The sequence below is a fragment of the Camellia sinensis genome, chromosome 5 (genome assembly GCF_055761805.1).
Source record: "Camellia sinensis isolate YWXY chromosome 5, ASM5576180v1, whole genome shotgun sequence".
Classification (NCBI taxonomy): domain Eukaryota; kingdom Viridiplantae; phylum Streptophyta; class Magnoliopsida; order Ericales; family Theaceae; genus Camellia; species Camellia sinensis.
The window spans coordinates 180,342,264-180,414,352 of NC_138965.1; the positions used below are offsets into that span (position 1 = coordinate 180,342,264).

Sequence of the window (72,089 nt, forward strand, 5' to 3'; positions counted from 1 at the left end):
TGAACACACCAAGCTTGAACCTCGCTCTCGTCTTTGTTGTTTTCTTGGGTATGGCATTGAACATAAAGGCTTCCGCTGTTGGGATCCTCTCTCTAAACGTCTTCGTATCTCCCGCCATGTCGTTTTCTGGGAACACCAAATGTTTTCCTCGCTATCCTCTTTTCACTTACCCGGACTTTCCACTATTGCACTATTTACTAATCCTTCCATCGATCTTTTCTCTGCTGATTTTGATACAGGTTCCTCCTCCATCGAGACGCCCTTGCTCACCCCTGATCCTGTCCAGCCTGCTCTACCTGAAGGTCTACCTCTTGCCACCACACCTCCTTCTCCACCGGCTCTTCCTCTCACCGATCCTCCTCCGGGTCGACCACGCCGGGTAACTCAACCTCCTATCCATCTTCGTGATTATATTGTTGGATCTGCTGCCTTCTCTACTTATGAACCTACCTCCTATCGTGAGGCTTGTACTAATCCTCTTTGGCAGCAAGCTATGACTGATGAACTCCATGCCTTGGATAAAGCTCATACTTGGGATCTTGTTGATCTTCCTCCTGGCAAGACTGCAATTGGCTGCAAATGGGTTTACAAAATCAAAACACATTCTGATGGCTCTATTGAACGCTACAAAGCTCGTCTTGTTGCCAAGGGCTTCAACCAAGAATATGGCATTGATTATGAGGAGACATTCTCTCCTGTTGCTCGGCTTACATCTGTTCGCAGTTTACTTGCTGTTGCTACTGCTCGCCACTGGGGGCTCTTTCAGATGGATGTCAAAAATGCTTTCCTCAATGGTCATCTCCTTGAGGAGGTCTACATGCAACCTCCACCTGGGTCCACTTTTCCACCTCATCAGGTTTGCAAACTACAGCGTGCTCTCTATGGTCTCAAGCAAGCACCTCGTGCTTGGTTTGCTACGTTCAGTTCTACCATTCTTGCCTTCGGATTCACCTCTAGTCCCTATGACTCTGCTCTCTTTATACGGACTACTTCTAATGGTACTACTCTTCTTCTTCTGTATGTGGATGATATGATTATCACTGGTAATGATACAGCTGGTATTCTCCACCTCAAACAATTTCTCCACCAACAATTTGAGATGAAGGACCTTGGTACTCTTAACTACTTCTTAGGCCTTGAAGTATCGCATGATTCTACTGGTTCCTATCTGTCCCAGGCCAAATATGCATCCGATCTTCTGGCTCGTGCTGGTCTTACTGATTGCAAAACTGCCTCTACTCCGATTGATCCTCAGATTCGTCTCACTCCTCTTGATGGCACTCTTCTCTCTGATGCTACTCTTTATCGCCAGCTCGTCGGCAGTCTTGTCTATCTCACAGTCACTCGTCCTGACATTGCCTATGCTGTTCACATTGTCAGTCAGTACATGTCGGCTCCTCGCACTCCCCACTATACTGCTCTACTCCGCATCCTTCGCTACCTCAAAGGCACTCTGTTCCATGGTCTTCACTTCTCGGCTTCTTCCTCTCTTGACCTACGTGCCTTTTCCGATGCTGATTGGGCTGGGGATTCTACGGATCGACGCTCCACCACGGGATTCTGCTTCTTCTTAGGGGATTCTCTTCTTGCTTGGCGTAGCAAAAAACAATCTCTCACTGCCCGCTCTAGCACCGAAGCTGAATACCGAGCTCTTGCTGATACTACTCAGGAACTTCTCTGGCTTCGCTGGCTCCTTGCTGATATGGGAGTTTCTTCATCTACTCCTACCCCTCTCTACTGTGACAATCGGAGTGCTATTCAGATTGCTCACAATGATGTTTTTCATGATCGCACCAAACATATTGAGATTGATTGTCATTTCATTCGCCAGCATGTTACTTGTGGAACTGTTCATCTTCTTCCTATTGCTTCAGTCGACCAACCCGCTGATATCTTCACTAAGGCTCATCCTCCTGGCCGCTTTAATGATCTTGTTTCCAAACTCAACTTGGTAGATGCTTTCCCTCCTTGAGTTTGCGGGGGGCTGTTAATATAATATTGCTAATTGTTTAGATATAGATGCTTTCTCTTTTCACTTTATTCTTTCGGTGATTACCAATCATCCTTTGGTATCCAATGTACATTTCCTCTCTCTATAAAGAGAGAGTTCATTTCTCTTGTAAAATAACAACACATAATAGACAGAAACCATTTTGCTCTCTAGCTTCTCTCATTCATTGCTCTCTAGCTTCTCTCTCAAACTAAACTTACAATATCTATGATAACGTGTTCTTAGGCACATTCTCTGGTTGAATTAAAAGTAGTTCACCAGCAAATTAAAAGTCTCTATTGTCTGTTCAGCCTTTCTCCTCTCCTTTCATCTCATACATGCATATGGATGTTTTCTTCTCTTTCTCCCTCTCTCAGACACCTTTCTTCTTTTTTTTGTTGTTTTTTGTGACAAATCTTCCTTTCACTCCATTAATTGTACTAGAGGATCTAGTTATGATACTTCGACCAGAGGATTTTTTAGAGTGACTTTTCGTATGGTTCATATTTTTTTTTAAAAGGTAAATATCAATCACTTTGTTTGCTTCTGATTTTCAGAAAATAATTTTTAAAAGATTTTATTTTTTTTATTTTTTGTATTTTAATGTTTTCAATGAATTTTTTAATATTTTAAGCAATTTTTTTTAAAAATTTTTTAGACACACCTAATATAAATACACTTAAAAAGTATAATATTTGTGATTTTTTTTTAAAAAAATACACTAAATACCAAAAAATACAAAAAAAAAATATATGAAAATTCAGTACATTTTTCATATTTTTATGTATTTATTAATTTTTTAAAATATTTTTTCACAAATATTTTACTATTTAGATACATGCATCTAAAAAAGTAAAAAAATTGTGAAAAATTTTAAAAATATTCACTAAAAATAAAAAAATACAAAAAACAAAAAACAAAAAATTCAATTTTCAGAAAACTGAAACCAAATATATTGAACACTATTATACCATTCATTCAAAAAAAAAAAAAAAACTATTATACCGTTAATTTTTATAAAATTAAATTTCAATCGTTCAAAAAGTAACTATAAAATTATTTTAATAAAATTCACTCTATAAGATCCGAATTCGACCAAGGTCTACTTCTTCATTCTTTTCTCTCTCTCTCTTTTTTTCTTTTCTTCTTTTAGATAATCAGTTATCAATGTTCCCATGCCCTACATGAAGTACCCCTCCATGCATAGTCATTTTAATGATTCAAATTATTTGACTTAGTTTATGGAGCAAATAATTCATATAATTGATTGAATTAAACATTGATATTCACATAATCATGTTTGTTTTTTTTTTTATGAAATTGAGAATAGATACTATTTTTTTTATAATAAAATACTAAATATAATCTTATTTCTTAGATGCTATTATATTTGAAATTGAGAATAGACACTGTTATAAAAAAAATGAATGACTATTATTGAAATTATATTTGTTATCTATTTTTTTTTATTAAAAAAAATATGATTGTAATATATAGTTACTAATGTCAAATTATTATAATTTTTTATATGAATATTCTATTCAATGATTTTTAAAAAGTAAACAATTCGAATCACCGAAATCGATTACAAAATAGAATTAAAAATTTAAATGCTCTCTCAAGTTGAGATGACAATTTGATAAAAGTCAAACTCAACGAAAAAATAAAATAAAAAATAAAATTGTGTATAGTATCACTTTTTTTTTCTTAAGATAGAATTGTGACCAAATGAAATGGTTGGATTTGATTTTTTTCATACAAATAATTTATTTTCCAAATTTAACAATAACAAAATAATTAATTGTGCATAAAAAAAATTTAAAAAAAATCGGAGCAATAATTGATTGATAACCAAAAGTGGACAGAAATAGACCGAGAGTTGAGAAGTTATTGGTTGGTCTTGAGATACTGTCACGTGATACTCCAATAGTATAATAATTGATAGAAAGAATAGAACTCCCAAGTTTATGTTGAGTAATTGAGGCAAATGAAGGAATATGAGTTTTTTCACAATTTTCTCAACAACAATGATAGAGACCACTAATTTTGGAGCTCTAAAAAGACCACTAATGATATGACACTCAATAAAAAAAGAAAAAAAATACAACACCAAGGCCAAAACATCAAATCATTCTTGGTGGGGCCCACTGCCACATCATTAGTGATAGCACTAATTAGTGCTCTCACTCATTTTCCTTTTCTCAATTAGACAATCCCAGTCCAATCAATCAAAATAATTTATAATTAAAAAATATTGATTGTTGAAAAGCAGTGGATGGGGTTGCAGTCCAATCAATCAATCAAAACATTTTTTATTATCAAATTTCGTAAAATATTTCAGTGATAATTTGACAATCTTTAAACAAAATTTAAAAACGCTCCTTATGCAATTTTTTATTTTTGCATCTTGATTATTTAATCTATTTTTATCAAATAATTATAAACAGATCTACAACAAACTATCCAACATAAAATCTTAAAAAATTAACAAATAAATAATAAGAATAAAGGAAAAAGAAAAGAGGAAAAAGAGTAATAAACAATTTATTTAAACTAAACAAACTTAGAGTATACCCCGGACATTAGGCTCTGTTTCATATAGGATAAAATGCTACGATGGTCAAATTTGCACACCATAAAATATTTTGTTATCCATAGATCATCAACGTATTATATGGCCCCAGTTTTCATATCTGTTATTAACACAATGCTAACACATGAGATGAAAAGCACTCTATTGTATATAAATGTGGTAATTGTAGCATTATTGATAGGGTAAATTACATTTTGACTCCCTTAAATTTCAGCCATTTTTCACTTTGTCCCTTAATTGTTTTCCAATTTGATCCTTAACGTTTCTAATTTTCTTCAATGATCAATATCTGACCAAAATTGGATGAAAAAAGGCATGCGGCAGAAATTAGGGTAAATACACTCTGCCCCCTTATGTTTTAGGGTTTTTCAATTTTGGCCTGTAAAGTTTTTTTCCTACTTACCTTCGTAAGTTTTCTCAATTTAATCCAACAATTAATGTTAGTCCAAAATTGGATGAAGAATGTTACATCACCAACTTCATAGGACCCAGGGTGTAGCTTAAATAGTCTTGAGCACCTGTTTTAGCTCATTTAAACAAATTTGACCATTGTAGCATTATTGTGTAAAGTATACCTTTGATTCGTCTAAATGAGATAATCAAATGGTGCCAATATTTTGAACAGGAAAACTGAGTTTATAACTTTGTATTTTCATTATATTGTTAACTGATTGATCATTAAAAACATGAAATTTCAAAATGTGACCAAACTGCCACAATGCATAACGGTTTGGTGTGGTTTACAATGATGAATGGTATGTTTTGATTATTGCTAAATACAAATGTAGAGAAAAATTTGGTCCCAAATTCTTTCTAAAACCTGACCGAAGCAAACAATATATACACTCTTACTGCCAAACAATATGTTTTCCTTTTTCATATATTGTTGAGTTTTTGCTTTGATACTTTGTGCACTTGTCCCCCCAGTTGATTGATGTTTGTCTTAGTATACTATGTACATTGATTCTCATCAATAAAGTTTTTATTTGTTCATCAAAAAAAAACTTGTTTTAGATATGGGCAACACCATTTTATGGATTTATATCAATCATTTTGCTTATTGATTCAATTTTGGTTAAGTAGTACATCTTGGATACCAGTGCATACCCAAGAGAACATGAGCAGCTCAAGAGGCTAAGAGATGCAACATTCAAGAAATACGGCGACAGGTTAGGGACTTGCTCACATATGGTTGACAATATTAATAAACTCAAACATCATTTTAAGCAACCTGAAATATATTTTTATAATTAAATTATTGGACCTAGCTTTTATCTAGTCAAAATCATGGACTAGAGGGTGTTGTCCGGATCTATGGAGCCAACCACGGGTTTTGTTTCGATAATTCATACCGTTCATTTTGTAAAGTCCTTTGTGTGTATCATTCACAAAAAAAATTAAGTCAATTTGATAATCGTAACCTATTCAATTTATCGCATTTATTAAATCGACTTTTCTTTTTTGTTTTATTTTTTTGTGAATGATTTACACGAAGAACTCTATAAAATGAATTGTTCGGGTCATCGTAATGAAATCTGTGATGATCTCCACAAGCCTGGATAGTACTATAGAGTTTAAATGATGGACTGAAAATGATTTTTTCTTTTTCTTTTTTAATCGGCCCAGTTAACTTGTTACTACAAGTTTTGGCCACAAAGCACTACTACTTTTGAATGGTCTTGATTCCGTGTAGTGGCCAATGAAACATTAAAAAAAAAAAAAGTAAAGCAAAATTGCAATTTGAATTGTAGAGCGGAGATGAGTGTGCCCCCTGATGAGGGAATGTTCTTGTCTATGCTTTTGAAATTAATGAATGCCAAGAAGACATTGGAGATTGGTGTTTTCACTGGCTATTCTCTTCTTACCACTGCCCTTGCTTTACCTCATGATGGCCAGGTTTGTAACTCCCTCTTTAAATTGTAATCAAATTTAAATCAAGCCCGAAAGAGTTTGTTAAAAATTTACTTTTTAACATTTTTAAATCAACAAGTTGTCATCCATGCCTTTCATCTGAAAATGGCATGGTGGAGTTATTATCATAACCACGTAAAATATTAAAATTATCTTAACCTTTCATGCCCCTTTCTTGTGAGCAGAATGGAATACTTGTGCCCATGTTTGTTTCAAACTTTTTTGTTTTTGTTCTTGTTTTTGTTTGCATTTACTTTTTTGTGGGTCTATTTTTAGTCAATAAACTAAACAGTCGTGATAGAGGCCTCGAATTCGAGGTCTCGAATTTGCCTCGAAAGTGCTTTTTTTTTTTCTTTTTTTTTTTTGACTTTGTGTGTTATTTTTATTATTTATTTTGTTTTTTTGGGTGGTTGTGTAGGAATGTACCAAAAAAATTAAATATTTCGTACCAATTCATCGTATAAAATTATATGAAATTAACAAATTGATCAGTCAATTTTATCACTCAACCAGTCCAACCTAATTGATTGATCACTGTTGGTTAAAATTTATTAATTCCATATAATTTTGTACGATGAGTTGGTGTGAAATGTCTAATTTTTTGGCACACCCTTACATATGACTACCTTTTAAAAATAAAAAATAAAATAACACAGCCCAATAAATTAAATAAAATAAAATTTTAAAAATTAATTAGTCAATTTTATCATCTAATCAAACACAGCCCAATAAATAAAATAAAATAAAATTTTAAAAATTAATCAGTCAATTTTATCATCCAATCAAAATAAAATAAAATTTTAAAAATTAATCAGTCAATTTTATCATTCAATCAGTCTAATCCAACTCACTTGCAGAATGTTTAATTTTTTAGCACATCCCTATACATAAATTACCCTTGCCAAAAGAAAAGAGAAAAAAAAAAAAAAAACTAACTAACTGTCTTAAATTAAAAGAAAAGAAAAAAAAAAAAAAAGGGATTCGAGGCAAATTCGAGGCCTCGGGCATTTTCCTAAACTAAATTTTTAGCCAAGTTACAAAAGATGACTTAGATTACATGGGATCATTAGTTTTGAAACTAATAATTCTGGAATTACCAATTTTTTGGAATTAAATATCTTATTCCACATTTGGAATGTTCCTGCAATAGGAAGGAATTATGTAACCTATTCTATTTTTGTTTGAAATCCTTAAGACATTGATTACATAATGTAATGACCATGTTTGAGGATATTTTGGTCTTTTAAACTCATAATTTGGATTCCTTACTCGGTCATTTTGTATCCTTCTCAATGGGACTCAATAATTCCCAAAATGAGGGATATAAAATTCAGCGGAACTATCAATCCTAAGATGCATTTTATATCCAAATATGATTACAAGATTGATCAAGATACATAGTCTAATCTCATGGTCATGGTCTTATCTCCAAAACAAGTACTTTTTTTTTTTTTTTTGGTTGGGGAATGAGTTCAGTAATGAGGTAACTAGGACAAGTACTTGCTCAATATGAGAGACTAAGTTCTACTCGGATTTAACCATGACAAGCTGACAAAGATTCTAATTACTAGAATTAATGTTTTTCTTGTTCCCTCATAAAATGATGTTAAGATTCCAATATAGACAAAATCTAAGTCAGTCTTTTTGTTTTCATTATTATTATTTTTTTAATTTTTCAATAGATAGTAGCAATAGATCCAAATCGAGAAGCATTTGAAGTTGGACTGCCATGCATTCAGAAGGCTGGTGTGGAGCACAAGATCAATTTCATAGAATCAGATGCCACTTCTATTCTTAATGAAATGTTGAGCGATGTGAGTTTTTAATTTTAAAGCCGATTTTTTATTGCATTGACCAGTACAATTACACAATTAATTATTTTACACTGTTAAATTTACTATTTGGGAGTGTAAAACATTTTCCTAATTTGATCTGCCATTCTTTGCCAGCATTGTCAATCACATTTTTTGTGCCAATTTCTGTAAATCTCTAACTGACATGCTTATATAGGACGCCCCGGTTCTTTAACTTGGGAACTAATTATATGAATTGTGTATATGTGGCAGGAGGGTAAGTTGAAAATGGAGTTTGATTTTGTGTTTGTGGATGCTGATAAGCCCAACTCCATTAACTATCACGAGCAAGCAATAAAACTGGTGAAAGTAGGAGGAGTTATTGCGTATGATAACACTCTGTGGCGTGGTTCAGTTGTAAGCAAGGAAGAAGAAGTTCCCGAGCGTTTCCGTGCCAACCAAAAGCCCATAATTGAACTCAACAAGCGCTTAGCCTCTGACCCCCGAGTCGAAATCGCTCAGATTTCCATTGGTGATGGTGTCACACTGTGCAGACGCATACTCTAGATCAAATCGTATCGTATCATATCATATGAGCTTGACTAAATTTGTAATAATAATCATGTTACCATGGATTTCAAGTCGTTTATTTTCAAGGATGATCCGTTTATAATATTGTTATCTTATTCGTATCTGAAGTTCTCTATGCTTTTTGTGTTGAAAAAATGGCAATGGCAACCTTGTAGTCGCAAAAGTATTTGAGACTCCACTTTTGCGGCTGATGTCATTTATTTGTAATGCATTTCGTGGTACCACTTGTGGATTGGTTTGAACCTTCAAACTCTCTTCTTGAAGGTGTGCTTAGATCTTAAAATTTGAAAAAAAAAATATTTGTGGATGTAACAAAAAATAATGCACCACAGAGCTGACTTTGACGGAATTTTCACCAAACATTTTGGTAGTTAAATTATTGATGAATTGTTTGAACATACTCTAAATATTGTGGAGTTTTCCTCCCAGTCTGAATCGAGCAACATGCAAAGAAGCCTACTATTTTTTGTCTTTGAAGAGCAAATGATTCAAGTGATCTTTGGATTCAATCAAAATCCATCGCTTCGAAGTGGACCCAATTGGATTTTGGGTGAATTCACTTGTTAAGGAGTCTAAATTAGTTATTTCCATATCTTGTTTGAATTTTCCATTTTTATTAGTTTTGTATGCCAACGGGCTAATTTGTTTTGAGAATTAACATAAATTCAAGTTGTTGGGTACTCTTTCAGCTTAAATGCCAGAGCCCATTTGGCTACTCTTTTTCTTGTCAAAAACCAACTTTTTAAAGCCAAAAATCATTGCAAAAGTCAAAAATATGCCAAACTAACTAACTTTCTAAAGCACTAGTTTATTTGTGGACTTATTTTAAGCCAATAAGCAAACTTATAAGCTGAGTACCAAAGAAGGCTCTCTAATCTGCTCCTATTCCCAGCAGTTTCACCATTTAAAAAGGTAAAAGCAACATATATCATATACATATCTGCGAGCAATTTCCTTTCGGGTGCGACATCTGCTAAAAAACTGACCTTTCAACCCAGTCGGGTCTCAAACCCTCCATCCATCTAGTTTCCTGCTGGCTGCTTTTGTCTTAAATGTTTTCAAGTTTCTCCTGTTAACCCCTCTCATTTTCATCGCATCTCAAAATAGGATACACACGGGGAAATACATAAATCATGGCGACTCCAAGTACCCAAAAATTTCAAGCCACTCTATCGTAAGAACCACTATCAAACACTCATTAAATTAGATAAGCTAATTGCAAAATGAAATTCATCCACTTATTGTCATAGAAAACCGAATGTGGTATATTATGGACATACAATCCAATCCAAGTTTTAGTCTTCAAAGATGCCCAAATCGCAATTGACAAACAGCAAGAAAAGGAATTGACACTATTTCACACTTCTTCGTATGAAAGAGCATAGCCATTTAAATAATTCATCTTTCATGTACAATATTTACATCACGTGAGAGGAAGACCTTATTGCTTTTCAATCACAATGAAGCAAACACCACTTGAATTGATCAGAACAGCAATGTTACAAAGAGAAAACCCATGTCACACTATAATCCTACAGATAACCTGAAAATCAATTACAAAACTCACCCATTGGCGAACATATAAATACTGCAGCTACTCATACTACAAATTACTTGCATTGTCAAAAAAAATGTGGGTTTCTGATCATTTTATACTGCAGATGGAAGTTGCTTCAGCTTCTGCTTAACCAACATGGTTGAAAGTGACTGTCAAATTCAGCAATTTCCATCTCATTGGTTTTTTGGTTCTGATCCCTGAAAAATGTATTTGAAATTATATCAAACATAAATGATTCTATACAAATGCATACTAATTTCCCTTACCTTGATAAACTAAATTTTGTGGAGTCTAACTAACAAAAATTTAATGTCAAGCATTTATTCATTTTATACAAAGATAAAATTCAAACTCCTAAAACCATAAATCTCCTGCCCAATATCAAATGGAATCGACCTTGATTTACATTCACTACAAGTCTGGGAAACTACATTCAAGAATTAATTCAGGGAGGCTCACACTACCGTTATCTTCACAACACAGGAACAACATAATAATAAAAAACATAATGGTTGTTGATAGATAAAATAAATAACATAATGGTCTAAACTACAAGCTGTGTCCGCTTCATTCATTTCATCATGAAAAAAGACTACTACAAGCATAATTCATAGGAAAAATGCATTCCATTCCATCCATAATTCATATGCCTCCTTATGCAAGAATTCATTTTTCACCGAAATGATTGTGATTTGGAAAGAAGCAAGAGCAATGCACAAATTGAAAAGAACAGATCATGGTGCTTTTAAGTATCATACCTTTTAGAACCATCTAAATATTCTTTCATCCAGGGTCTCTTTAAATCATAGTCTGCTTAAATGAAATGCTTGTGAGCATCACATCCTTTGTCTTTGGAAGAAATCTCCAATTTTTCATGTCAAGGAACTACTTAATTGCTGTAAGACAAACCAAAAGTGGCATAAGAGACTACCAACAAAAAAAGACATAGGAGAAAAGAAGAAAGGTAGTTGCCATTTGAACAAGGCTAAACCTTGCCAATTTAGTAGACCATCATAAACTAAAAGCATGTTATTTACATTCTACTATATAATAATTAAATAATAGAAATAAAGTAAAATCCAAATTAAATAATAAAAAGAAGAGCCAGTTACCCAAAAGATCTTCTTAGGGTATTTCCCATGTAAAAATCTTGCGCAAGATTGGAGGTTTGGTGTATAATTGACTCCAATAACCACCTGTCCTAGACTCTGATCAAGAGACTGAACACCAAAAGATTTGTGGCAGAGGGATTTCCACAATAAAAATTTATAAAATATCATTCCCACAAAATCAATGCCACCACATTGATGATTTTTTTTTTCTTTTTTCTCTTGGTATTATCAGACATGACTAAGTCCGGGAACTTTAGACGCATTACTTTCATCCATCAGTCTCCTCACCCCCTCAGCATCTACAAACCTACAAAAACCAGCATATATATTGGACAAAAGCACATAATCACCACCATATCTTCTCTCCATCTCTAGTATCTTCCTCATAACTTGCTCTGCAATCTGAATATTACCATGGAAGCTACAGGCTCCTAGCAACGTCCTCCAAATCACAACATTAGCAATCTCAGTAGGAATCTACAAAGCTATCGTCTCAGCTTCCTCTAACCTACCTTCTCTCCCCAGCATATCTATTAAGCACCTATAATGCTTAATATCGGGTACAACTTGACACTCATTAAGCATCTTTCTAAAAAACTCAAGCCCCTCTTCAACCAATCCTCCATGACTGCAAGCATTTAAAATACTCAAGATCGTTACGCGATTTGGCATCAAACACTCATCTTCCATTCTTTTAAAACTATCTGCTGCATGTTTCCCCATTCCATGCATTCTAAATCCAGAGATTATAGATGTCCATGACACCAAATTCCTCTTTTCACAAGTTATGCCATCAAAGACTTTTACTGCACTCTCAATGCACCCACACTTTGCATACGCATCTATAAGGGAATTGGTAACTCGAATGTCACACTCATTAAACCCACTTTTCTCTCCATAAGTATGAATTAAATGGCAAGACTCAAGACACCCAAGATTCTGTATGGACGGAAAAATTGCTAGGATTGTTACTTCAGTTGGTTTAACACCCTTGTCCACAACCATTGTCCGAACAAGGCCAAAGCTTGCTTGTGTTGGTTCAACTGTGAGTACCCGTCAATGATACCAGTCCACGAAACAACATTCTGAGATGGCATCCGGTCAAAGAGAGAACGGGCAACGCCAATCTGCCCCCATTTAGTTAAACCAGTGATCAAGGCATTCCAGGTGACTGAGTTCCTCTCAGGCATTTCATCAAACACTTGTTGTGCTTCAACTAAACACCCACAAACTGAATACATGTTGACCAAAGCAGTTTGCACATAGATGTGATACTCAAAGCCGACTTTGACAGTGAGGCCATGGACCTGAGTACCCAAAGTGGGTTGTTCCAAATTGGTGCAAGTCTTGATGAGAATAGAGTAGGAATAGCTGTCGAAGTAGATGATGGGTAGGTGTAGAAGTTGGAGGTTCTTGAAGAGTAGGACAGCTTCTTCGGGAGAGGAACCGAGAGAGCAGTGTCGGAATAGGTAATTCCATATTGTCATAGACATTCTAGTAGAGTGAATGCCATTGAAGATCAATTGAGCTTGGATTTGTCGAATGGCTTCGCAGCTTGCTATGTGTTTCATTAGCAAAGACAACAAGTAGGGCATGTGTCTCCTCTTCATGGCCACCACTGCACGATGAAATGCAACATGTTAACTAGTAAGCCCTCGTTTGAGAAGAATTTTTTATTATGGGTTTTTTATTTATTTATGGGGAAATTACCAGGAGGAAAATGTTTTTTTTCTCGAATTTGGGCCCCCTGAATCCCCCGAATCAGATAGAAGAGAAGAGAGAAAGAGAAGAGAGGGGAAGAGGAGAAAGAGAGGGGAAGACATGGCAGCCCTCCGCCCGATCGTCGCCCCGCCGTTGCCTCGTCGCAGCCCCGCCGTCGCCTCCGCCTCTGCCTCTGCCCCCGCCTCCGCCTCTGCCTCTGCCCCGCCTCCGCCTCCAGCCCGATTTTAATGGCCCCCTCCAGTCTAGTTCTTCTTCTTCTTCTTCTTCTTCTGAAAAAAAAAAAACAAAAATGATGAAAACGACGTCATTTTTGAATTCGGGGGGCTCAAATTCAAGCTACCAATCACTTCTCTTACCAAGAAGTCTTGTTTGAAAAACGTGTAGTCTATTTAGTCTCATAACATTTTGCTTATACCCAAAAGTCCTATAACGTTATTATTCTTCTTCTCTGCCTCTCTTCTTCTTTGTCTCTTTTGCTCTTTGTATTTTCCGACGATCGTTGACGGGTAACCATATCTTACTTCTTCTCTTTCTCTTTCCGATATATAGTCACCGGCGACCGACAACTGCTATCGATTGGTATTCACCGGCAACCAACAACCGCCGACTTCTTACTTCACTCTCACTGACAATAAAAAAGATATGTTTCCGATGAAGAAGATAAGTAGATTTACATCAGATTTGATGTAGATCTACATTAGATCTTAACAAAAAATAATTGCCGGAGTACAATCCTCTCTCTATATTCGCCTCTCTCCTTCGATCTCTTATTTTTTTTACATTTTCTCTGTTATACACTTCTCTTTTTTCTGTTCTAATGGAGAAAATTTTTAAGTTTTGAACAAGTTGTTTTCGAGTTTTAGTTACAGGCAGTGAAAACTGTAAAATTTTGCAGTTTCAATTTTTTTGGTGCTTTGTAGATTTACATTAGATCTAAGTAGATCTACATCAAATCCGGTTAGATCTAAATAAAAAATAGTTGCCGGAGTACAATCCTCTCCCTATATTCACCTCTCTCATTCGATCTTTTTTTTTTTTTTTTTTACATTTTCTTTGTTATACACTTCTCTTTTTCTATTCTAATGAAGAAAATTTTTAAGTTCTGAACAAGTTATTTTCGAGTTTTAGTTACAGGCAGTGACAATTGCAAAATTTTGCAGTTTCAAATTTTTTGGGTGCTGGAATGAATCATGGTATAAAACTGTAAAATTTTACAGTTTCATAACATGTTTTTCAGTTTGATTAATAGGAATAAAAACTTAATAGATTTTTACTTACAGTTTCAAAACTTACTTTTTAGTTTGATCAATATTGGAGATTATTTCCTTAAACCTTACAAAAATTGAAAAATAGCATATGTTTTTTCCATTGTTGCTATTTTTTGTCGTTCCATTTTTTTTCTTTTAGTTTATCAATATTTAACACATTTTTGTATATTTTTTCACTCTAATTTCTCCATTTATTATTATTTTTTTCCGGCGATATTTTAGATATTCCGGTGAATCTCCAATGATGTTCTTAACGTTCCGTGAACGTTCTGAACATTCCGGCGACTTCCATTAACGTTCTTAACACTCTGGTGAACTTCCGGCGATACTCCGGCGCCTTCCGATGATGTTGAATATTTCGACGAGTCTCCGGTGACCGTTTGTCGGAAGTTTGACGGTAGTTGAATGTAACAGCATCTGTAAATTAAAAAAAAAAATACGATTTTTTTGTAACAATTAAAAATATATAGGACTAACTGGTGTAAGTGTTTTGTTTGGGGATTAGATAGATCTTGAACTTTGTATATGGGACTTATTGGTAAGTTCCCCTTTATTTATTTATTATTTTAGTCTAGTTAAAAATATTTTGTTTGGAATGAATTTTTAGGGATTTATTTTATTATTATTATTATTATTATTATTATTATTATTATTATTATTATTATTATTATTATTATTATCATAATTGTGAGAAAAAAAGTGAAATGATTATGGTTTGCATACGATATTTTATCTTATTGACTTTTCAGCCTATTTTGTTTTTTAGTAGGCTAATTTAGGCCTTGTTTGGCAAGTTGCTTTTTTAGTCAAAAAGTCACTAAAAAAATTTAAAAACCAACAATTATACCAAAAAGTTAAAGATTCCTTTTTCTCTCTACTTTTTACACATCTTTTCGTAAAAAATCAAAAAATCATCCCAAACATATTAATTTTTTTATATCATATTTTAACCAAAAAGTCAAAAAGGTACATAAAAAAACATGTTCCCAAAGAAAGCTTTAGTCTCAATCATCTTGCCAACACATTTAGGTTGCTTATTTCAAACATACGTGCAAAAAGTAGAGAAGTAATTTAATATATATAAATCAATAAGTCAATAAGTAGCTTATTTAGGTGGTACCCAAACCTCCTTACTAAAGTGTGAAAAAATATATGAGTATTGGTATTTACCTCTACCTTTTTTGTTACAACCTTCTATTGGAAATTCTATTTTCACACACCTACTTACCTCAGTGCACATCTTATCTCAGTGCACATACTTATTAAGTATTCTTCTCAATCCACACACTAAATGTTTCAATTATAATTTTCACTCATATCATTGTACACACATCACCTTAACCCTCGTTCCCCTCACTGGCTGAAATTGTAGACCCACTGCTACAGTTCCATTCTAGACAAAGAAGACCACATTCCTCTATTGAAGACCTCCATTTCATTGAAGACCCTATCATAAATATAAAATAAATAAATAAATAAAAATTACTATGAACCAACGAACTAAAGACCAAAAACAAAAACAAAAACAAATACAAAAAAAAAATCAAAGGGAAATATTCTCATGATAATTCTGAAATATTTCAACAGGAAAATAAATCACTGAAAAGATAAGAGGAGACAATTTTCATCTCTTTCTTTCTTCAATTTGAAGCAATTTCATATTAAATACAAATAAAACCAAACAGGTCACCAAAAGAACCTATATTCATCTGAATTATTAGCTAAAATCCCACCAATATCTTGAATTCATAAAATTTACATTCAATTGCACATGAATTTTCTCATCAACTCAGGATCTATCATCCTGTTGAACATTCTCGAAATCAAAAGCGAAATCAATACAATTATATGAAATCAAAAACTATTCCACTCGCGATCGCGATAGATTTCCCGACAAGGCGACTTGAGCATGCATGCATCCCTATTATTCAGAACAGAGCTGAGGCAGTCCATTTTGTTTAATTTGCATGCTAGTTTCCTTACTTACTTAGTTAATTCGTTAATTAATTAATGTTGTGTAATAATTAGTTAATTAGCTTAGATTAGCTAATTTATTCTGTACTATTCATTCGGACCCTCCGAGGAGGGCAATGTTGTAATAAGTGTGCGTGTGTATGTGTGATGCATGCCTTCCAACCCCACGTCTATCTCCCTTTTATTTACCAGCTTGTGATGGTTAGTTTAGGGCACGTTTCAATTGGCATACTTATGCTCGCATGTTTGCATCCATTTATCTGTCTTACATGCACCGGGCTCAGCGCATCATACTAATTGCATTGTATTTCAATTCCGAGTTAAATAGGTGTATCAGTTGTTGCATTTCATATGCCATTTTAGAATAGCCGAGCCTATCTTAGTTGCATTTTTGCATGTGTTGCATTAGGCATTTCAGCATAGTTAGGATTCATGCATGATTTCTAATTAGCTTCTTTCTTTGGCTCGAAGTACTCGATAAGTGTTTATGCTTTTGCATCCTTGCATGTGTGTAAGTGACTGCCATAATAGCATGCTTACCATGAGGCTAACTGCTTATGTGATATAACTGCCTGAATGCCTGTGGGTGAAGGTTGGGTTGCTTGAGTTGGAATAATTCGTTGAAACCTGTGTTTTAGCCTACTTGCGAGTAGCAAACATCAATCCATTTTCAAAACAAACGAAATGCAATGCTTTGTTCCAATTTAGGCAAACCAGTCTATACTTGTTTTGCTGTGCGCATCACATAGTAATTCTAGGCTAATAAACCGGAATAAGAGCACATATGTTTTCAAAAATTCGATATCATGCTTAGTAGTGGCCGATCTTCGATCGGGCGAGCGGGTGTGTTCATGAAATGACCTTCCCCAATCGTACCCAAGTTCCTGAGCCGAGGCAACTTTGGTGATGACGGACACGTGGCCTTAGGCACGAGTTAGGGTTTTAAAAATTCCCCCAAAACAAAATATTTAGGTGGCGACTCTGTATCTGGCAAAGCAGTCTATGTTTGGCACTTCTTTCTAAAAATCAATTTTTCAAAACGATTTGCCGAATTTGGACTCTTTGATGATTCATTGGTCTTGCATTGCACTCTGTGAGATTAGATACAGGACCGTGACATTGAGTCCAAACTGTAGTAAGCCCCAATGAACAAAACGAGATTCCCTCCCTGGACGTTCGGGGACGTCTACAGTTTCTGGCGACTCTGCTGGGGAGTTTGGGAACTTGACTCGAACTCATGATATCTTGTTTTGATTACATTTATGTGTTTCTTTACATTGCATTTGCATTGGTGCACCTAGGACACCGTGTTTGCCATCTGCTATTCCTGAACGGTTTGCTAGAGGCTCGCTTTGAGAAGCGTGCCATAAGGTTGACCGGTTACGAGCTCTGCCACGATGGGAACACAAACCCCGGTTTTTATCGGGGCAACCTTTTTAACCATTCAACCTAGTGCATATTCGGAATCCATAGTGATCATCCCAAACTAGGACAGGTTGCTTACCCGATTATAAGCTGTTTGAAACCATTGTGTGCGTAGTGAAACCCTAGTTCTTGACGAAATTAGGACATGGAAACCCTACCCCAATATAGGGGTGTTTTGGATCTCATTTGCTTGCTATGTGCTGTCAGAATGTGTCTCTACAGGTTGCATGTGTCAGTTTGCATGTCTGGGTATCAAGCCTAAGGGCATCGGTATTTTGGGAGAATCAGTTTTACCTGAGGGTATCAGTTTACAGGCAGAATTTTGGGCAGAATTCAGTAAAGAGTGCAGTCATTCAGCTATGCTCACATCTATTCCAGTGAAATTGGGCTGAGATGCTGCCTGTTTTCTCTTTTGCAAGGTAGTCTCGGAACCATAGCTTCAGAAGGCTCCAACATCCCCTGGGTACATTGGACTTGTGTTGATAGACTTTGTCAGGTTAGAGATTCAGTTCAGAGCAACCAATGTTTCCTTCGCCAGTGGTAAGGCAAGAAAAGGTCAACCAGGCACAGATCACCCGTTCAACAGTCCCCAGTTCAGCGGTCATTATCCACCTCACCTGTGCGCAGTTGGGCTGAGATATCTGTTTCCACATCAGAAATGGGATACACACTTGTTCAGTTAGATCAGCAGTTTTCAGTTAGTATGGAAGAGATGATGCGACAGCTCCAGGAAAGTATGCGGGTCATGCAGCAGGATGCTGCCCGCCGGGCAGAAGTAGTGGCCCAACAGGCAGAGCTAATCGCCAGGCTACAACAGTAAACTGGAGCATCTGCTTCACACCCAGCTCCTCTCCCACCAAGAGTGCCAATAGTTGGGGAGACAGCTAATGTCCAGGAAGATACGGACATTCCAACAGGGCCGGCTCCGCCTCCAATCCTACCCCAGCTATCCAAAGCACAGACCAACCTGCCGGATTCTTCCTTTGAGTTCGAGGTGGACCCCACGATGCTAAAAGTAAGCAAGCTTAAAAAGTTATTCAAGAAATCTCAGGGTGTGAAGTCCATTCCGGACATAGAGGATGGACACACCGATTCGGCGATGACATTACCGGACCGGTTCAAGATGCCACATATCGATCGTTTCGATGGTTCTGGAGACCCAATGGTGCACCTCCACCTATTTTCTGATATCCTGAAGCCAATGGGTTTGACCACGGCTCAGAAGCTGTCACTATTCGGCCGAACCTTGTCTGGGATAACCGCAATCTGGTATGAAAAATTGGAGAACTCTGCGAAACAGAACTGGAAAGAGATGGCTGAGGCCTTCGTTGCTCAATACTCTTACAACACACAGATCGAGGTCACAACTCGTGATCTTGAAGTCACTCGCCAAGAGCCAAATGAGGGTTTTTCAGAATTTGTGACAAGATGAAGGGCAAAGGCCTCGATGATGACTACAAGGCCTTCCGACAAAGACCAGATAAGGATAGTTGTGCGCAACCTCCGACCCAGGCTAATGCAAAAGATGATCGTCATACCCCTTCCCACCTTTGCGGACCTACACGAGATTGGAGTGCAGATTGAGGATGCTATGAAGCAGGGCCTTATTGACCAGGAGAAGGAGTAGCCTAGGAGGGCGTTTATACGCAGTTCGAATGCGATCACCAGTGGTGACGCAGCTGCAAGATCTTCTGAAGTTGGAATGACCACCATCACTCCAAAAACAGCCACCCACTTTGTTGGCACATCCAATCCAAACCCCCGAACTTCGGACTATCTACCCCGAGGCAAGAGGGTTTTCATCCCACTTTATATGCCTTTGTCTAAAGTTCTAGGGGTCCTACTCAAGAAAAGACATCTAAAACCGTTAGAACAACGGCCTCTGCCCAATCATCTCTCTCCAAAGCATGACCCGGCTAAGTACTGTGCTTTCCATCAACAAACCGGTCATGACATTGACAGTTGCGTCTGTCTTCGCCATGAGATACAAAATTTTATTGACAACAAGGTCATCGTCGCACCGGGTCCTGCAAAGTCTATCGGCACTTGATCCATAAACTCTTGGGGGATAATGTGACCATGTGATCGAGGGATGAACCACCTGCGGATGGCACTCAGTTCACTCCAGCTGTGGGGATGGCACGCACTATTTTGAGCATTTGCGAATGCTGTTTACTTTACTTTTTTGACTTGGGTATTGGGTCAGTCTTGTTGTGTTGTACATAGTCAGTCTTTTTGTACTGAGTCAGTCGGGTCTGTCTTGTTGTATCGAGTCAGTCCTGTTACGTTGAAGTCAGGTGATTCCGGGGGTGTTACCTCGGACATCACTATCCTGCTTTGTGTTTGTCTTTTTGCTTTCTTTTGAGTCTGTTTCTGCCTTGGGGCCAATTATGCCAACAGATTTGAATGAAACAGCAGTGATTTTCACACTCTTGTGTTTGCTTCTGCCTTGTGCCAGTTGTGCCAGAAGTTCTGAATGAGATTGCAGTATTTGACTAAAAACTGTGTCTTTTCTGTGCTTTGAAATCATTACATTGACCTGAGTTTTTCAAAACTTTTTGAACATTGTGATGAAAACAAAGAGGAAGGAATTCCTCGGGATTTGCAAAAAAATTTGATCAATTGAGAGAAAGAGAGGCATGCTAAGCCCTTAATGATTGAGATCATGTTTGTTAATGTGAGTACTGAGAAGGATCCTGGCTTGATCCAGATTGGTTTTGCATTGTCTTCGACGCGAGCGATTAGTCGCTTTCTTAAAAGATTTCAAAAAATATTTTGCGTGGTTCTACGAAGACCTGTGTGGAATCACTCTTGAGATTGTGCAGCTTACGATCGCTCTTAGCCTCGAGACTCAACCCCTTTGCTTCCAAACCTTGAACCTTAATTTAGAATGTTCAACGGTCAACCACAATGTAAGGCCCGTGTGGCCGAATCAGAAGCAGCCCATGAACTAGGGATGAGAATATCAGATGTGATCAAAGGAGGCTTGCGAAGCTAGATCAAAAGCAACCCTTGAACTAGGGGCAGAAAAATGTCAGATGTGCTCGAAGAGCTGAAGATAGATCATTCTGCAAATCAATGAAGACTAGCAAGAATGCCAAATCCCAGAAGGAAAGAAAGAAGAAAGCATTGTTGAAGAACAACTGAGTTCCTATCCACAACACTAGGCGCAATTCAGCCCCCATTGGATGGACTCCTGCATTGTCAGTGAACAACAGCCATTCTCCTAGATTCAGATGACTTCAGGAACTCAAAACCATTCGACATGGACAAAGCTACACTTTTACCCTTGAGCGGCTCGCTGGGCCGAAAACTCGAAAGGGCGACCCAGGCAAAAGTTAGAGCAAGAAGAAAAAGAAAAAAAAAAGAACAAAAAAAAAAAGAAAAATGCAAAGAATGAAGAAAAGATGAAAAAGAAAAAAAAGAAGAAAAGAAATGAAAAGAATTGAAAAGAAAAGAAGAACAAAGCTCGCAAGGTTGAAAACCTGGAAGGGCGGCCTTGGCAAAAGTTAGAGCGCAAAAGGAGAGGTTAATACCCGAGTGTACCTTAACCCCCGAACTACGTAAGGCTTGATTCCCATGTTTGGGATACGTAGGTAACTTCATTTTGAAGTTCAGCCATAAACACTTCCAAATTGACTATGTCCATTAATGGTTTTGACCATCTTTGTCTTCTTTATATCCGAGAGTTCGGTGGTAATGGTCACTATAAGGACTGGTTGCCATGTGCTGCGGCGCTATTCAGACTAGGGGCAATTTTCAGTTGCCATGCAGTGTCGTTCAAACAAGGGGTAATTTTCCATTATTTTGGATCTGAAGTTGTGCATCTCAAGAGTAAATCTAGCGTTGGTCGAGCAGTGACCATTTGCAAAAATAGTTTTGAGAATTTTTAACGAGGTTGACTAATTCTCTCAAAAATTATTCTATTTTTCTAAAACTGGACCATTTCTTGGACCCAAAAAAGGAAAATTTTCAGTGCTCATAACCTGACTTGCATGATTTCAAATCAGCAAATCGAACAAGCGTGTTAATCTAACTCTCATTTTGGTTAAAATTGTTTTAGCAGAAGCCAAAAAAAAATAATGGTCAAACTAATGAACTAGGGGCACAGTTGAGTCAGGTGTTCTGTCTTTTCCCCGTTGCCAACATACTTGCTAGAAAAGGGCACTCGACTTGCTAGAAAGGGCACTCTACCTGTCAGAAAAGGGCATAACTGAAGCTAACAACAAAGGGCTGAAAGCTCTCAACATCCTCCAAGCAACGAGGTATCGAGCCAAGTGCGAAACATGAACTGGAATGGATCAAGATACTTCATTACCTTATCTGGGGCATCGACTAGACGTCGCCAAAAGAAATAGCTATGAGCTGAATATGCTGGGCATGAGTCCACAATCTTCAATTTATCCATCAACCATTTTTGGGGAGGGATTGAAAATGAGAGATTGAAGAATAGAGAGATGTGCGTTGAGAGAAAAAGTGAGCAAAGTGTTTTTGAAAGAAAAACAGAGCCTGAGGGCCGAGTGATGTGAGAACCTCAAATAAGAAAGGGTAGGGAACAATACCTGAAGAAACTGGCTCCTCGCGAACTTAGAGGTCTCTCACCTTTGTAACACGTCTGTGTGTCGTGTCAGTCGTTTTGTTTGTCTCGATTCTTATTTTGAGTCGTTTCGAGTGTGTCTCAACGTGTTTAGGTTGTTTGCCCTTTTCTTTTCCTTTATTAAGTCGTGGTGCACTGTGTTCAGTCGTTGGCTCAATACCCGGTTAAGAACCCTTTTCACATTACAATTTCAAAAAAAAAAAATCGTTTTGTACTCAGAGTGCCATGCCGTTCTCAACATTTGTGCAAAACAGGATTGGTTCTTTCATAAAACTGCAAGGTTCGACCCAGGTCACATGAGAACAATAGAGCAAGGACCTATCTGAAGCTATATAGATTCCAGACTGCAAAGCAAAAGAAAAGAGGGAAAGTTCGGAGCATCTGAGTGTGTTTCAACTTCTGCAAGTTTCGTCATTGCATCCCGTCCGTCCAGAATGGGCTGTATGTTCAGAATGAGCAGTGTGCTGTTATGGGCTGTGTGTTCAGAATAAACCGAGTACTGTGTTATGAGCTGTGAGTTCAGAATGAGTAGTGTGCGATACGAGCTGTGTGTTCAAAGTAAACCGACTACTGTGTTGACTATTTCGCATTTATTGCATTCATTTTCATCTTGTGTTATCTTCTATCATTTATCCTTTCATGCTGTGCAGCGTTTAGGATAGTTGTCCTCCAGGGCTATCTCAAGACGCGTGAGGCGCGACCCTGGGCGTGTTTTATCTCAGGTTGCGTTATGCGCGCACCTAGGCAGTTGTTTTCGATCCTCTTCTCACGCTTTCAGCGTGGTTAGAGTGTTCCTTTCCTCACACGATTCCAGCGTGTTTGGAATTCATCTTAGGTTGCATTGTTTTGCATCCCTTCCTCATTGTTATGCACCCTTTCAATTGCATTATTTTGCACACTCCTTCTTTTTGAAACACCGGGATGCGTCCCTATGTTTCTCTCTTTTCGGTTACGAGCATTTGGAATAGGTTCCAATGCTTGAGCCATTCCGAAACACCGGGACATGTCCCTATGATTCTATACCTTTCCGAAGCACTGGGACACATCCCTATGTTTCTGCCTCTTTGGTTAAGAGCATTTAGAATACGTTCCAATGCTTATACCTTTTCGAAACACCGGGACACGTCCCTATGTTTCTCCCTCTTTGGTTAAGAGCATTTGGAATACGTTCTAATGCTTATACATTTCCGAAACACCGGGACACGTCCCTATGTTTCTCCCTTTTTGGTTAAGAGCATTTGGAATACGTTCCAATGCTTATACTTTTCTGAAACACCGGGACATGTCCCTATGTTTCTCCTTCTTTGGTTTAGAGCATTTGGAATACGTTCCGATGCTTATGCCATTCCGAAACACTGGGACATATCCCTATGTTTCTTCCCTCCACTTGCGTTGTTACGCACCTTTCACTTGCATTGTTATGCATATCTCTAACGAATATTGTACCTGTTGAGTTTCTTTCTTTTACAGGCACGATATTGTATGTACGGTTCATTTGAAGCTGGTGCGACCAGACGAACCGGACAGTATTGTATTCTCCGTGTGAGACGTAGCGAGAATTGTACAATTCTCTTACATCCTTACTGCATGAAATGTAGTTTGATTTGCATTCTTGCTTAAAATTGTTGCATTTATTGTGTATATTTGCTTTATTACAGCTTTCTTTGCATGATCATAAGTTATGTTCGGCTTCTTGCATTGCCCTTTGCATTTTGCCCCTGTCTACGGGCACATCTCTTTGATTATCTTGACTGTTTGTCTAAGTCTTCGGCCTTGTCAAAAATGGGTCGTCTCTAGGCTTTGACATTCACTCCCGTCACGTATGACTTTCGAGTTCTGTCAAAGAGGGACAACTGTAGAGACCCCATTTTTGACCGACCTTAAGACTCAGACGTCATCGATTGGGCGCTCGGTGATTGCATATGTTGTGCTCGTTCTGAGGTTACAGAGTCTCAGCTGAGAGCCTTGCCTCTGGACCTCGAGACCCTTTTGTGCTTTGCCTCGGTTTATGAACCAGGTTCTGTTTTCTCTTCCCGAAGGGAGGGAGAGGTCTCGTAGACCATCTCTCAGTGGCCGTAGGCTAGTTTTCGTGGTCGTAGACCACTGTTCCCGTTTAGAGACCAGTTTCGGATTTTTAGAGCCATCAGCCGTGCGCCTCGGTTCGGGACCGCTTAACTTTCTCCGTTTGGCTTGATTTTTGGAGAGCTTGAACATTTTGAACCTTCGTTTTAGCTTCTTGAGGAAGCTTGAACCTTTTGAACCCTTGTTTTAGCTTCTTGAGGAAGCTTGAACCTCTTGAACCCTTGTTTTAGCTTCTTGAGGAAGTTTGAACCTCTTGAACCTTTGCTCTAGCTTCTCCAAGAAGCTTGAACCTTTTGCTCTAGCTTCTCCAAGAAGCTTGAACCCTCTTGTTTCTCTATAAGAGAGGGCCTCCCTCTCCTTTAGAGAGGTTGAAAAAAATTTGTCTAAGGAAAAGCACATATATCTCTATATATCTCTACATTCTAGGCTTAGAAAGAGTGTTTGTTCTTGGCCTTTAACACCACACCTCATAGCCACCTCCACCATTGATCTAAGGTTCTTGGAGGGTCTTGAGAGGTCTCAAAGAACTAGTTTTTGGTCCAAGAAGCTGCTGGTTTTGCTGAAGCTACAAGGGTAACACACTATTCCCTCTTTTAAGCTTTATTTTGCTCCATCTTTTAGCCATACTTGCAAGCATATTTGAGCTTTAGTGTAAACTGAAAAAAGTCTTTCTTTGAGGTCCTTTTCATGTTTGTTTAAGGTCACTTTGTTGTTGGGGGTCATCTACCCCCTTGCATGCTTCATTTTACCTTGTTTTGAGCCATGCCTTAGAGCATTTGTGTTGGCCTTTATTTGGCCTTTTAGCCACTAAAATCCAATGGATTTTCAGTGGCTAGCATGCTGTTTTGAGTGCCAAAATCAGAGAGGGGTGACCGTCTCTCTCCTTGTTTTGTTTTCTAGCATTTTTGGCCTTACAAAGGAGCCCTTACTTGCATACCTCCAAGCCTTGTTTCAGGCCTTTTTTGGTATTTTTTAGGACCTGCATAAGCTCTTTCCAGAGCTGATTTTGTCATATTGGATGTCCACCTTGCATGTGTAGAACAATCATCTTCATAGCTTATCAAAGGAGCATGTCATTCTTGCATGCATTGACCATGTTTTAGTGGGTTTTTGGGCTTTATTTGGCATGTCATACCTCTTTCTTATGCTAGTTTAGTGGCCTCTTGAATGCTTCACATGCTTGTAGTGTAAATCCTCTTCACTAGCTTGTAATGCATGTTGTTTTGGCCTTTGATTCTAGCATATTTTGGCCATGTTCTAAACTGATTTTGTGCATGTTTTGGACTGCCTTAGCTCTGTTTTTAGGCCTCATGATCGAATGATATTTGTTATGCATGGTTGTAGTGCAATACCCTTGCCTAGCTTTGAGTTTTGAAGCCTATTGCATGCTTATATTGAGGTGTTTGCATATTTTGAGGTCATTGTGCACGGTATTTCAAAGCATGTAAGGTTGCCATGTTCCCATGTTTTCCACTCCTTATATGCATTTGAGGGTTGTGCTTGTATGCCTCATTTATGGACCATTGCATGAGCTTCATTTTCGTGCCTTTTGAGCCACCATTTTAGTCCATTTTCCTACTGTTTTGGGCCTACATAGGGACTGTTTGGGGCTGGTTTGGTCATTTGTGCATCGCTTTGCATACCTCTAGTGTAATGCACTTCACCAATTTCGGTACTTGAGTCATCTAACATGCATCGGGTGAGTTGTTTGCATGATTTAGGACTGCCTTGTATGCCACTTCAGAGCTGGAACTTGTGTCATTGTATGCCATATTTCATGCTTACCATGCTTTGGTGGAGTTGCATTTTGTGCCTTAAGTTTAGTCCGTTGCATTTGTACATGTTTACAGGTGTGTTGTTGCTTCATTTTCATCGTGTATGGCCACTTATTTGAGTGTGGCTGAGGCCCATTCATTTTAGTTTAAGTCCATCTTGCATTATGTATGCCATATCCATGTTGTCGCATGCTTGATCGTCGCATTGTGTATGCCTTGTTCAGGTCTTCGTGCATGTCTATCTTCGTATGTGCATTGCCATATAGTTCATGTGCATTGAGTATGCCATTCTTCGTTCATAGCATTGTGTATGCTAGTTGCATGTTTGCATATCATCCCTCGCATGCTAGCATGATTATGTTGCATTGTGTTTAGGGTTGTATGCTAGTCGTATTGTGTATGCCATGTATATTGCATTGTGTTTGGAATAGGGTTTAGTCCAAACACGAGAAACGAGGGGCATTTCGTACTCCAAGTGACGAAACGTGCCTAGATTCTCGGTCGCCGACACTCCAGATTACCCATGATGGAGTTTAGGCCTTGCTGTGTTTATATGTGCATTCATTTTACATCGAGTCGTGCAATCCGAATCATCGGCCATCATGCATCGAGATGCGTGATTTGTGACACGAGGATCGAGGACTACACTCCCTGGAGCTTGTGCAATGATGGGGAGAGTGGTCATGCACACATATGTTGAAAATACTTTGCCATGCCCCTTTTTCGCTCTCTGTTGCAGCAAACTGGAAACTAGCAGCAAAAACTGGTCAGCAGCCTTCTGGAGCTTTGTACAGTGTTCTGGGACCAGTTACAAACAGAGGCAAATCGGGGCATTGCGATGGATTTCCCGACAAGGCGACTTGAGCATGCATGCATCCCTATCATTCGGAACAGAGCTGAGACAGTCTATTTGTTTAATTTGTATGCTAGTTTCCTCACTTAGTTAATTCGTTAATTAATTAATGTTGTATAATAATTAGTTTAATTAGCTTAGATTAGCTAGTTTATTCTGTACTATTCATTTGGACCCTCCGAGGAGGGCAATGTTGTAATAAGTGTGCGTGTGTGTATGATGCATGCCTTCTAACCCCACGTCTTTCTCCCTTTTATTTACTAGCTTGTGATGGTTAGTTTAGGGCACGTTTCAATTGGCATACTTATGCTCGCATGTTTGCATCCATTTATCTGTCTTGCATGCACCGGGCTCGGCGCATCATACTAACTGCATTGTATTTCAATCCGAGTTAAATACGTGTATCAGTTGTTGCATTTCATATGCCATTTTAGAGTAGCCGAGCCTATCTTAGTTGCATTTTTGCATGTGTTGCATTAGGCATTTCAGCATAGTTAGGATTCATGCATGATTTCTAATTAGCTTCTTTCTTTGGCTCGGAGTACTCGGTAAGTGTTTATGCTTTAGCATCCTTGCATGTGTGTAAGTGACTGCCATAATAGCATGCTTGCCATGAGGCTAACTGCTTATGTGATATAACTGCCTGAATGCCTGTGGGTGAAGGTTAGGTTGCTTGAGTTGGAATAATTCGTCGAAACCCGTGTTTTAGCCTACTTGCGAGAGCAAACCTCAATCCATTTGCAAAACAAACGGAATGCGATGCTTTGTTCCAACTTAGGCAAACCAGTCTATACTTGTTTTGCTGTGCGCATCACATAGTAATTCTAGGCTAATAAACCGGGATAAGAGCACATATGTTTTCAAAAACTCGATACCATGCTTAGTAGTGGCCGATCTTCGATCAGGCGAGCGGGGGTGCTCATGAAATGACCCTCCCCAATCGTACCCAAGTTCCTGAGCTGAGGCAACTTTGGTGATGACGGACACGTGGCCTTAGGCACGAGTCAGGGTTTCCTAAATTCCCCCAAAACAAAATATTTAGGTGGCGACTCTGTATCTGGCAAAGCAGTCCATGTTTGGCACTTCTTTCTAAAAATCAGTTTTTCAAAACGATTTGCCAGATTTGGACTCTTTGATGATTCATCGGTCTTGCATTACACTCCGCGAGATTAGATACAGGACCGTGACATTGAGTCCAAACTATAGTAAGCCCCAATGAACAAAACGGGATTCCCTCTCGAGATGTTCGGGGACGTCTACAAGATGATGTGACTTAAATAAGATGATTATGACCTAAATAGGATAATGTGCTAAAATAACATGTGCTATTTTAGAACATGCCAAACAACCACTACGTGTGTGTGTTGAAGTAAGTGTGTGGGAATAGAATTTTCCACTTCCCACATATTTCATTTTTTTTAATTCCAGTATTGTCCAAACATGAAATTCCATTTTTACCCTTATTCTTAACTTTCTAACCCTAATTTCCTAAACCCTAAACCTACTCCCAACAGCTATCCCCATTCTCGTCGTCGCCCATCATCTCCAGCACCCCAACACCAATTACCCTCCCCTTTCTTCTACATGTGATTTGTAACTCTGCTGCCCCCTACTCCAGTTGGCAACCTCCCTCACACCATCACCAACATCACCTCTAGCTATCAAAACCCTGAACCCCACTCACCAACCACCGGTAATGCTACCACCTAAGCCACTTTTAGACACTTCTTCGCTACCCTTCAAGCTTTACCCTTCTCAATCTATCTATACCTACCACCAATCTCAATTGCAATCACAGAAGGTCAACGATGGTAGCAATCAACTTTCATGCACGATCGTCACGATTGCAACACTGTTTGAAATCTCCCTAAATTCAGTTTGGTAGTTCAAGCTCGAACCACCTCCATTTGTTCAATAGTCTATAACCGAACTACCACTATTTGTTCAATACTGGTTTTCTGAACTAGACAAGATGATTTCAAATGAAGAAAAATCAAACACAAGCATGGTGGGAGAGGGCTCTAGGGTAGTTGTGTGGGTGGCGATGATGGAAAATGACTGAGATTGGGGGAATGAAAGATTTGGGTGAAAGAAATGAGGTAGAGGATCAATGGTGGAGAAAGAGGAAGGAAGATGGAGCTAGGGAGCTAGGTTGTTGTTAGAGAGGAGTCATCTGTGACAAAGAAAGGCTAAAGAAGGGTCTCCAGTGAAAAATGAGGACTATGAGAGGGTTAATGGTGAAAGAAACAATGGTGAGGAATAGGGGTTGCTGGAGGTAGGGGTGGGCGTGGGAGTGCTGATTGAAGTATTGGGTAAGGGTTTAAAGCGCATAATAGCGGTTATGATAGGGGTTTAAAGAAAAATGAGGAAATGAGCAATTTTGGTGGCGTGGGTTCAAAAAAGTGAGGGGGTTCTAAGAGGAAAAATAGGGGCATTTAACAACACTCAAAATATATATTAAAGAATGAAATAAAATATGAACACCATTAAAGATGGGTTGGATAAAGTTTTGGGAAATTCTAGTAGACACCATATGCATCATGTTATGTATTTTTGTGATGTATATTATGTATTTTTATGGTAAATATTACGTACTTTTTTATAGTTACGACAATTTGTGGTTCAAAAATAAAGTTACGTATTTTGTGGTATTGTTATGTATTTTTTTAAAGTACTGTTACATATTTTTTTATTCAAACATTTTCTAACAAAAAAATGTGTAACATTACCAAAAAAATATATAATATCATCACAAAATGAGTAACTTTATTTCTAAATCATAAATTTTCGTATCACAATATGTGACATATACCACAAAAATCCATAACAGGAGTATGTGTACTATGTAAGTGGAAGAAATTGATGTATGATTAAGATGAAATATCATTTTGCCCCCTGAAGTATCACTTAAAAATCAAGTCAATTCTTGTTTTTTAATAATATTAATTTACATCAAAATAATTTGATTTTGGATCAATTTTACCCCTATCATTGGCTATCATTTATAATGAAATGGAAGTTGCTAACATGATACTAAAATTTCATTTTAAATTTCATTTTATCCCCCAAACTATCTCTAAAATATCTATTAGACCCCCAAACTCCATTTTATTCAGGGGTCTAATTGATATTTTGGAGATAGTTTAGGGGATAAGATAAAATTTCAAATGAAGTTTAGGTGCCACATCAGCAACTTCCATTTGATCATCGACGGCAATTGAGGGTGAGGACAAAATTGATGCAAAATTAGATAATTTAGGTATAAAATTAATATTATTAAAAGAACATGGGTTGAATTGATTTTTGAGTAATAGTTTTGGAGACAAAATGATATTTTCTCTATGATTAAACACCTCTTCCAAGTGTTTGTACTATATGTATCTTGTTACGTGATTTTGTAGTGCGTTACGTATTTTTGTAGTAAATGTTACATATTTTTCTAGTAGAAATTAGGACAATTTGTGGTTGGGAAATGAAATTATGTATCTTTGTAGTAATGTTACATATTGTGGCTAGAAAATGTTTGGATAAAAAATGTATAACATTACCATAAAAATATATAACATTATCACAAAATGCGTAACTTCATTTTTTAACCACAAATTATTGTAACTCCTATAGAAAAAAAATACATAACATTTACCACAAACATACATAATATTTATCTCAAAAAATACATAACATGTGTATATAGTACAACATCCAGCTTGTCTCCAATTGGAGATCAAGACTAGACGGTCCAGTCTGTAACACCCTAAATATTTAATTAATATCACAACCAAGAATAATAATAATAATAATAATAATAATAATAATAATAATAATAATAATAATAATAATAATAATAATAATAATAATAATAATAATAATAATAATTAATTTTATGATGGTATATCAGAAAAATAAAATAGTATATAATTAGGTTAAAAATTGGGCCAAAGTAGAATTTAACCTAAAGTGGAGCATTTTAGATAAGCATGAAAGATAAGCATGAATTAATGAATTAATGGCTAAGGAATAGGGATTAGACGCGTGGACAGCCGTATGGCTTGGTGCCCATGATTGCCTCTCTATATAAAGGAGGGGATTTGCTGAGGATGTGCTCAAGATCAAGAAGAAAAAGAAAGAAAAAAAAAAAGGAAAATATATTGGCAAAAGGAAACCATTAGGTAAAATAGCCTTTGATAGTAGAGAGTAAGAGTGAGGAATCACTATTAAGATGAGTTATATTATTCCTTGAGCCACCATAATATATTTTACATATGTTTTGAGTTACCATAATTTATTTTACCCCATTTGTGTTTTATAAATTATATTAATATTTCGATTACGTTGATTATTTTCTGAACTCTCCTTATTCACGCAACTAGCTCGATTTGTGACATATGTCATCCCTACCGAAGCTCGAAAAGTAAGGAAATTCGAAGTAGGATTGGATGCTGAAATCAAAGATAGGCTTGAGGTTTTGAAACTACCAACCTATGTGGATGTGGTGGATCGAGTATACATTGCGAAAAAAGGGATTAAAGCCTCCCGTGCTGGAGAAACAAGCCAAAAGAAGCAATTTTTGGAAAAAGATAATAGAAGATCTGGTGTTGTGCCCCCAAAAAAGGTAAATATGAGCACAACTAGTTTAGGTAATCAAGGTCCTACTAACCCCATAGGTGGCACTATTTCTAATTGCCTTACTTGTGGAAAGGCTCATTGGGAACGATGCCATCGAGACACAGGAGCATGCTTTAAATGCGGTCAAGTTGACCACTTGCTAAGAGATTGTCCAAAGCTTACCAATCCTACTACAGGCCCCTTTGAACTAACCCCAGAACCTGCAGTACTTGGAGGCGTGAGGAAGGACCAAAAATGCCAAGGAAAAGCTTTCACCTTGGTGCCTGGAAACCTGGAGGTTACCGAGAACGTTGTATCAGGTACACTTTCTTTTTGTGGTAATTTAACTCATGTCCTCATTGACTCTGATTCAACTCATTCTTTTGTTGCACCACACTTTGCTTCTAAGTTAGTATCAACACCCGAACCCTTAGGATATATATTGTCTGTGTCTTTTCCTTCTAGTATTTCTGCCCTTGGTACTAATATGTATAAATCTTATGATATATTCTTAAAAGGCGAAACCTTCTATGTAGATTTGATTCCCTTCCACATTAGTCACTTTGATGTAATCTTAGGAATGGATTAGTTTGCTGTCAACCATGCCTCTATCGATTGCAAAGCTAAAAAAATCTCCCTCCAGTTACCAAATCAACTTGAGCTTATCTTTGATGGAACTAGAGTTTCCACCCCTCCATGCGTCATATCCTCTATAATAGCCTAACTACTTCTAAGAAAAGGTTATTGTAATTATATATGTTATATGATCAATACTTAACAAGAGGCCCCCACACTTGATGCAATCCCTGTGGTTTGAGAATTTCCGGATGTCTTTCTTGAAGACCTACCTAGTACCCTAGTTGACCTAGAAATCGAATTCACCATTGAAACTGTAACAATCTCGACCCATGATTAACGTATAATCCATGATTAAGAAGGATTAATAAGTAATTAAAGTGAAAGCTTGCATTAATTGCCTGTGTATCACATTATTTGTATTTATATCTATTATTTGTAGGAATATCTATTTGAAATTCTGTTATATTTTGCAAATCGAAGGCCTTATCGGCATCCGATCATGAAATTGACTTAATATACGTGTTATTTGAAATTTTTGGAACATTATGATAGATTCAATTGGATTTCGATTCGGAATGATTAAATTAAATTAATTTGATGCCCACTTGATTAGGCTTAACCAACCTTGATTAGGCTAAGCTAATCATACCATATAAATAGGCCCATTAAGCTTATGACCTCACTTATACATGATTTGGCTGAGATTTTGAGAAAGGGAGAGAAGAACTCAACACCTTAGAGAGAGAAAGGAGAATTTGTGGAAGACTTGAAGATTTGAGTTAGGATTGCACTTGAATTTAACTCTAGGTATGGAAACCACACTCAATTCTTGTAGATAATCCATATAAGAAATGAATTCACCAAGCTATTAGGCCGCTTGCATGAATTTAGAAGGTATATGCTAGGATCATCTTGGTTATGGAAGAATTGAGCATAGTTGCATGCATGCATGCATGAATCACCAATTTGAGTTTGAATTCCATGAAATTTTCTACATGCATGGAACCCTCACACATTTATTTGAGAATTTTTTTCATGTTCCTACACTTTTCATACCATTTGGTCAAGTTTTACAAAGAGATTAAAGAGTTCCTCTCTTGCATGGTTTCAACTTCATGGTTTAAGCTAGACTTTGGGAATTTGGTTCATGATTTTGAGCAATTGGTTCCAAATTAACTATGTTTCCATGTTTTATAAAATTTTCCCATGTTTTTGTGCTTAAAACACGAGTTTGGAACCTTTGGAATATCAACTTTGAAACTCAAATACAGTTCTGGAAATTCCAAAATTCGCATTGTTCGCTCGAGTGAGGAAAATGTCGCTCGAGATTGAAAATCGAGCTCCCAGAAGTTTCAAAAAATTTTACAGGTCACTCAAGTGACCAAAGTGGCACTCGAGTGAGGACCTTTTTACTCAATCTTCCGCTCGAGCGACCGTCAAGCGAGAATTTCACGCAACTAGTACTTTTGGCAAGTTTGCAGACCGCTCAAGCGAAGGAAGTTGCGCTCGAGTGGAGACCCTATTTTCAGCAACTTTTAAACTCTTTTAAGTGCATATTTGCATCCTCATGCCACTCCAAGTGTTCTTAGTAGGGCTGTAAACGAACTGAACCGAGCCGAGTCGAGCTTTGCTGAGCTCGAGCTCAACTTGTTTACTTATCGAGCTCGTTTATTGAGCTCGAGCTCGACTCGATAAGAAACTGGGCTCGAACTCGGCTCAGCTCGATAATTTTTTTTAATATTATTTATATTATTATTTATATATTATTTAATATATAAATAATATATTTATTAAATAATTTAAATAAAGATAAACGAGCCGAGCTTATGTGAGCTCGAGCTCGGCTCATTTACTAAACGAGCCTAATAGTCGAGCTCGAGCTCGGCTTGTTTAATAAATGAACCGAGCCGAGCCCTTAACGAGCCAAGCCGGGCCGAGCTTGTTCATGAACAACTCAGTTCTTTTGCAGCCCTAGTTCTTAGGCACCATTTGAACTCACATAGTTATGAGCTAGAAACACATAAAGAGAATTGAATTAAAATGAAATGGTGCTTCAATTGTGCTTTGGTTCTGTGTTTTGTTTAGGTGGGCATCTGAGGCTTAGTGACAACACAAACCACTGTGAGTAATAACTCTGTAAAGTTATGATTGACTTTAATTATTTTATGATGATATGAAAATGATCAGTTTCTGAAATGCTATGTTTTATATGAATGAATGATTGTCCAAGTTTCTGAAATGTATTCATGGCATCCTTAGCATCATATGATATGCGTCCCTTTTATAGGTCATCGAAATGCTTTTATGGCCGTCCCAATTATGGGTCATCGAAAACGTCTCTATGCACAACAGTCATTGGAATACCTTTTGGCCGTCCCTTTATGGGCCATCAGAATGCCTTCATGACAGTCCCTTTGTAGGTCATCAAAAACGTCTTTGTGCACATGAGTCATCAGAATGCCCTTTACGGCCATCCCTTTATGGTTTATCAGATTTGTTAATACTAATGGATGTGCCACGTACTATGATGAGAAATATATGAACTTTAAATACGAACGCAATTACATTTATGAATCTGTTTCTGCTTTGACGACTGAACATGTATATAAATCTGTTTTTGATTTGAAATCTAAATGTGCATAAGACTCTATTTCGGATATAAACTATAATTTCTGACTCTGTGATGGACATCATTCATTAAAACCCTTTACTTTGTTATTAATCACTAGGCACCAGCTCACTATTTGTTATTATGTATGTAGGTGAGCAGGCACGTGACCAGGCCCAAAGTTAATGGCCTAAGATTCTGTTTTGTCAGCCAGTCATTGTGCCTCCAAGGAGGTTTCCTTTTGTGAGCAAGTCAAGTCTAAATGCCATATGTTTAAGACCTTGTCTTCTTTGAAGTATGAACAAGTTTTATGTTATGTGTATATTGGGCTAAGTCCCTTTTTGGCTACTTTTGTATTGGATGTGATGTAAGACCTGCATTATGACATCACTTATATTTGTCAAAGGTTTAAAATTTATGTCCCATATATATCGGCATAACTCTATGGACTATGTATATTTCGTATATTTGCTTCTGTAGCCCCTAATTATATGTTATTCCGCTAAGAGGCCTTTGGTAATCCAATGATTACTGGCCGGTTACGAAGCTAAACCTATAGAAGCGAGTTTGGGTCGTGATAGAAACATAACCTAGTACACAACCAATCTCAAAAGCTCCTTACCTCATGTTAATGACGGAATTGAAAGAACTGAAGACCCAACTTCAAGAACTACTGGGCAAAGGCTTCATTCGACCTATTACCTCACCCTAGGGAGCTCTAATATTGTTCGTGAAGAAAAATGATGGCACAATGAGGTTATGCATCGATTACCGAGAGCTGAAAAAATCAGCACCCTCTGCCACGAATCGATGACTTGTTCGATCAACTGTAAGGCGCCCAAGTATTCTTGAAAATCGACTTGTGTTCTGGCTACCATCAACTAAAAGTCAAAACGGAAAGCATTGAAAAAACTGCCTTCAGAACTCGTTATGGGCACTACAAGTTTCTCATCATGTCATTTGGCATCACAAACGCTCCCGCGACCTTCATGGACCTCATGAACCGAGTGTTCAAACCCTATCTTGATGAGTTCGTCATCGTTTTCATTGACGACATTCTTATATACTCCAAGTCAACGGAGGACCATAAGCAACACTTGTGAACAGTCCTGCAAACACTATGTGATCACAAACTATATGCCAAATTAAAGAAATGCGAATTCTGGATCACTAGTGTATATTACCTCGGTCGCGTCATTAACAAGGACAGCATTTTGGTTGACCCCCAAAAAGTTGCAACAATCGTGGATTGGCCACAACCTACTAATGTGTCAAAAATTCGAAGTTTCTTGGGTCTAGCTGGCTATTACCGACGTTTCGTGCAAGATTTCTCAAAGATAGCATCACCTTTAGCCCACCTAACTCAAAAGAACACACCCTTTGAATGGACTGACAAACAGAAGCTTTGCTTCCAATAATTAAAAAGTAGACTTATGTCAGCTCCTATACTAGCACTCCCTACTGGAGCAGATGGGTTCACAATTTATAGCGATATCTCATACAATGGTTTGGGTTACGTTCTTATGCAAAGCGGAAAAGTCATTGCATATGCCTCGCGATAACTAAAGACTCACGAAAAGAACTACCCAACTCATGATCTAGAGTTGGCTGCGGTGATTTTTGCCCTCAAGATTTGTCGTCATTATCTCTACGATGTAACCTGCGAGATTTACATTGATCACAAAAGTTTTAAATATCTATTTACACAGAAAGAATTGAATATGAGGCAACGGCAGTGGCTAGAATTTATGAAAGATTACGATGTAGAGATCCAACACCATCCAAGCAAAGCAAACGTGGTGGCAGATGCACTGAGCCGAAAGATGATCAGAAGTTTGGCATGTACTCTTGTTTCCCGCCAGATCAATGGATTGCTCGCCAATATAACCGTGGAACCCACTTTGATTGAAGAAATTAGAGCACGCCAATGTGAAGGTAAACTTTTGAAGAAAAAGTACGAGGAGCAAAGAAGTACACCTGATCTTGACTTCACTATAAGCAATGGGATGCTAAAATTTTGAAATCGAATTTGTGTACCCGACCTTCCAGAACTCAAGAAGAAGATATTGGTAGAAGCTCATAGCTTGAGGTTTGTGATCCACCTTGGCAATACGAAGATGTATCGTGATTAGAAGGAATACTACTGGTGGACAGGAATGAAAAGTAACATAGCAAGCCACGTCTCTAAATGCCTACATTGTCAGCGTATTAAAGCAAAACATCAGAGACCTGCAGGAATGCTGCAACCACTCCCTATTCCTGAATGGAAATAGGAGCACATTACTATAGAATTCGTGGTTAGGCTACCACAATCAGTCTTGAAAAATAATGCAATATGGGTTATAGTAGACCGATTGACGAAGTTGACACATTTTCTACCAATCAAAATCACGTACACCCTTACTAAGTTCACCATCAAGAAAATCATTCATTTGCATGGTACCCCAGTCTCAATCATGTCTGACTGAGACCCACGATTTGTGTCTCATTTCTAGAACAAATTGCAAGAAACTTTGGGAACAACACTGAAGTTTAGCAATACTTATCACCCACAAACTAAAGGACAATCCGAAAGAACAATCCAAACATTGGAAAATATGTTACATGTCTGCGTACTAGACCTCAAGGGTACTTGGGATGAGCACCTATTGTTAGTGGAATTCGCCTATAACAACAATTACAAGCAAGCATTGAAATGGCACCGTACAAAGCATTGTATGGAAGGAGATGTCGATCATCTCTATGTTGAACGGAAGTCGGAGATAGGAAATTGTTAGGCCCCGAGATCGTGCAAATAATAAATAGTAAAATTCAACTCATCCAACAACGAATTCGCACTACCTAGAGCCGCCAGAAAAGCTATGCAGATACACAGAGATGGGACTTAGAATTTCAAATAGGTGATCATGTGTTCCGAAAGATCTCACCAACAAGAGGGGTTATCCAATTTGGAAAGCGAGACAAGTTAAATCCACGTTACATCAGGCCATTCGAGGTACTGGAAAGGATTGGTCCTGTGGCACACCGCCTTGCCCTGCCACCTAAGCTATCCAATGTCTACAATGTGTTTCATGTTTCGATACTTTTGCGGTATCTTTGAGATCTAGAGCGTGTTGTTGATTATAAGGACCTGGAAGTTCAAGAAGATCTCTCTTATGAAGAATAACCAGTACAGATTCTCGATCGTCGTGATCAAGTTCTTTGATACAAGACCATACCTCTGGTAAAAGTCTTATGGTGGAATCATTATGTCAAAGAAGCTATGTGGGAAAGGGAGAATCAAATGTGGGGCCGAAATCTACACCTTTTCTAAAACTAAGGTATGACAAGTTTGAGAACAAACTTCTCTTTAGGAGGGGAGAAATGTGACACCCTAAATATTTAATTAATATCACAACCAATAATAATAATAATGGTAGTAATAGTAAAATAAAATAATTAATTTTATGATCGTATATCAAAAAAATAAAATAGTATATAATTAGGTTAAAAATTGGGCCAAAGTAGAATTTAATCTAGGGTGAAGCATTTTGGATAAGCATGAATTAATGAATTAATGGCTAAAGAATAGGGATTAAACGTGTGGGCAGCCATGTGGCTTGGTGCCTATGGTTGCCTCTCTATATAAAAGGGGGATTTGCTCACGATGTGCTCAAGATCAAGAAGAAAAAGAAAAAAAAAAAAACACAAAGGGAAAATATACTGGCCGAAGGCAACTATTAGGTAAGACGGTCTTTGACAATAGAAAGTAAGAGTGAGGAATCACTATTAAGGTGAGTTATATTATACATTGAGTCACCATAATATATTTTACGTATGTTTTGAGTTACCATAAATCATTTTACACCATTTATTTTTTATAAATTATATAAATATTTCGATTACGTTGATTATTTTCTAAACTCTCCTTACTTAAATTGAAAATCATAGATATGTTTGTTTAAATTTTAGAAATTATTTGACAATGATTTTATAAGCAATTATTTTCTGCAAGTACCACCACACGAGTCACATGTCTTGGGGGACTTAAATAAAACCATTGGCCTCTGATTGGTCACGTTGTGACTCTCTGTTTGTCATAAATCCATTGACCTTTGTTCTGACTATTACTCTAATGACCTCTATTCTGTTCTGTACCGTGGTTATAGTTATTTATTTACATAATTTCTATATTTCAGTTTCTGCCACTTTAAATAATTTATTTATTCAAATTAAGTTATGTTACTATTTTAAGTTAAATAACTATCTATGGTTATTTTGTGTCCCCTATACTCTTCGCATAATATTTCTCACTCTACTATGTACTTATAGTTATTACCCTTTTCAGGTGATGAGATGCAAAGAAAAACTATAGCCTTGCATTGTGGAACTCACACGAAATTTGACACCGACTTGTACATTTTGTTTTACTATTCTTTTTCTTCTTTTTCTAAAATTTTGTCACCGCATAATAAAATAATAAAAGTCCCAATGATGTATTTTCAATTATTAACGAAATAAATTTTCTATTTAATTATTTTCTTACGTCCATTATGCCTCCGCCTGCGCCATTTAATTTGTTAAGATTAGAATTAATTAGTAAGTTGTGATTCCAGCCCTAAGCCTCTAGGGTTGGGTAGTGACACAGTCCATGTTGTGAGCTCACTTTTGGGTCCCGTTTTGATAATTCAAGCCATTCATATTTTAAGGTTTGTCAATTATATCATCCACGCAAAAAATCAAGTCGATCAGATAACAATAACCATGTGTTTGAAGAAGTTTTATATGAATCATTTATTTTTTTCACCGTCTATTTTTTTTTTTATATACAAAATTGATTCGAACACATAATTGTCGTTATCCAATTGATTTGATTTTTTGCATGAATGATGTACTCAACGAATTTTAAAATATGAACGATTTGGATCATTGAAACAGAGCCTAAAAATAGGTCTATGGCATAGGCTAAACGAGTCAATCTTGATTTTCAACTACTCTATCCGGCCTAAAATATTAGTCCCTTATTCCATTTTTCATTATCCCAAAATATTAGTTCATTTTTTAAAATTAAGGAATAAACTAATATGAATTTATTATTTTGCTCTTCTTTTAAATTTATTAATAATATAAAAAGTTTAATTATGACAATTAATATTCTTAAAAAAAATATTATCAAAAGGTAATTTTAGAAGATTAATAATTTTAAAATATAATAATTATATCATAAAAAAATTAAATTTAAAAAAAAAAGATTATTATTTTAAAACGGAGAGAGTAAAAACAAACTGGATCCTATAATATACACCCATAATATTTCCCATGATTAAGGTATACGTCAAATCGGTCTGCCACATCGTGTTTGGATTGAGGAGGTGCCCCATATTTGAATTTGCTTTATGATTCTGAATGCCTAATCAGAGACGGAAACTTTTGAGACTAAACTTTATACGGAGTCGAGATCTTAGCGTCGATTCTTGAGTGGTTATTGTATGGTAAGGTTATTTAATTATATACTGGTAAGTCATGAATTTGTATAGAGAAGCGGATTTGAGCTCATATTTCTGACATTAGATATGATTCGTAAACTTAGAAAATTTGTCCTATTAATCATATGTGTTATTGCTTGAGTAACTAGTCTCGAGAAGAGAGGAACTTTAGACCTTAAGGCTTATGCTTCAAAGTCTTAGTCCAGTTTGTTTTCAGAGGTAGAATAGAGAGAATTTATAGTGATGGAATTAATAGTGAGAAGATTGATAGTGAGTGGATTAAGTAAAATTGTATTTGTTTTGATAACAGTTGTTAGTGTAGGAATTGTTAAATTATTTTTATATAAAATAATAAAACAAAAAAAAATATAAAAACATTAAACATTAATGTTCAAAAAAATGCCCAACATGTGAAAAATTAAAATAAATAAAAAAAATTAGAAAAAAATAAAACAAATAAAACAATGATTGTTACTTAATAAAAAATACAAAAAATTAAACATTAATGTTCAAAAAAAATGCCCAACATGTAAAAAATAAAGATAAATAAATAAATAAATAAAATAAAATAAAAAATTTCTAGTCTGACGGACTATTTTTCTAATACTACCTCTACCTCCTTCATTTCAATCCCCCTTCTAAGGCCCAACTTAATCCCCTACTCCATTTTAATCCATTTCCTAAATCTACAAACAAACACAACATTACATGGGTCTCACTGTTATCCTAATATCATCTCTCCCTCTATACCCCAAAACATACAGGGCCTTAATTCCATCCCCTCCAAAAAAAAAAAAAAAAAGCTTGTAGCTCGAAACTACCCCAGGCTCGAATGGCTCGAAATCGTTTTGATTTTGATTTTTTTTTTTCTCTTTTATCTGTGAAACGCAACAGAGGGAATGAGGGAGAAAGAGAGAGAAGAGAGAAGAAAGAGAGAGAAATGGAGAAAGGGCTGATCTTCCTCTTCCACGATCTTCCTCTTCCACTCTGCTACCGTCGCCTCCGTCGCCTCTTCCTCTTCCACTCAGTCGCCACCGTATGTGTGTGTGTGTGTGTGTGTGTGTGTGTGTGTGTGTGTGTGTGTGTGTGTGTGTTTCATTGATTTGGCTTCCAGATCTGTATGTGTGTGGGAGGGGGGGAAGGGGGTTTGATTTGTGGGTGGCTTTTGATTTTCCAGATGATTTGTGTGTGTGTGTGTTGATGATGCTTTTGATTTTCTAGATGATATGTGTATGTGTGTGTGTGTGAGAGAGAGAGATGATGATGATGCAGATCTATATATGATGATCTGTTGGTTGTTGATGATGATGATGATGTCTTGTGTTGATGATGATGATGATGTTGTCTTCTTTTTTCTTTTTCTTCTTTTTCTTCTTTCTTCTTTTCGACCTTCTTTCTTCTTCTCTTCTCCAAGTCAGAAAGGATGAGAAAAAAAAATCCAAAACAACGTCGTTTTGGTTTTTCGGACCACTCGAACCACGGGAAATTCGAGCTACCTACCAAACGAGGTTGAAAAAAAAAATGGTATGCGTCAAATCACAACTACATTAAGCCATTTATACAATTAGCATGAAAGTATTAAAAGAATGGGGCAAATTACATTGATACCCTTGAGTTTGTCTTTAATAGAAGTATCTTCCTCACATTTTGGAAATTATATTTCTCTCCCTAAGGTTTAAACTTCCATTATAATTTAATCCTTTCGTTACTCAACCATTAAGTCAATTAACGAAAAAAACTAATATAAGAAATTAATTTTATAAAATGTCTATTTTACCTTTGTTTGCATATATAAAATTGACAAATAATTTACCGTTTAGAAAAAATTTATATACCCCAGTCATGGCCTTTGGTTATGACCTATTGTGGTATTAGTTGTAACTATTGATTATTTTGGTTATGATTTAAAAGGTGTTTGGTTATATTTTATGTAATGCTTGGTTATAACTATTTTTTTTAATTATGATTGAAATGATCTAATTATAATATTTGCGATAATTAATTCCACGAAAGCTTATGTACCATAGCATTATCCAAATGTTCAATAGTATAATAATATATGTATTTAATGAATTTTTATAATTCCATACAGATTTTCTTTATTTAGCTAGTATTTTTTTTAATAAGAGTAAAATAGGCATTTTAAAATTTTAATTTTTTATATTAATTTTTTCCATTAGTTGACTTAACGGTTGACTAACGGAATGATTAAATTGTAATAAGAGTTTAAACCTTGAGACGAGATGTAATTTTCAAAATATGAAGAAATATTTATATTAAAGACAAATTTTAAGGATGTCAGTGTAATTTACCCAAAAGAATAAGAAAAAAGATGAAATGTGCTTCCGCCTAGTACCATGTTTGGGTGCATATGAGGAAACGTAAGGATGGTTTCAGATAAGCCAAATTGATAGAAATGCAACTAGGTTCTTAAAACGAGATAATTATATCCCTTGGAAACATTGATCAAAGTAATGTTGACATTGGAAGCACTACAAAAAAATTTGTTTTTTGCGACGGTAACCGGCCGTCGCAAATGCTCCCGGAAGCCGTCGCTAATTCCTTTTGCGACGGTAATGTGTCTTTTTGCGACGGTAAGGGGGGGTCGCGACAGATGGGGTTGCAAAAGACCTTTTGCGACGGTATGTACCGTCGCCATTAGTTTCTGCGACGGTAAGTGTGTTTTTTGCGACGGCTTTTTTCCCGTCGCAAATAATGGGGGAAAAAATCACTTTTCGCGACGGCACGTAATTACCGTCGCTAAAAGTGAGTTTTTGAGACGGGAACATTACCGTCGTTAAAGGCTCTGGCATCTTATAAGTATTGGCGACGGCACGATTTACCGTCGCTAAAGGTGTCCTGTACATTCAACAAGACAGCTTTTGCGACTGTGTTGGTACCGTCGCAAAAAGCCTATTAATGGTTTTTGCGACGGGTTCTTCTCCCGTCTCAAAAAATTAAAAAAAAAAAAAAACCTGCGGATAAATTATTAAAAAAATTAAAATAACCTGTATTAGATAAAAAATAAGTATAAAAAATTGAAAAATTACAGAATAATATAAATACGTACATAAACAAAAATTGACAAATAATGAAAATTAATAATATTGTTCCATTCATAGCAATACATAAATAAAAATTCATAACAATAAAAATCATGCCACTACATAACGTCGCATAATAGATACATAATGTTGCTCCCAAATTTAAATAACATAAATCATAATCAAAATCAAAAGTTTTCGTCTTCATTCGTTCGTGGGTTACAAAAACAAAAATTAGTCATAATCTTGATACGCCCGCATTCCAGAAAAAGCCAACTGCTACTCAGGAAATATCTGAAAAAAACAAGATAAAAATAATTAAAAACCATATAATGTGTTAATATTTTAATTATAGAAAAATATAAAAAAAAATTGACTACTATATAATTAGAAAGATAGTTTAGTAAATAATTTTGACTTGACCGAAATTCGGCTCTAACTCCCAAACCGGGAACCCGATTCGAGCCCCGTCTTCTCCCACAAGTCTCTCGTGCCTAGGCGGTCGTGTGTGCCAAGTTTCGTTCTAAACCGACGCCGTTTGGTGATTTTGGGGCGTTAACGCCTCGAATTCAAGTTTCTTAAAGAAGTAGTTTGCCTAAAGTGAAATCCGACTCTAACTCCCAAACCGGGAACCCGATTCGAGCCCCGTCTTCTCCCACAAGTCTCTCGTGCCTAGGCGGTCGTGTGTGCCAAGTTTCGTGCTAAACCGACGCCGTATGGTGATTTTGGGGCGCTAACTCCTCGAATTCAAGTTTCTTAAGGAAGTAATTTGCCTAAAGTGAAATCCGGCTCTAACTCCCAAACCGGGAACCCGATTCGAGCCCCGTCTTCTCCCACAAGTCTCTCGTGCCTAGGCGGTCGTGTGTGCCAAGTTTCGTGCTAAACCGACGCCGTTTGGTGATTTTGGGGCGTTAACGCCTCGAATTCAAGTTTCTTAAGAAAGTAGTTTGCCTAAAGTGAAATCCGGCTCTAACTCCCAAACCGGGAACCCGATTCGAGCCCCGTCTTCTCCCACAAGTCTCTCGTGCCTAGGCGGTCGTGTGTGCCAAGTTTCGTGCTAAACCGACGCCGTTTGGTGATTTTGGGGCGTTAACGCCTCGAATTCAAGTAAAGAACGCAAAGATGCATTTTAGCTTAGAATGCAAAGATAAATTTTATACCTGATCTTCTGGTGGTGGTGTATATGGATTCTCGTCTTCTGCAGATTCCCTAAATGCCCGGTGGCCACTCGATGCATCAAGAACCTATTTAATACATAATGTGTTAATCATATTCGAATTTCATACATAATCTTGAGTGAAAATTGAACTATCAAACAGTTGTGATGTTTATATGGAACCTGTCTGTTGGGATCCACACTCGCCCCCTGTGACACAAGGGCCATCATCTCAGCTCTCATCTGCTGCAAATGTGTAGAGAACTCTGCTCGCAGCTCCTCCCTCAACTCATCCCTTAGCTCAGCACGAACCTGCTGCGTGATCTGATCAATAGTCGATGGATGGGGTGTTGACTGTGATGGCCCAGCACCATCCTTATACACCACTCTCCGAGGCACGATTCTCCCGTATGTGCGACAATATCCATGTCTGTCATGACCTATCAACTCATGGAAAATGGCATTCCTAGCCTCCAAAGTCCGACCATCCTCAAGTAGCATAGAGAGTTGACGATTAAACTCATCCTGTATTGAATAAGACACACAAGTATACGCGAAATTAAGATGGTTGACACACAAAAAATAAACTTTAAATACAATCAAAGGTGTTTGGAAACTACCAAGGTCTGGATAACCTCTGGGTCATCTACTCTACGTGTCATAAGCCAAACATTCATCTTATCAGTAGACTCCCCCTTACTGGTCATCTAAATTTTTTTTTAGAAATATGAAAATTAGAATCCAAATAATTTGCAAATATACAATGTTTATTTATATAGAAAAATAAAACAATAAAATGTAAACCTCATGCCGTATCTGAGAGAAAGTAGTACGCCCTGTGGTATGAGCTATGCCGTGAGCTCGCCGATTTTTAGCGTTCCTACTTGCAATTTTCTATAACAAGTTCAACAAATGTAAGTATGTAAATATGATTTGTATGTTTACATATCATAAATATAACGTAATTGTATACCTCAGCATCGGAAGTACGCCAATACTCTACAAGTTGTTCCCACTGGCTTGGCACAACGTTCATAGGAACATCATCCTTCAGATTAGGATCAGAGCTTCTAGGCTTGAAATACTTAGCCTTAAGCTTGTTCTTGTGATCCTTCCATATGCTGTTGCAGTTTTTCATGCAGATTGGCTTGTACTCCTCTGGACATATATTCAAATTGTCCTATAAAACACAAAGTTTAAGGCTAAGTATAACACAAATTTGGAATTCGAATTTGTGGACAAAAATATACTTTTACCTTCACATCCTTCCAGATAGCATCAACAATATCATCAGGCACACTGTTCCAGTCAACAAAAGTAAGAGGAACAATGTTACCATTCCGGACAATAATGCCAAGTTGAGTAGTTAACTTGGCCACGTTATCCCCTATTGGGCAGTAATTTCCATCAAATTGTATGTGCAGCTTTTTACCAGTACCCCACTCTTTAATGCCCTTGGCACATCCTCTACCACGCCTAGTTGAGGTTGATGAAGAACTAACATGACCTGCGATATACAATAATAATAAACAATATGCAATGGTAACAACCAAATACAAATTTAATGCTCCTTCTCTACCTGTCTCCTATGCCTCTCCTTAAGGTCATCCCTATTGTATTGGGTTAAAATACCCTCAGATTCTAATTGTAGCAACATCTCAGTTCCAGACAACAATTTTGGTTTGAGTCTGACTTCCCGACTACCATCAAATGATACTTTATCCTTCCGGAATTTATGGCCAGTAGGTAAAAATCTGCGATGACCCAAGTATGATTGTTTCCTACTATGCTTCAACCAACACGATGTAGTTTCCTTATTGCAACAAGGACATGCATATTCTCCTTTAGTGCTCCATCCTGACAAGTTTGCGTATGCAGGAAAATCACTAATTGTCCACAGTAAAGCTGCATGCATTTGAAACATTTGATTTGTTGATGCATCAAATGTTGACACACCCTCATTCCATAGTTCTTTCAACTCCTCAATCAACGGTTGCATATAAACATCAATCTTGTCACCAGGTCCTTTCGGGCCGTCAATAAGCACAGATAAAATTAGAAATGGTTGCTTCATGCACATCCATGGTGGCAAGTTGTATGGAATGAGCACAACAGGCCAAGTGCTATGAACTATGTTCATCGTCTTGAATGGGTTAAAACCATCAGATGCTAAGCCAAGCCTTACACTTCGGCAATCATTACTAAAGTCAATATTCCGACGGTCAAAATCTTTCCATGCAAGGGAGTCAGCAGGATGCCTGAAGACACCATCATCAGTTCGTTCCTCTGCGTGCCATCTCATTAACTTGGCCGTCTTGGATGACATAAACAACCTCTGCAACCTTGACTTTAAAGGAAAATACCTCATCTGTTTTGCAGCTACTTGTTTGCCACCTGTGTTAGGACCATTTGAACCACCATCACCATTTGATTTCCATCTAGAACTGTTGCATATGACACATTTATCAAGATTGGCGTCCTCGTTTCGAAACAACATGCAACTGTTGGGACATGCATCCCACGTCTCATACGTGAAGCCCAAATCTGTTGTGACCTTTTGAGCTTTATAATATGAGTCCGGGAGTTTCACACCCAACGGAAACGCCTCATTCAATAACTCAAGCAACATGTCAACAGACTTGTCCGTCCACTGATTAAGCACCTTCAAATGTAGAAGTCGAACAATGAATGACAAAGATGTGAACTTCTGACAACCCGGATGCAATTCACTTTGTGCATCTTGAAGAAGTTTGAAATACTTTGCAGTCTCTGCATTTGGACCGAGCTGGGGTTCAGATGCACGGGGATCAGGCCCCTGTGGTTCATCACCCTCAACACTTGTACCGGCATGTGGATTTCCCATAGCCCCTTGTATCATTCCAATCATATCATCTCCAATGTCTAAATTAGCTAATGTTTCATTCTCTCGATTACTATGCAGAGATATGTAAGATTCCCCATGATTAATCCAATGTTTGTATTTTTTTAAAAAACCATTCAAAATCAGATGCTCCCGTACACCATCTCGTACAAAATAGTATCGATTCTCACACTTCCTACACGGACAACTGATCATCGAACCTTCAACCCTATTGGTGTAGGCAAACACAAGGAATTCATCAATCCCATTAATGTATTCACTCGACATCCTATTTGGCAAATCAATCCAACTCTTATCCATCATCTGTACACATCCACAAGAATATCTCACCAAAGTAACTCTAAATATAATACCTGCACATAAATATTCACTCGACATCCTATTTGGCAAATTAACGAAATGTCTAAAATTCCTATTTAAGGTTTAAATTAATTAAATTAAAAATTTAAGATTTATTTTATTATAAGGGTTAAAATCCTGTTTTTTTTTTTTGTATTTTTTTTATTTTCTCTTATAACTTCATGACTTCATGACTTTATAATTGAGTTTATATTATTATTAAAACTTTATAATTGAGTTTGTCTCATGGTTATTTGTAATTGAATCTTCTTAAACACCAATATAATTTGAGACGATTTAAACAATTAAAGTATTAGTTTAATTTATTTCGTTCTTAAGTTCGTAAACTCAACACAAGTAACTAAAAAATAACAAAAATAATATATTTTTAATATTTGACTAGCTGAAACTACTAACTGCATTTACTGAGCCAAAACTACGAAAACTAAAATAGGTAACTTGATAGTTATTAGTTCAATGGAGTTGAAATTTAGTGATTTAATCACTGTTTTAATTAAAATAATAATAATAATAATAATAATAATAAGTTATGGTTTAAAAAAAGCCCTAATTTTTAGGCACACAAGTCCAACAGCCTCATATACATTTCCCTAATGTATATGGTTGAAATTAATTACTGTTTCCCTAATACATTTTTCATGTATACATTTCCCTAATACATTTCCCTAATTACAAGTCCAACAGCCTCATATACATTTCCCTAATCACTGTTTTAATTAAAAAAATAAAAATAATAATAATAAGTTATGGTTGAAATTTAGTGATTTAATCACTGCACAAAAAAAGCCCTAATTTTTAGGCACACAAGTCCAACAGCCTCATATACATTTCCTACCCTGGTTTTTGAATCACAGACCAACAAAGCCCGCCAATCTCAAATTTCTTTTCATAAAATTACCACCAAAAAATAATAATAATAAGTTATGGTTTAAAAAAATAAAAATAGCTAAACAGATTTATATATCAAGTTATAAAAATAGCTAAACAGTTATATACATTCCATATATACATTCCATATATATATATTATATACAGATTTATGGTTTAAAAAAATAAAAATAGCTAAACAGTTATAGACAGATTTCAGATTTATATATATATATATATATAGATTTATATACATTCCATATATATATATATAGACAGATTTATATATATATATACACAGACCGAGAGAGAGAGAGAGAGAGAGAGAGAGAGAGAGCATACGCAGAGGGAGAGAGAGTCGTCGCCGGAGCACCACTCTTGTCGCCGGAGCCGTTGCCGCCTCACCACCGCTGTCTTCCTCGTAGGCCGTTTGGGGAATTTGGGGGTGAAGTTAGGGATTTGGGGAGGAGCATCGCGCGGCAGCCAACGGGAAGAAGAAGGGTTTTTATTTTGGACTTTTTGCGACGGTATGATGTACACCGTCGCAAATAGAAGGCAAAACGGCGCCGTTTGAATTAATCCTTTTTTGCGACGGCAAATTTCCGTCGCAAATGATATATGCCGTCTCAAAAAACAGGTTTTTTGCGACGGTTTTATTTACCGTCGCTAATACTTCCGCATTTCCGACCCCTCCGCTTGGTTTCATTACCGACGGGTCAGTACCGTCGCTAAAGTCTAGTATTTGCGACAGGTGCAGTTACCGTCGCAAAAAACTGTTTTTCACGACGGGGGGCGCGGCGTCGCTAAAACTCCGTGTTATTTGCTATGTTTTCCTGTAGTGAAGGCATTGTCACGTTGAGAAACATGAAAATTCAAAAATGAACGAAATTTATTTTGGTAAACAGGTCAATATATGTCATTATACATCACGTCATCTTACTTAAAAACATGTCCCTACGAAATTAATTATTTTATTATATATTCAAAAGATGAAGAAATTTATTTTGGCAAACAAGTCAACATATGTCATTATAGACCACGTAATTCTATTAAAAAATATATTCTCGCAAAATTAATTATTTACGCAATGCTACCACAAGATTGCATAGAGTACGGCCGAGAATTTTCCTACAAGTTATAATGAGACCATCCATTAATATGAAATCAATTGTCACATCACCCAAGTTTGGTGGTGGAAAGGCCTAGGTGTTAATTCTCGACCACACAACTAAACGGAGAATTCAGTTAGAGAGTACCGGCAGAATAAATTAAGCCCTACAACCTGCACAAGAAAATGAGAATCCGGCGGTGATTTATCCACCCGAGGGTACTCCGATGATCAAATCAGTAATCAATATTTCTCAAAGATAGCAAATTGTGCTTCAACTCATAAGAAGAACTTACCTCAGACCCACGAGGGTGCCTTGTTTTTATAACCAGCAGTGACTTGATCTTCTTAAAAGCCTCACTTCAATAGACTCAGGCTTCATGCTCATCCTAAACCTTCATCTAGATAAAGATAAACTCTTCTTGAGCCTTATCTCTATCCAGACTGAGACCCTCCCCTATTCTAGGACTCTTGTCCTTTATCTGCTTACTTCAAATTCCGGTATCTTCGCAAATAATCTCGGCCTAGCCGAGATTATCTCGCCAAGCCACGTGACACCTCGGTTGACACTTCGCGTCATCGTAGCCACTTGTTGTTATTCACAAAATACTTCCCCACAACTGCCCCCTAGGTTCTATTGCCTCGATAATCTGAGGTGATGGTAATGGAACCTACATCGTTTGTCCACATAACATGTCGGCTAACAATCCATTCTTCTCGCCAACCGAGAAAATTTTGTTACCTTCAAGTACCCAGGACTCAAATGTCCACTTTACCAAGGGTCAAAAACCAAGAATCAAGTTCTTTAAACAAACAAGCCGAGGTCGTTCTTATAACCGAGGTTATTGCCTCATTACTTCAAGAATTTCAAGAGTTCTAACTGCGCATGAGCTGTCACGCAGGGTTCATTTCAGCCATTTCTTCTATGTGTCCCATAGCTATTGGTTCGTACCTGACACGCGCTATTAAGTCGCGTCGTTTCTGTCCATGCCGCCTGACAGGCACGTCATCCTAGGCATTTCATTATGGTTTGCCACCTTTTCGAATTTTGAACAAAACTCCCTTTTCTCTCTCTCTCTTCGTTTTTTCACTTCGCATTCTCACATTCTCTCTTTTGCTCTAGATTTTCTCTCTCTAACATTTCTCTCCCAAAACCTCCTTTGACATTCCTTCGAGCTCCGTATCTGCCATATTTCACCACCTCCGGTATACTTTTCATCACCTGCTTTCGATTATTCATGTCGTCTGACTTCGACGATCTTCATATCAGCGTTCATTTCACTCGGTAAGTTCACAATTTCTTCCCTCTTTAAGTTCAGTCTCTTACTACTTTGAATATGTTTCTTTCATGAACTCACCATATGCTCTCTTTACTACATTCGGTGTTTGTTGAATCTCGTATTCATAGTTGTATCATGAATTGATTTCTTGAATCTGCTCTATACTTTGAAGTTTTGCCACTGTGTCTCTTGACTGTCAATCACGTTTGTTTGTGATCTATGCACATTGCCCTCACACACTCACTCAATGTTTTGTGGATTTGGGATTCTATATCTGTGTTTTTTTCTTCTTCATGTGATTCTTTGAATTTTGCCTCTGAATCCTTCTTGGCTTCTGAACTTCGTTCCCTTTCTGTTTGTTTTGTCTATTTTTTAGATTCTTGCTCCCGTTTCTTGCTTTTGTAGTTCTAGGTTTGGGATTTGCTTTAAAACTCACTTAGGAAAAACTGAAACAAATTTCCCCCTGGATCTTCAAAATTCTTGCCCCAGTGCCTGTTTGGGGTTTAACTGAGGTTCTCAAAACCCTACCAGTTTCTTCTCTTTGAAATCCATCACAAAACGCTTTAAGCCGAGATCATAGGTATGTTTAGGTGAAGGGCAGACACCCCGGCCAAACTAGAGTATTTCCGACAAGAGTTCTCCATCCCAGTCGACATTCAACTCAGGTTGGTTGGGGAGGAGGACTCTATCATACCTGATGGAGATTCCATGCCCTTCCCAGTAGTTGCTTTCATAGAGTGTGGGCTTAAGTTTCCCTTAGACACCCTCTTTAGGGAAGTCTTCCACTACTATAAACTCAACCTTATGCAGGTAGCCATCAATTCCTATAGGGTTATCAACGATATAATTGCCCTAGCACCCCGAGAAAAGACTAGGATTACACTAGCTGACCGCCAATTTTGTTATACAACGTGTGGCCTTAAGTCAGAAAAAAGGCTACATATATTACCTCAAGCCCAGGTTCACTGCCTACAAACTCATAGTCAACCTCCCAGACTCTAACAAAGGTGTTGGAGATGATTACTTGATTGTCTCGGGCAACTGGGAGTTTACGCCTGATGACGATCTTCATCTGTTTCCTCTGCGCCGAGCAGTGTTTAAAGAGGGTGATGGTAAGAACTGAGTCATCTCCTAAATTACATTTACTAAGACTTGCTAGTTCATCTTATCTTTACTAATATCTTCTTTTTGTTTCTGTTTTGCAGCTCTTCTGTAACAACCCTGACCCATAGATAACGTTAATCCATGCTTAATTATACTTTAAAAGGAATTAAAGTGAATTTTCGCATCGTACATTGCATTATATGTGTGTGTATATCTGTTAACATAGAAAGATTTGTTCATGTTTTCGTTTCGACTTGCGAATTAAAGACCTTATCGGCATCTGATTCAAAAATTGACTCGGTTTATGTGTTAATTGGGATTTTTAGAATTTTATGGTGGGTTTAATTGAAATTTGATTCGGAACGATTAAATTAGAATAATTAATGCTCAATTAAGCCTAATTAATGAAATGTTGATCTAAGCCTATGTAAGGCACTTTTTATTTCCCACTCATTCTTTTCCTTCATTTTATATGCATCTTTGAACTCTCAACACACAAAAACATGGAAAAGAGAGAGAGAGAGAAAGGGAGAGTAGGAAGATTTAGTTCTAAGTTTGAGAATTTTGTGAGACTTGAGCTCAATTAAAAGGAATTGTTAGAAAAAAGAACGATTTGGAGAGGACTTGGAAAACTAAGCTCTTACACTTGAGAATTCAAGGCTTGAGGTAGAAATTCACTCCCTTAGTTGTATATTTGTAGGCTTATGCATGAATTCAAGGGAATTAGTTAATTAAGCCAAGAATTAAGCTTAGGAAAAAGGATTAAGAAGTTCATCATGCTTGCATGCAAAATTCTTTTGCATTAGAGCTTGATTTTGAGGAAGTCTCACATGCATGCATTGATCATGGCTTGATTTTGGAAGTTCATCACATTTTACATGTTTTTAACTCATTTGATTATGGTTTGGAAGGTTTAAACTCATACCATGACATGCAAGTCTTGTTTTCAACATTTTAAGTTTGGGTTTTGTATAATTGACAAGCTTTTGAGCTTTGGTTTTGTGAAATGGTTTTGAATTCACCATGGTTTTACCATTTATAAGAGTTCCCTATAGTTTCTTTAAGTTTTTGGCCCATAAGAACTAAATTTGTAGCTTTGAAGTTGAATTTGGGAGCTTGAAGATGAATCTGGAAATTCCAGATTTTGCATTTCTGCTCGAGCGTCAGATTCTACGCTTGAGCGGATACTCTATAATCTGCACTTCCGCTCGAGTGACCATAGGTTCGCTCGAGCGTAAAATGCATGTACCCAGAAGTTTATATGTTTTGCAGCACGCTCGAGCGACAAAAGTCACGCTCGAGCGAGGGTCTGAGTCTTATACTCGAGCGAAGATCGAGCGTCCGTCAAGCCTAAAAAACAAGTAACCAGTACTTTTTCAAAATTTATAGACTGTTCGAACAAAAAAAATTACGCTCGACTGGACCCTCACATTTTGCATGTCCGCTTGAGCAAGGAAAGCCACACTCGAGCGTGCACCCTATTTTCAGCAAGTTTTGGAAAATGTTTTCTAGTGCAATTTTGCATCCTCATTCTATCCTAGGCATTCCTAGGCCATGATTAAGACACCATAATGAGGATAAAGGGTAAAAACACACTAAGAACAAACGAAATAAGTTATATATAACTCGAACGTGTGTTTCAGATGTGTATTTGTTATGTGTTAATGTAGGTCACGTGACGTAAACCATTTGATTAGTTTGCTCTGTCTGTCTACACCCGAAGCCAACTGTGAGTAATAACTTAATAAAGTTATGTTCAACTTTATTTATTTTCTGTATTATAAAAAAAGATCTGTTTTCTGAAATGCTATATTCTGTATAATGAATGATTGTCCAATTTCTAACATGTATTCGTGGCATCCTTAGCATTATGTGATACCCGTTGGCTATTATCCAGCATTGGAGGTTCTATTATGAAACTTATTATATATGTCATCTGTTACCCGTACCGGAGGCTCCATCATGGAGCTCAACATGTATATTCTCTGTTACTCAGATCCGGAGGTTCCTTTATGGAACTGCTTACTCATAACCACTATATGTTCTGCATCTGCTCTGTTAACGCTAATGGATGTACCACGTATAACTAAGCATGAACTCTGACTTCTATGCATGATTTGAACAAGGATATGAATATGAATCTGTTTATGAATCTGAATTATGATTTCTGAATCTGGTATGGACTTCATTCATTAAATCCTTTACTTCGTTATTATTCACTGGACTTCCGCTCACTATTTATATTATGTATGTAAGTGATCAGGCACGTGACCAGGCTTAGAGTTGAGGACCTGGCGTTTCAGTTTTTGTCAGCCAACTTTTGTGCCTCCCCGAGGAGGCTCTGGATTAAGTCAAGTTTAGTGGCTGTTTTTGTGAATGTACTAGACTTTGTTCCTTTGAATTACGAGCAAAATTTCTGAAAATATGTTCTTAGAGTGATGTGTAAATACTGTATCTTTTGAAATCGCTCGCAAGGTTATAAATTTTTTGAAATTATCTGCCCCATGTATGTTTTCACAGCTCAATAGACTACGTATATTTTATATATTTGCTTCCGCAGCCCCTAACTGTATGTTATTCCGTTAAGAGGCCTTTGGTAATCCAAGGATTACTGGCCGGTTACGACGCTAATCCTATAGAGGCGGGTTTGGGTCGTGACATCTTCTCTAGCCATTAAAGGATTTTCACCAAACTTTCCGCTCCAACACTGATTTGAAAAGGCTTCTAGGTTTGGATATTGATAAGCGCAAAGCCCCTTTGCTGCTTGATTATATCCCAACCTACAAGTCCGTTTTGCCTGACATTCCCTGTCAAAGTAAGACGCCCCCATCAGTAACCACTCCACCAGTTGCTTTATCATCACGGCCAGACCAGGCCTATTCTTCAAATCTAGTTGAGCTACCTTCCACTTCTGTCCCTCAACTCATCCCGACATCCTAGCGTCAACGCCGATGTCGTGCCCTGGCAAATGTGCCAGCCGGTAAAACTCAAAGCCGCAAACGCCGAGGATCTGAGGTGTTAGCTTACGATCCTGCCAATCCCCCAATCGTCCTTTTTGTGATCCACTTCGATACCAGAGTCACCTTTGCTGCAACTGCCAACAACATGGGCCGCAACAAAGCCGTTGTGGAAGACCTCCTGGCTGACTTGCTAGGAGTGATTTATGTTCAGTCCTCTCCATCACAGTCCCAACCCAAACCGAAAAGAGTGAAGAAGGCTAAGGCTAAGGCTACAGTGACTCAGGTTGACTCTGAGGACACTATGCCAATCTCCAAGCTGGCCGGGATCGAGAAGAGCTCGACCGCTGCCGAGAAGAGGCCTGCCGAGGCTGAGCCATCCAACATCGCTCGGTCGAAGAAGCTAAGGTCCAAGGAAACCGCAAGCCCAAGTGCTTTCAAAGCCGATGAACCCTGGGCCTCTGCCATTACGATTGGGGATTAACCAATCAAGGCCGGCGACAATGCCATCAACAGTATGGCCAAGATCACCGAATACGAGAACTTCGCTTTGATGATGCAACACTCCGTTCTAGTAAGTCCTCAACACTTGTAATTTTTTCATTTTGGCTTTCTACCCTTACTTAAGCAATTCTAACTTGTTTGTTTCTTTCTCTTTAAGCCATCCAGCATGCCCACTCCTTTGCCATGAAAGCCGAGGACATCAAGAAGGAGTTGGTTCAAAAGACCAAAGAAGCTACTAGCTTCCTCTCTTCCCTCAACAATGTCGAGGCCAAGATCAAAGCCTGATAGATCAAGCTAAGGCTACCAAAGCTACCCAAGACAAAGCCGAAAAAAGGGTTGATGCGGTAGAGGTTGTAGCCGAGGTGCTTAAAGTCGAAGCAAAGGAGGCTGAGGCCAAAACAGCTGAGGTCAAGGTGGAGCTCCAAGAGGCTCTAGCTACCAAAGAGGCCGAGATCAAGGTAACTGACGAGAAGGCATTCTCCGAGGGGCAGGCGGCCATCCACGATGCATACAAGGCCCAAGTCAACCAAGCTTGCAACCGAGACTTTTATCTCGGCTGGACAGCAGCTTTGAACAAATTGTCAATCCCAATGGATTCCCCCATCAGAGACATAAACTAACTCCAAGTGCCTTTCCCTCCCTCTTCAAAAGATTTTGAGGACGAAACCGAGGACGAGGACGCTGAGGTTGACGATGCTGATGAAGAGGAGGCTACTACTAGGGCCAAGTCCTCCACTCTAAATGAACAAGTCCTAGAATTGACTCAAGATGAGGAGGATGAGGTCTCCAAGAGTGCCCCCTCCCCCCAAGAAGACCAATTCTGAAACCGAGCTCTAGACCGCCGAGAAGAGTCTTGACCAGACCCTTCTCGAGATCGATGCTGAGATCGAGGCTGAGAAGACTACTAAGAAGCTTTCTCAATTGTCTGCCAAGGCCGAAACACCATCTAGTGCTGAAGCAGAACAGTTTACTTAGAAAATTTTCTTGCTTTGTACTTTTTTTCCTTTCGCTTTTGAAATCTTGTAACAATTTGTTTATTTGGAAGTGTCATCTCTTATACTTGGAAAAATAGCCCTTTATTGCCAGGCCGACGTTCCTTCTGTATCTGAACAAGTTTCTTTTTTGAATGTATGTTTCTTTTTCTCTAAGTGTCGAATGCTTATGTTCATGTATGCTTACTGCTTTCCTTCTAAGCTTTTGCATGTTTCCCTACTTAGAATATTCTTACAATTTTCCAAGTACACCTGAACTGTGTAATACTTCGAGTTAGAATATATCTGACATGTATCACCTCGGATCTATTTCATTCCGGGTGAACCATTAGTTGGCCACGTCGAACAAACTTATCTCGGAGTTCACCATTTATTATGATCTCGGCCAAACAACACTTAAAAATATTTTATGCTAACATGTTTACAAGTGTTCTTCCTTCACTTGTACTAGCTATCCTTTAGCAAGACCTCACCCTTTCAAAGATAGACTAACCTGGTTGGTGATCTCGAGTATCCCTTACCTGGATACCTCGACTAACTCCAACTTGTAAACTTTTCCAAAAATTTTAACAAGTGCCAAGCCTATTCCTCATTTCTGCCTCCTAATGTAAACCTAAGTACCACTTATGTTCACATTAATCATGCAACTCCAATTCTTGCCGAGGTATGATTCAAACAAAGATTTTGCCGAGTTTTATGATCTCGATTTCTCTGTTAATCTAACTAGATCAAACTTAGTTCAACTCTGCCGTAGTGGCAAGTTTAAGTTACCCGTCATTTTTCAAGCGGAAATGCCGCAAACTTAGTTTAACTCTATCATTTGGCAAGTATAATTCAACTCTACCATATGATAAGTCTAAGTTATTCATCATATTTCAATCGAAAACATCGCAAACTTAGTTCAACTCTATCATATGGCAAGTATAATTCAACTCTACCATACGATAAGTCTAAGTTATTCGTCATGTTTCAATCGAAAATATCGCAAACTTAGTTCAACTCTATCATATGGTAAGTATAATTCAACTCTACCAAACGATAAGTCTAAGTTATTTGTCGTGTTTCATTCGGAAACATCGTCATAAGACTACTTCGATCTTATCGCGAAAATATCACCAACAATAAAAACCAAATCAAGCTAGTGTTTTATTAAAACTTTGGTTAATATTGCATAATTCTCAAAAAATAAAAACTAATGATAAAAAAATTTTAGATTGCAAGTGTTCCAGGGTCGTGGCAACTCTTCGCCATCAGTGTCTTCAAGCCGATATACCCCATTGCCGGCAACCGAGATGATTCTATAAGGCCCCTCCCAGTTTGGGCCAAGTTTGCCCTCCCTAGGATCCTTCTTGTTGCTAACAACTTTTCTCAAGACGAGGTCCCCAACCTTGAACTCTCTTGGGTTGACCTTCTTGTTATAAGCCCTAGCTAACTGCTGCTTGTATGCCTCCAACCGAATTGTTGCTCTTTCTCTTCTTTCTTCCAAGAGATCTAGATCTCGAGCCAGAAATGCCTCGTTGGTCCCATCTTCCACTCCCTGGGTTCTGATTCCAGAGATGTCGACCTCCAGCCAGATAATTGCTTCAGTGCCATAAGCCATGACAAAAGGTGACTTCCCAGTTGATGTCCTCTGTGTAGTCCGATATGCCCAGAGTACATTGGGCGATTCCACCCATTTTCCCTTTACTACTTCTAGCCTCTTCTTGATTCCACCCAAAATGATCTTGTTGGATGCTTCTGTGCATGTATGCTTACTGCTTTCCTTCTAAGCTTTTGCATTTTTCCCCACTTAGAATATTCTTACAATTTTCCAAGTACACCTGAACTGTGTAATCACTTCGGGTTGGAATATATCTGACATGCATCACCTCGGATCTACTTCATCCCGGGTGCACCATTAGTTAGCCACTTCGGACCAACTTATCTCAGAGTTCACCTTTTACTGTGATCTCGGCCAAATAACACTTAAAAATATTTTATGCTAACATTTTTACAAGTGTTCTTCTTTTACTTGTACTAGATGTCCTTTAGTAAGACCTCACCCTTTCAAAGATAGACTAACCTGGTCGGTGATCTCGAGTATCCCTTACCTGGATACCTCGGCTGACTTCAACTTGTAAACTTTTTCAAAAATTTTAACAAGTGCCAAGCCTATTCCTCATTTCTGCCCCCTAATGTGAACCTAAGTACCACTTATGTTCATATTAATCATGCAACTCCAATTCGTGCCGAGGTATGATTCAAACAAAGATTTAGCCGAGTTTTACGACCTCGGTTTCTCTGTTAATCTAACTAGATCAAACTTAGTTCAACTCTGTCGTAGTGGCAAGTCTAAGTTACCCGTCATGTTTCAAGCGGAAACATTACAAACTTAGTTCAACTCTATCATAACAGCACGTGGCTACGGTGACGGCGAAGTGTCAGCTGAGGTGCCACGTGGCTTGGCCATGCGCCGAGATAATCTTAGCTAGGCCAAGGTTATCTGCAGAGATATCAGAATCCGAAATAAGCAGATAAGAGACAAGAGTCCTAGAATATGGGAGGATCTTAGTCTGGATAGAGATAAGGCTCAAAAGGAGTTTATCTTTATCTAGATGAAGGTCTAGGATGAACATGGAGCCTGAGTCCATCAAAGTGAGGCTTCTAAGAGGATCAGGTCACTACTGGTTATAAAAGTAAGGCACCCTCGTGGATATAAGGTAAGTTCTTCTTGTCAGTTTAAGCACAATTTGCTATCTTTGAGAGATATTGATTACTGACTTGATTGTCGAAGTGCCCCCGGGTGGACGAACTACCACCGGATTCTTATCTTCTTGTGCAGGTTGCAAGGCTTAATCTATTCTGCTAGTACTCTCCAGTTGAGTTCCCTGTTTGGTTGTGTGGTTAGAAATCAACACCCATAATTTGGCACCGTCTGTGGGAACTGAAGGAGAATAGATGGCCAACAACAGGCAGGGAGAAAAGATTGGGGACGACGTCCCAGGTAGAAGTGGTAAACATGCCGATCCTGACCTCAAGGAAAAAAACCATAATGAAGGAGCACAGGATCAAAATCTTAGGGAGAAGGACATCGGCAAAGAGGGAGACACCTCAAAGAAAGCAGGCCAAGATAAGTATTATAACGAAAGCGACCTCCAGGTATAGAAAGACAAATGCCTGAAGAGGGATGGCGAGATGAAGGGGATGTGTTAAGACCCAAACCCGCTCCTAAAGGTTTAGCATCGTAGCCGGCCAGTAATCCGTGATTACCAAAGGCTAGGTTAACAATAATGACAATAATACATGATGACGGAAGCCAATCAAGAATAAGAGAATGTCCAAGGAGCTGTAAAGACCTGAATGAAAATAAACTTTCATATACATAACCATAACGACTTATGCCCATAAACACATGTATGTATCAGACAGTATGCAAGTTAGGGAATTAATCCCATCATCCAAGATAGTATAAACAAAAGTCTTAAAACATTCTTTACACTTAACAAAATCAAAATGGTAGATTTGAACCACCAAAAAATCCTTGACACAATCAAGTTCGAAACCTCATTATGAGGCACAACAGCCGGCTTGACAAAAACAAGGGTTCGGGTCGGCGCCACTAGCCTTGGTCCGGTGCTTGATCACCTATATATATATAATAAACTGTAAGTTGAAGCCCAGTAAATAACAAATGTGTAAAGAGGTTAAGAATGATATCCTTACGGTCTTTGGAACAATCAATTTCAATCAATATGTTTTGTCAATCAATCGTTTGATCATTCGATTCAATCAATCATTTCCAATCATATTCATATTCATATAGATCATACGTTGTACATCCAATAGCAACAATGTAATACAATAGGTCTTAAAGATTGAACAATCAATTGATGGCCATCATACAATAACAATAGTTCCAAGATTTGGAACTGACAGAGATCTCTGTAACAATAATGATATCAATAACAATAACAATAACAATACACTATGAATGCCACGAATACAATTCAAAATAAGATCATCATTCAATTGATAAAAAGTATCATTTCAGAAAACAATATGATTTATCAATTTGAAAATAAATACGATTGAACATATGTTTACAACATTGTTACTCACAGTGGGCTTCTCGATACATGTATTATTGGTTCAGCGTCCGACCTAAACAAACAAATTCAAGCACAACGATACAATTACATTCAATCCTTGGCCAATACCAATGATTCGATTGTTTACTTATTCAATTACCATTAGTCTTTACTCGTTCGGTTCTAATCTTTCATTTATTCATTCTAATACACTCGTGAGATGCAAATGATCATGAAAACACTTTGAAACCATGCAAACGGAGGCTCGGAAAGTGGAAAAATGAGCGAAAAACAAAACCTGGACTACCATAACTGTTGCACGTGGGGGGGTCCTTACCACACATGCGGGGCCACCTCCGCACCTGCCTCCCACACCTGTAATTTAAGCAGAATGCTCCGCAAAATTGCCCTATTTTCCGCACGTGCAGGGCTCCAAGCCGCTTGTGCAGCGCTGGCCCAAAACAGTTCGAAATTTGCTCTATTATGGCAATGCATTTCTTTACAAAATTCAACTTCATAAACATACAATTCAACCCAAAATCCATGAGAATAACTTGGACTTTCAAATTCTGACATCAAACACAATTTATGACTTTAATTCAACTCAAGTTTTCCCACAAAAACCAAGTAAAATTTTGAAATGAAATGTATAGACATAGATATACATGTTTGAGCCTTAAGACTTTACATCCCATGGAATTTCCTTGCAAACTACAAAACCCATACAAAAAGAAATGAGTGTGAACACAATGAAATCATGCATCCCCAAAACTAGAATTAATTCTTCCAATTAGTTGATCAAAACCCCAAAACTAGGATAAACTATGAACCATGTGTTCCAAACTTCCAAGTCTAAACTTCATGATGAAAGCTCTTTAAAAATTAGGAAATTCCTAAAGTTCTTGCAAGAAAATGTATATATAAACAAAATACCATAAATTCATGGCTTACATATTAGATTTAAATCCAATTTCCTTCAATTCTTCCCTAACTTAATTTGCATGTTCTAGTTTGTCCATTTCCACAATAAAACTCCCAATTAAACCATGAATCCATCTTATTTAACCTTATAGCTTAGGACATGATGAGTGTAGGAGTCTCAAGTTCAAGAATTTGAAAGAGAAGCTTACCTTACTTTGATGATTTAAGAGGATTCAAGCTAATTTTCTATCTTCCTCTTCTTGTTGAATTGTTGAAGTTTTACTCTCACAATATTTCCCTCTCTCTCTACGTGGCTGACCCCAACCAATATAAGACCCACTACCCTCTATACTCCAACTACATAGATGCATAGTTGAGTAGGACACATGTATAGGTTCATCATATTCAATTGTTATTTTTTTATATCAATATTTCAATTAATTAAACTTAATTAAAACCAACTTCACTTAAATTAAATTAATCTCATCATTTTATGGCATAAAGCAAACTAAATTTAATTATCCTAATGTGGATTAGGCTCTAGTTCCTATTTAATTACTTAATTCCAACTTGATAAAATTAACGAATCAGACAGGCTTAATATTCACTCTAGCCTATCTGTCCACAATAACTTTATTCAAATTATCACTTGGCATCGTAATAGCACTTCATGACATATAATCACATAATTAACAATTAACAATAAACACATAATCAATTTGATTGATTTTCTTAATTAAGGAGGCGATTGTCACAGGATGGCAATCAAATTGGCAGACCTGCAATCAATTGTCAACTTTATGATGCAAAACAACGTAATACAACCACCATACCAGTTGCAGGACACACCGATACCAGCAGCTAAGACCGATGCCCAAAAAGGGAGGCAAAAAGCAATCCCAGTAGTCCCTCAGCATGACAAGGAGAAGGAACGTTCACATCGGTCTTCACGGGATGTCAAGTGAGCAGAGTCAGTGAAAGGTGAGTCGCAGAGGACGCCTCGTACCATGGTGTCACGACCCAAACCTGCCCCTATAGGTTTGGCACCGTAATCGGCCAGTAATCTGTGGATTACCAAAGGCCTCTGAACAGATTAACAAATATTAAGGGGCTGCGGAAGCAATAATACAAAATAGACAAGGTCCAATGAGCTGTGATAACGTACATGGGACATAACATTTAAAAACTAATTCATATATATAAACATGCCAGTCCAGATACACAATATTTACAAGGTATACACAGATTGTACTTCCCAAGACCTGACTTTACAAAACATATACAAAGACTAGCATGTAAACAAAAACAGCCATGGCATTAGGCTTCGTTCGGAACCTCCTCGGGAGGCGCAACAGTTGGCTGACAAAAACAAACAGGAGGCCGTCAACTCTGGCCCTGGTCATGTGCCGGCTCACCTACATACATAATATAAACTGTGAGCGAAAGCCCAGTGAATAATAACAGGATAAAGGGGTTATATGAATGATGTCCAGCACAAGTTAGAATCTAGCATTTAAATCAGAGCATAATCGGACTTCAAACAGAAACAGATTCATATACATTTACATATTCAGATTTCGCATAAGATCATACGTGGTACACCCATTAGCTATCAGAACAGATTGGTCTAGAGACCCACATACATAGTTGGTACCAATGACCACAAAGGTCCATAACTTGCGCGCAAGTAGCCATGGTATTGTTACCCCCAGGCAAAGGCCACGTGCAGATTGGCCGCGGTATTGTTACCCCCGAGCGAGGGCCACGTGAACTAAGGGTGCCACAAATACTTTTCAGAAAATTAGACATTCATTCATCATTCGTAAGATAGCATTTCAAAAAACGGATTATGCCATACCAATCAGAAAATACTTAGATTAAACATAACTTTACAGAGTTATTACTCACAGTGGGCTTAGAGACAGACAGATAGAGCAGATCGATCAGACAAGATGTGGCACGTGACATACACGACACATAACAGATACACACTTGAAACACACGTTCTAATTGTACAAAACTTATTTCATTGGCTCTTAGTGTGTTTCTATCTCTTACCCTTACTATAGAGTCTAAAACATGGCCTAGGAATGCCTAGGATGGAATGAGGATGCAAAGATGCGCTTTAAAACACTTTTCAAAATTTTGCTGAAACAGGGGTCCGACTCGAGCGTGGCCTTCTACGCTCAAGCGAACATGTAGACAAAAGGAATCCACTCAAGCATGGATTACTCCGCTCGAGCGGACTGCAAGCCATAGTAAAAGTGCTGGATGCATGAAATTCACGCTCGATGGGCGCTCGATACCCGCTCAAGCGTGAGACACAAGTCCTCGCTCGAGCGTGTATTCTCCCGCTCGAGCGGACTGTAAACACAAGCATAGTACTGGATACACGAAATTCCTGCTGGAGCGTACTGCATGAACCCAGTATGTACACTCGAGCGTGGAGTTCCCCGCTCGAACGTGAGTCCAAAATCTAGAATTTCCAGATTCGAACCTCAAGCTCAAAACTCAACTACAATGCATCAAATTCGATCCTTTTGGGCTAATTTTCTGGAAAACACTTGTAAACTCATAATATGACATGTTTCAAAGATCAATTTGAGAAATCAAAACCCAAAGGTAGTTCAATTAAACACAATTTTCAAATAAACTTCAAGAACATGAAGAATATGTAATATACATGAATTTAATCAACCTCAAGGCTTCCAATTCATGCTCCTAAGAGCCAATTCTTTCAAAAACAAGATGAAATCATGGACTTCAACCAAAATGTAAACATGCATGCAAGAATTTCCATGAAAACAACTTTAAACTTCAAGATATGCACATGCATGCATGATTTAGCTCTAAATTCAACATTTTAAGCCACAACTAGACTTCTATCACTACTATCACCATGGACCATGCTAGAACAACTCAAATATATAAGTGAGAGGATGGGTCTCCTACCTTAAGTCTTGAATTATAGGTGAGGAAGCTCAATTTTGTAAATCTTCTACCAATTCCTCAAATCTCTAAGCCAAAGCTCTTGTTGAAGCTAAGTTTTCTCTTCTCTCACTCTTTCCTACGTTTTTGGTCACAAAAATGGCTGAGGAAATGTTATGGAGTGTATGCAATTGAGTTCCAAGCAATGGTACCTAAGTGGCCCGCTAATGGCAATGTCGTAAATAATTGAGCTAATGTAATTTAACGTTATTTAATCTAATTTAATTGCTCCGAACCGAATTTTAATTAAACCTACCATAAAATTCTATAAATCCTAACTAGCACATAAATCAAGTCGATTTCTGATTCGGACGCCGATAAGGCTTTCAATTCGTAATTTAAAGTCAAAGACATGAACAGATCATTTTATCGCAAACAGATAGAAACACATAAATAATGCAATACACATGCAAATAAATCCCAAATCCTTCCTAAATTACTAGTAAGCATAATTAATCATGAATTAGCATTAATCGGAGGTCGGGGTCATTACACATGGGAACCTATGTCAAAGAACATCGGCATTTCCAGGGAAATGGACTTTACTTTGATACAGTGAATGAAGAAAAGTCCAAAAGGACACACCACAACACCAGGAGCAGCGCACCAAAAAGGATGAAATCTATTGATAGCCGAGCTCCTGGTCGAACAAAGGAGAACCTGAGAGACTACCTCCAAAGGAAGTAACTCAACACCGAGGTCACATCCTCGTCAAGCAGAGAACACTGTTCTCAGTGGAGTTGGATAGGTTTGAGGCCCCGAAGAGGTTTCATATGCCCAGGTATATAACGGTAAGTCTGATCTGAACTTTCATGTCGGCTTATATTTAAAATTCAATGGCTTTGTATAGTGGGAACGAGCAGCTGTTGTGCAAGATGTTTCCTTCATCTTTTGAGGAAATTGTATTAGATTGGTTCCACAAGTTGCCAAAAGGGACTGTGAAGAGTTAGGAAGGCTTGGCCGAGCTGTTTGTGGCCATATTTGTAACAAATAAGTTGCAGTCACTAAGGGTAGACTCCCTGCTAGCTTTAAACATTAGTGAGGGTGAAGGCCTCAGAGCTTATGCCAAACAGTATTATGAGATGTTGAACCGAATACCGTGATGCAACTAGGAGCTGGCGGTCGTATCTTTCAAAAACGGCCTGGAGGATGAATGCCTATTTCGAAAGTCATGTGCAAAAACTCTACGAAAGAGCATGGAGGAGCTCATGGCACGAATTGAGAAATACGCCAGAGCGGAGGAAGACAAGCATGGAGCAAAGGCACCAAGGCAGGAAAAGAGAAACGGCTCGCCGAAGCGAGGCCGAGGTAACACTGGTTTTAACAGACAAGAGACACGTTCAGGGGCTGCACAGGCAATCACCACTATGCTTCGGATTTTGGTTTAAAAAATTCTAGAAAGAATCAGGAACCAACCGTATTATAGAGCACCAAAGAAGATCTCTGGCGAGTTTATAGGAAGGAGCCTTGGGAAGCACTATGCCTACCATAATAAGGATAGACACTTGACTCAAGAGTGTAGGGCTCTGAAGACGAACTTAGAGGATCTTGTCAGATAGGGTTATCTAAGAGACCTAGTAGATGGAGCCAAAACAAGGGAAGAGCAGACAAGGCTACCTCAGGCACTGGCAGCACCACCTCTACCACCGCCACCACAGCAAGCAGATAGACCTCAGGTGATCAATATGATTCACTCGAAGGTCAATGAGAATAAGGTACGTAGGGAGTCTCAGAGAATAAGGCACCTGTAGCATGTCTATCAAGTCCAGCAAAAGAGGCATAGGACCAATGAGTACTAGGGGCCAATGGTCTCTTTTACTGAGGCAGACCTGCATATGGTGCAACATCCACACAATGATGTCTTGGTGATAATAATGAAGATTTGGCAGCGCCAGGTAAAGCGCATACTGGTTGATCTAGGCAGTTCTTGTGACATCATATATGTTAAATGTTACAAAGAACTTGGCCTTTACCCAGATGATCTGGAACAGTCCAACAGCCCGATGATTGGGTTCAATGGAATGCCAGCGTGGCCTCTAGGAGCCATGAGTTTGGAAGTGCAGGCAAGCATGAAGAAAGTAAGCACGGAGTTCACAGTAATTGACACCTCCTCCCTTTACAATGTTATCTTGGGTAGACCGTGGTTGCATACAATAAGGGTTGTTCCCTCAACATTGCACTAGCTGTTGTGATTCCCAACTGAACATGGGATTGAGGAGGTCATAGGAGATCAAGTGTAGGCAAAAAATTACTCAATGGCAGCAATAAAGTCCACCTGTAATGTGCGAGAAGTAAAGACAGTGGAAATTGAAGATGAGGACATAGAGGTCCTAGATGATGTCGGCAAAGAACCAGCTGACAAGAGTGAAGAGGCTTTGAAGAAAATTCTGGTTCAAGAAAGTGATGGAGAGCGCTTCTTTTTTCTCGGCTCAGGTTTGGCTGAAGACAAAGAAAATGAGTTAGAAGCTTTCTTGCAGGCAAACATAGAAGTGTTCGCTTGGACGCCCTATGAGATGCCAGACATCGACCCTAAAGTCACCTGCCACAGGCTGAATGTAAACAGGTCAGCAAAGCCTATCATTCAGCGGGCAAGGAGGCCGTCATTAATTCATGTGGAGGCAGTAGAGAACGAAATGGACATGCTGTTCGAAGCCAAGGCCATTTGGGAGGTAAATTACCAAACCTGACTGTCCGACACAGTAGTTATAAAAAAGAAGAATGGGAAGTAGAGAGTCTGCGTGGACTTCACTAGCCTGAATAAGGCTTGTTCCAAAGACAGCTTCACTCTACCTAAAATTGATCAGCTAGTGGATGCCACTTCAGGACATGAGAGGATGAGCTTCCTGGATGCTTACAAGGGATACCACCAAATAACAATGTATCCCTCTAACAAGAAGAAGACTGTATTCATCACTCCAAAAAGGTTGTACTGCTACAAAGTGATGCCTTTCGGAGTGAAAAATGCAGGAGCAACCTACCAAAGGTTAGTGACCAAGATGTTTTGGTTCAGATATCTAATTGGCAAGACAGTATAAGTGTACATTGATGACATGGTCGTGAAGACCAAAGAACCTGGGAATCATCTAGTCGACTTGGAAACAGTTTTTGATATCTTAAGAACATATCGGCTCCGACTCAATGCTTCAAAATGTGCATTTGGAGTCAGGTCTGGAAAGTTCCTAGGATACTTGGTCACCAGAAGGGGCATTGAGGCAAGCCCAGATCAAATCAAGGTCATTCTTGACTTAAAAAGCCCCACGATAGCCAAACAGATCTAGATTTTGACTGGCAAGGCGGCAGCCCTGAACAAGTTCATTAGCCAAAGTTCAAATAAGTGTAAACCATTTTTTAGTTTATTAAAAAAGGCCACAGATTTCTTATGGACAGAAGAGTGCGAAGTCACCTTAGCCGACTTGAAAAAGTACCTGACAACAGCTTTAGTTCTGTCAAATCCAGTACCTAGAGAAGAATTGTTCATATACTTGGCAGTTTCAGAACATGTAGTGAGCGCGGTAATCTGAGAAGATGAGGGAGAATAAAAGGCGGTATATTATGTAAGTAAGACCTTAGCCAGTGCAGAAACCAGGTACCTACCCTTGGAGAAATTGACACTAGCCCTGGTGATGGCTTTGAAAAAACTAAATCACTACTTCCAAGCCTAAAAGATTGTGGTACTGACTGAGCATCCTTTGAAGTCCTGTGTTGCAGCATGGGGATCTAACAGGCAGAGTAGCAAGATGGGCAGTGGTGCTGGGCCAGTATGACTTGGAATTCAGGCCTAAAACAGTGATTAAAGGCAAGGTTCTAGCCAACTTTGTAGCCGAGTTCACCCTTGGTGCTATCCCACGTCGAGCTGTGGTGAGCCGCGGCTTAGGTTGTCCTAGAGAACCAGAAAAAACTCAACTAGGGCCAAAGGACACCACGCTGGCAAAACAGAAGAAGACAGAGCAAACAAAACCCTGCGATATCTACATCGGTGATTCCTTCCTCCTGTTTGTTGATAGAAGTTCAAACTGTCAAGGAGAGAGGGCAGGAGTGGTGTTAGTATTGCCAGATGGGAAAATGATGGAGCAATCTATTCGTTTGAGGTTCAAGGCCTTAAACAATGAAGCAGAGTATGAGGCACTGATTGTAGGGTTGAAGTTAGCAGCAGCAATGGAAGCTGATGAGGTGGTAGTCTTCTGTGACTCCCAATTTATTGTAACTCAGGCAACGGATGAGTATGCAGCCCGAGATGAACGAATGATAGCCTATGTCAAAGAGGTTGTCAAATTGCTAGCATTGTTCCAGGATTGCCGGCTACAGCAGATTAGCTGAGATGATTATAGTCATGTCGATACCTTAGCTAACCTGGCTAGTGCAATTAAATTAGGGGAGGTAAGGACAATAATGTTTGATTATTTGTCAGGCCCAATTGTAAAACCATTGATTACAGAGTACGAAGCAATGTGTGTGGAGATGAGCCCAAGCTGGATGGATGTGGTAGTAATGTTCCTCAGGGATGACAAGCTACCGGATGACCGAAAAGAGGCGCATAAGACCAGATTGAAGTCAGCCAGGTTCAGCCTGACAGGAAAAGGCCACCTCTACAGAAGGTCCTTTACTGGGCCCCTTTTGAGATGTGTGCATCCCTCCCAGGTTGAGGACTTCCTGTATGAAATATATGAAAGTGTATGTAAAAGCCATGTTGGGGGCAAATCACTGACCCATAAAGCCATATCCTAGGGATACTGGTGGCTATACATACAGAAAGATGTTGAAGCGTATGTGAGGAAATGTAAGAAGTGTCAAAGGTTTACACCTTTGATGCATCATCCAGTAGTAGATATGAACCTAGTGTCTAGTCCTTGGCCATTTGCCCAGTGGGGTATGGACCTAGTGGGACAACTGCATCAGGCAACTGGACAGAGAAAGTTCTTACTGGTGGCAACTGACTATTTTATGAAGTAGGTAGAGGCAGAACCCTTAGCAAAAATTTGAGATATTGATGTGAAGAATTTCATCTAGAAGAACATAATCACTAGGTTTAGGATTCCGAGAGCCATCGTGGCAAACAATGGCACCCAATTGGATTGTAAATTGATCAAGAACTTTTGTGCCAAGTACAAAATTAAGAACTATTACTCTACTCCAAGTTTTCCCAGAGTAATGGTCAGACAGAAGCATCCAACAAGACCATCTTGGATGGGATCAAGAAGAGGCTGGAAGCAGCAAAAGGAAAATGGATGGAAGAGTTGCCCAATGTACTCTGGGCATATTGGAGTACGCCGAGAAGATCAACTGGAGAGTCACCTTTTGCCATGGCTTATGGCACTGAAGTAGTTATCCCGTTGGAGGTCGGCATCCCTAAAATCAGAACCCAGAGAGTGGAAGATTGGACCAACGAGGCATTCCTGACCTGAGATCTGGATCTCTTGGAAGAAAGAAGAGAAAGAGGAGCAATTCGGCTGGGGACATACCAGCAGCAGCTAGCTAGGGCTTACAACAAGAAGGTCAACCTAAGAGAGTTCAAGGTTGGGAACCTCGTCCTGAGGAAAGTTGTCTACAATAAGAAGAATCCTAGGAAGGGCAAACTTGTATTCATAAAATTTACATTCAATTGCACATGAATTTTCTCATCAACTCAGGATCCATCATCATGTCGAACATTCTCGAAATCAAAATCGAAATCAATACAATTATATGAAATCAAAACTATTCCACTCACGATCGATCTTTAATGTTTAGGCAACGAATTAGGGTTTAGATTTCAATGAATCAAGAGAGATCAAACGACAATGAGGTGAATTTTAGATGAGATTGAGGGTTATAGACAAATGGGAACAATAGAGAGAAATCAGGGTTTAGATTCTTTTAACCTGTTGAGATTTTTTGATTTTTAAAAGATATGCATAAAGAATATTTTAATATAATATAATGGGTGTGTTTTGATATCCATTATAGTCATTTTATTTTAGGATATAATTATTATTAAAATAATATTTCATTAAGTGTGTGTACTAAAGTAAGTAAGTGTGTGGACATAGAATTTTCCACCCCCCACATCTTTCATTTTTTTTAATTCCAGTATTGTCCAAACATGAAATTCCATTTTTACCCTTATTCCTAACTTTCTAACCCTAATTTCCTAAACCCTAAACGTAATCCTAGAAGCCATCCCCATTCTCATCGCCCATCCTCTCTGTCACCCTAACACCAATTACCTTTCCCTTTCTTCTATATGTGATTCTTAACTCCACTGCCCCCTACTCCAGTCGGCAACCTCCATCACACTATCACCAATATCACCTCCAGCCACCAAAACCCTCAACCCCACTCACCAACTACCAGTAACACTACCACCTAAGCCACTCTTAGACACTTCTTCGCTACCCTTCAAACTTTGCCCTTCTCAGTCTATCTCTACCTACCACCGATTGCAATTGCAATCACATAAGGTCAATGATGGTAGCAATGTACTTTCCTACATGATCCTCACGACTGCAATACTGCTTGAAATCTCCCCAAATTCAGTTCGATAGTTTAGGCCCGAACCACCACCATTTGTTCGATAGTCTACAACTAAGCTACCATCGTTTGTTCAATACTGGTTTTCCAAACTAGACAAGATGATTTCAAATGAAGAAAAATCAAACACGAGCATGGTGGGAGAGGGCTCTAGGGTAGTTATGTGGGTAGCGGCAATGGAAAATGACTGAGATTAGTGGAATGAAAGATTTGGGTGAAAGAAATGAGGTTTAGGATCGATGGTGGAGAAAGAGGAAGGAACATAGAGCTAGGAAGGTAGGTCGTTGTTGGAGAGGAGTCGTCTATGAGGAAGAAGGGCTAAAGAAGGGTCTCCAATGAACAATGAGGACTATGAGAGGGTTGCTAGTGAAAGAGAGAGTGGTGAGGAATAGGGGTTACTGGAGATAAGGGTGGGTGCAGAATTGCTAGTTGACGTATTGGGTGAGAGTTTCAAGCGCATATTTGGGGTTATGATAGGGGTTCAAAGAAAAATGAGGAAATAAGCAATTTTGGTGGTATGGGTTCCTAGAAGTAAGGGGATTCTAAAAGGAAAAATAGGGCATTTAACAACACTCAAAATATATATTAAAAAATGAAATAAAATATGAACACCATTAAAGATGGCTCGGATAAAGTTTTGGGAAATTTTGGTGGGTACCATATGCATCATGTTATGTGTTTTTGTGATGTATATTATGTATTTTTATGGTTAATATTAAGTACTTTTTTTTTTTTATAGTCACGACAATTTGTGGTTCAAAAATAAAGTTACGTATTTTGTGATATTGTTATGTATTTTTTTAAAGTAATGTTACATATTTTTTTATTCAAACATTTTCTAACCAAAAAAAA

The 72,089-nt window shown here is 38.1% G+C and overlaps 3 protein-coding genes and 1 pseudogene across 4 annotated transcripts in view; 2 read left to right on the top strand and 2 right to left on the bottom strand.

Moving 5' to 3' along the window:
* Nucleotides 1-8,979, top strand: part of LOC114288248 (putative caffeoyl-CoA O-methyltransferase At1g67980) — a 12,426-nt gene extending 3,447 nt beyond the window's left edge. The window contains exons 2-5 of one of the 2 annotated variants that reach the window (XM_082870574.1): nucleotides 5,667-5,752; nucleotides 6,335-6,479; nucleotides 8,177-8,308; nucleotides 8,561-8,979. In XM_082870574.1, the coding sequence (XP_082726700.1) occupies nucleotides 5,667-5,752; nucleotides 6,335-6,479; nucleotides 8,177-8,308; nucleotides 8,561-8,854 (657 nt within the window). In that variant the 3' untranslated portion in view covers nucleotides 8,855-8,979. The remainder of the gene's footprint in view (nucleotides 1-5,666; nucleotides 5,753-6,334; nucleotides 6,480-8,176; nucleotides 8,309-8,560) is intronic. The other variant, XM_082870575.1, reaches the window with a different exon arrangement.
* A 2,775-nt stretch (nucleotides 8,980-11,754) lies between these two features.
* On the bottom strand, nucleotides 11,755-12,789 carry LOC145790290 (pentatricopeptide repeat-containing protein At1g09220, mitochondrial-like; annotated as a pseudogene).
* Nucleotides 12,790-29,298: 16,509 nt separating this feature from the next.
* LOC145791919 (uncharacterized) lies at nucleotides 29,299-32,438 on the top strand. The gene is made up of 2 exons (XM_082872375.1): nucleotides 29,299-29,395; nucleotides 31,615-32,438. The coding sequence occupies exons 1-2, from the start codon at nucleotides 29,299-29,301 to the stop codon at nucleotides 32,436-32,438; spliced, it is 921 nt and encodes a 306-aa protein (XP_082728501.1).
* Nucleotides 32,439-43,667: 11,229 nt separating this feature from the next.
* LOC145791920 (uncharacterized) lies at nucleotides 43,668-52,269 on the bottom strand. Its single transcript, XM_082872376.1, has 9 exons — nucleotides 52,147-52,269; nucleotides 51,892-51,982; nucleotides 45,958-46,208; nucleotides 45,675-45,881; nucleotides 45,506-45,595; nucleotides 45,322-45,408; nucleotides 44,885-45,226; nucleotides 44,706-44,789; nucleotides 43,668-43,839 (listed from the first exon to the last, which is right to left on the bottom strand). The coding sequence occupies exons 1-9, from the start codon at nucleotides 52,267-52,269 to the stop codon at nucleotides 43,825-43,827; spliced, it is 1,290 nt and encodes a 429-aa protein (XP_082728502.1). The 3' UTR covers nucleotides 43,668-43,824.
* Nucleotides 52,270-72,089: the final 19,820 nt, after the last annotated feature.

Excerpts from the sequence above, each read along its gene's own strand:
- LOC145791919 (XM_082872375.1), top strand. The coding sequence starts at position 29,299 with ATGACTGAGATTGGGGGAATGAAAGATTTGGGTGAAAGAAATGAGGTA. Across the intron at positions 29,396-31,614 it reads AGATGGAGCTAGGGAGCTAG|CTCGATTTGTGACATATGTC; the intron begins GTTGTTGTTAGA and ends TCACGCAACTAG.
- LOC145791920 (XM_082872376.1), bottom strand. The coding sequence starts at position 52,269 with ATGAAGATCGTCATCAGGCGTAAACTCCCAGTTGCCCGAGACAATCAA. Across the intron at positions 45,227-45,321 it reads CAGAGGTTATCCAGACCTTG|GATGAGTTTAATCGTCAACT; the intron begins GTAGTTTCCAAA and ends TATTCAATACAG. Across the intron at positions 44,790-44,884 it reads GTGTGGATCCCAACAGACAG|GTTCTTGATGCATCGAGTGG; the intron begins GTTCCATATAAA and ends TGTATTAAATAG.